The sequence below is a fragment of the Gordionus sp. m RMFG-2023 genome, chromosome 1, assembly GCF_954871325.1.
Source record: "Gordionus sp. m RMFG-2023 chromosome 1, tfGorSpeb1-WG-v2, whole genome shotgun sequence".
Taxonomy (NCBI): domain Eukaryota; kingdom Metazoa; phylum Nematomorpha; class Gordioida; order Chordodea; family Parachordodidae; genus Gordionus; species Gordionus sp. m RMFG-2023.
The window spans coordinates 26,653,850-26,725,938 of record NC_088775.1 but is presented as its reverse complement, the minus strand read 5'-3'; the positions used below and the strand labels follow the sequence as shown (position 1 = coordinate 26,725,938).

The 72,089-nt window shown below is 27.4% G+C and overlaps 1 protein-coding gene across 1 annotated transcript; it reads right to left on the bottom strand.

Moving 5' to 3' along the window:
- Nucleotides 1-17,373: 17,373 nt before the first annotated feature.
- On the bottom strand, nt 17,374-58,778 carry LOC135922764 (uncharacterized). The gene is made up of 14 exons (XM_065457222.1): nt 57,044-58,778; nt 56,364-56,776; nt 46,885-47,159; nt 43,596-43,775; nt 38,872-38,992; nt 35,165-35,326; nt 34,630-34,809; nt 33,500-33,611; nt 27,400-27,449; nt 25,648-25,935; nt 25,159-25,362; nt 23,627-23,869; nt 18,644-18,772; nt 17,374-18,066 (listed from the first exon to the last, which is right to left on the bottom strand). Exons 1-14 carry the CDS (start codon nt 58,656-58,658, stop codon nt 17,689-17,691), a joined length of 4,350 nt encoding a protein of 1,449 aa, XP_065313294.1. The 5' UTR covers nt 58,659-58,778; the 3' UTR covers nt 17,374-17,688.
- Between the last annotated feature and the right edge of the window lie 13,311 nt (nt 58,779-72,089).

Sequence of the window (72,089 nt, the reverse complement as noted above, 5' to 3'; positions counted from 1 at the left end):
TCCTAATCATAGTTTTTAAAAAAAATTTATTCACATCGTATGCAAATATTAATTTTTTTTAAAATTTTTATTCATATCGTCACAAATACCAAATTTTTTTAAAATTTTTTTATTGACATCGCATACAAATATTAATTATTTTTAATTTTTATTCATATCATCACAAATACCAAATTTTTTAAATATTAATTTTTGTAACTTTTATTCATTCATATCGTCACAAATACCAAATTTTTAAAAAATTTTTTATTGACATCGCATACAAATATTAATATTTTTTAATTTTTATTCATATCATCACAAATACCAAATTTTTTAAATATTAATTTTTTGTAACTTTTATTCATTCATAGCGTCACAAATACCAAATTTTTTTAAAATTTTTTTATTGACATCGCATACAAATATTAATATTTTTTAATTTTTATTCATATCATCACAAATACCAAATTTTTTAAATATTAATTTTTTGTAACTTTTATTCATTCATATCATTACAAATACCAAATTTTTTTAAAATATTTTTTTTTACATCGCATATAAATATAATATTATATTTAATTGATTATTCATAATTTCTATTTTGTTAAATATTTTTTAAAATATATGAGGAAATGATAATATATATAGATGAAAATACTAGGGATATCTGATCCTCGTTTAATTTTATTTATTTTTCGCTTTTGTTTTTGGTATAATTAATGTATCAAATGTCTTTTATTGACATAAATTAAATAAAATATATTTTATATTTTGGATTAATATGATATTATATAATAGATAAAAAATAAAACATTTATTAAGAGATAAAGAATTTTCTATGGATAACGCCAACAAAGCAGTATTTCAATTTCAAATCGGTTATCGGTCAAATCACAATATTTTCTAAATATTTTTTGGGATAATGATTTGCACGTATATATAGATATTTAAACAAAAATGAACATTTTCCAAATAATATAACTACCAAATTTGGTAGATCGAATATTTAGTAAGTGATCGGTTTTGAGCTCGCCATTCGGTCAAATCTTAATATTTTCAAAATTTTATTTAGGATAACGCTTAACACGTTATTGTTCACGTATAAACCAAAAATGAAGAATTTTCCATGTATAACGCCAGCAAGGCAGTATTTCGGTTTCAAATCGGTTATCGGTCAAATCACGTTATTTTTAAAATATTTTTTGGGATAATGATTTACACGTATATATAGATATTTAAACCAAAAATGAACATTTTCCAAATAATATTACTATACAATTTGGTAGATCGAATATTTAGTAAGTGGTCGGTTTTGAGCTCGCCAATCGGTCAAATCATAATATTTTGAAAAAATTAATTAGGATAATGCTTAACACGTTATTGTTCACGTATAAACCAAAAATGAAGAATTTTCCATGTATAACGCCAGCAAGGCAATATTTCTGTTTCATCAAAACGGTTATCGGTCAAATCACGATATTTTTAAAATATTTTTTGGGATAATGATTTACACGTATATATAGATATTTAAAACAAAATGGAACATTTTCCAAATAATATTATTATAAAATTTGGTAGGTCGAATATTTAGTAAGTGGTCGGTTTTGAGCTCGCCATTCGGTCAAATCATAATATTTTCAAAAAATTAATTAGAATAATGCTTAACACGTTATTGTTCACGTATAAACCAAAAATGAAGAATTTTCCATGTATAACGCCAGCAAGGCAATATTTCGGTTTCAAAACGGTTATCGGTCAAATCACGATATTTTTAAAATATTTTTTGGGATAATGATTTACACGTATATATAGATATTTAAAACAAAAATTAACATTTTCCAAATAATATTACTATACAATTTGGTAGGTTGAATATAGATATTTAAAACAAAAATTAACATTTTCCAAATAATATTACTATACAATTTGGTAGGTTGAATATTTAGTAAGTGGATGGTTTTGAGCTCGCCATTCGGTCAAATCATAATATTTTCAAAAAATTAATTAGGATAATGCTCAACACGTTATTGTTCACGTATAAACCAAAAATGAAGAATTTTCCATGTATAACGCCAGCAAGGCAGTATTTCGGTTTCAAATCGGTTATCGGTCAAATCACGATATTTTTAAAATATTTTTTGGGATAATGATTTACACTATATATAGATATTTAAAACAAAAATGAACATTTTCCAAATAATATTACTATACAATTTGATAGATCGAATATTTAGTAAGTGGTCGGTTTTGAGCTCGCCATTCGGTCAAATCATAATATTTTCTAAAAATTAATTAGGATAATGCTTAACACGTTATTGTTCACGTATAAATAAATGAAGAATTTTCCATGTATAATACCAGCAAGGCAGTATTTAGTCATTAGGCCGGTTTCAACTCGGTTATCTGTCAAATCACGATATTTTTAAAATATTTTTTGCGATAATGATTTACATGTATATATAGATAAATAAACCAAGTTTGATTATTTTCCAAATAATATTTACACCAAATTTGGTCGATCGAATATTTAGTAATTGGTCGGTTTTAAGCTCGGCATTCAGTCAAATCATAATATTTTTAAAATATTTTTTAGGATAATGTTTAACACCTAAATATACACGTATAAACCAAAAATGAAGAGATTTTGACCAATAACGCCAGCAATATGTTCCTTACAAACTTTCTACTATTTTTCGATTCTAAACCTAATGTCAAAGAAACCTCTATTTTTTAATTTTTTTTTAGGTTTTTCACATGTATTTACACCCAAATACAAAAAAAGCACTATCCAATATTTATTCTGGTTTCCTAAGAATATATTTTCATATTTATGTATTTAACGCCCTCTTATGGATATAAATTTGTTAAATTAAGTAATTGAAAATAGAATATAAGTTGTAATAAGCTAGTAAATATAATTTTTTCCCAATAATTTTAAGTAAAAATAGAATTTTAAATTATTTGATATTTAATATCGATTTTTTAATTAATTAAAAATTGATTTAGGTAAAATAAAAAATGTTTTTGAAAAAATTTTTTTAAAAGATATTATATCATCAAATTATGATTGATTATGATTAATTGCTTTTTAGCAAGACAGTTTAGCAAGGCAGTTTACCAAGACCGTATTTAGTCATACCGTTTTTTTTAAGAGGAATAAAACAGGCCTGCAGAAGTACCATTTGCAGGGCACGACTCGGATTTTTTTTATAGATTTTTTTAAAAAAATTTCAAGCCCGGCCCGGCTTTTTTAAAAAAATTTCAGGCCCGACCCAGCTTTTTTTTAAATAAAATTTTCAGGCCGGGCCCGGATTTTTTCAAAATAAATTATATTTATTTTTGATTTTTATAGCTAATAATAACGATATCTAATATAGGCTGTTTTAAAAAATACAACCCGGCTTGGCTGTTTTAAAAAATACAGCCCGGCTTGGCTGTTTTTTAAAAAAAATTTAGGCCCGGCCCCGGTGTTTTTTAAAAAAAAATTTAGGCCCGGCCCCGGTGTTTTTTTAAAAAAAATTTGGGCCCGGCCCGGGTATATTTAAAAAAAAATTAAAATACTGTTCGGCTCAGGGGCCGGGCCTGCAGCTCTCTGAAAACATCCCAATACAACATCTGAAAGTAGATTGAAAGGTTTGGATCTTTTAAATATTCATAGGCATTTCGACAAGCAAGGATTAGATAATTGAAAAATTAGCTCAATCCCAACGAAGATTGGATTTTACATTGTAAATATATAACATACAAAATACAATTATTCCTAATAAACTTTTTGTGTAAAGGCTCAAAAAATTCAAATTTCTATTTTGGGTTATTTAAGTGATTCTTTACATAAATTTTTTTTATAATTCACATTAATTTAAAATTGTGTATTAGGAATAGTTATTAGTCCTAATAAATTTATGCTTGATATTTTTAAAAAACAATAATATTTCTTTAAAAAAATTTATTACCCCCCCCCCCCCAGATCAAATTCGTACGCGCCTGATTAGTGATGAAAATAAACTTATTAATGATTTTTTTATAGCCGATCAGTTTAATTAAGTCATAACATTTCTTTCAATTACTATTAGAAAAGGTAAACTTACTGAAATATCCTTTAAAAAAATATTATTTATAAAAACGAACACGAATTATTACTTTTTACCTACCCTACAATCATAGTCATTGAGTAATTTTACAAATACAGTTAAACCGGATAATTGTCAATCTTTGATACTGAAAATATTTATTTTTTCGCACTTATTACAATTATAAGATTAAGTATAATTATTTGTTAATATAAGCCAATTTTGTGTTATTATTAGTAATATATTATTTACATATATTCTAAGCATTAAATCTATCAAATTTGGCATCTTTAATATACACATATTGCATTTATTAAAAAAATCTAAATTTCTGTCTAATTTGGATATTACCATATGTTTTTTTTAATATAAATTTGATATTTGAGTCCATTTAGAATATTATAAAGGCGAATAAGCTAAAATGGAGCCCAATATGGCCAGGTTTGAAGCGAGAGAATTTAAAATATTAATGTTAAATTATACGTGATACGTAATAAAGCGCATTAGCCCTCTCAAAGTTATAGATACAAGAGCTACGCTAGGTATTTCTCATTTCCATCTAATTGGATTTATATAGAAATTAGGGGAAAAACACGACCGCTAATATATTTAAATCGATTTACACATCAGACAGATTAAGATAATTTATATATTTAATATCATATTAATTAATATAAAAAAAATTATAAGAAATAATTAAATATATAATTGTTTGCAGTATTAAATATTATTTAAATATTTAGTATAAATTTATTTTTAATATTAAATTAATTGATATAACGAAATATATAAAATAATTAAATATATGATTGATTGCAGTATTTAATATAATGTAATTTGAAATATTTAAATTTAATATAATAATTAATATTATTTACTTATTTAACATAAATTATTATATTTAGTATTAAATTAATTGATATAAAGAAAAATATATATATAAATAATTAAATATATGATTGTGTGTATTATCTAATATAATGTAATTAATAAATTTAATATTATATAATATTAATATTATTTACATAGTTTAGTGTAATTTATTTTATGTATTTAATATAGTTTATTATTAATATAATATATTTATAAAATTTTAATTATTATTTATAATATATATATATTTATATAATTAAATTGATTTATATAGTTTATATTGATTTACATAATATATATTGAATTATATAATATATATTCCTCATATATTTTTATTTTTTTGAGATATTGATTAATGGGTATATGTTAGTTACTTATCCTACGAGGAAATCTATGGATAAATTTTTTATCGTTTGATTTATACTTATTATTCCAATTAAGATTTCCTCGTGTATTTTAAATTTTTGAAGTTTCTAATGATTAATTATATGTTAGTTACTTATCTTACCAAGAAATCCATGAATAAAATTTTTATCGTTAGATTTATACTTATTATTCTTATATATATCAGATTTCCTCATATATTTTTATATTTTTTTTGAGATTCTAATAATTAATGGGCATAAGTTACTTATCCCAAGAAATCCATGAATAAATTTTTTATCGTTGTATTTATACTTATTATTTCTACAAATATCAGATCTCCTCATATATTTTTATTTTTTTGAGATTCAAATATTATACTGGGTATATGCTAGTCACATAAGTTATTGGAAAATCCTTGAATAAATTTTTTATCGTAAGATTTATACTTATTATCCCTTTAAATATATCAGTTTCCTCATATATTTCAAGTTTTTTTGAGATACCAAATGGTTAATGGGTATATATTGGTCACTTAACTTACCAGGAAACCTGAATAAAAATTTTATCGTAGGTATTATACTTATTGAATTGAGACACATTTATAAGCATTAAAGGATATATTTTTATTTTATTAAATCACTACAATATTTATTTCACAAAAAATAATTTATGGCTTTTGTAATAAATTATAAGGGTGTTATTTAGCATAAAATACAAAAATAATAAACTTAATAACGTCAAATATAGATGAAGAAAAAATGCATAAAAAATGCACATAAATAACATAAATTTTAGATAAATACAATATAAAATTAGGCCATAAATATAAGAACGACCATAAATATAATTAGCGCATACCAGTTCGGTCTGACCCGACTAGAATATAAACACTTAAATAGCTTTTCTTTTATTGATTTTTTTTACATAGTTATTTTGAATACTTGGCATGTTCAAACCACATTGATGAATGCGTCTAACCACACATTGACAAAAATGAAAATAGCAGCCCTTAACAATAAATTTCGGAAAAATATTCTTTAAGGCTTAATATACGATAATTTTAATATCAATGGTCGCATATTGTGCAAAAAAAATTTATACCTAAAGTCAAACAATAATATTAAACTTAACTACTGATGCAATTGATATATTAAAAAATATTACGCATCATCTTGTATCTTACATGGAATTGGTGAATAATTGTTTTGACTGGTGGTATTTCCTTGAGTAAATGTATTTTCTTGAATGGTAAGCATATTACAGATAATACGAACAATATGTAATATTTTGTAGATAAAAGATAAATTAAAATTCTAAATGTATTACTTTGACATCCAATACAAAATAGAAGTTTTAATACAAAGGTAAATAATATTAAAGGATTATGATTACAATATGCATATAAATACTGTTTTAGTTTTAGAATCTATATTTGCACAAGCAATTGTTATGATTTCTAAAATTTTGTAAAGATAAATTTAAATGATTTGTAAAATTTTGTAAAGATAAATTAAAAGATTGAAGTTTTACTTTGGCATTCTACATTTGCATAGGTAATAGATGAAGTTATAGGCTAATCTGTTTGTATAGATATAGAAAATAAATTTTATACTATTACACTCTTTATATTTTTTTTACATGATTAAGTATAGCCATTTGAAACAGTTTCAGTTAGAGGCTTATATTTTTGTTATAAAAAAATCACGTTTTTAAGCTGCAAATGATAATCACCTTTTTTCACCTTTTCGTAAGGCGACAAAACGATATCGTCAATTCTGCGCATATCTAATACAGTTGCAATTTAGTATAAAACAAAGGAAACATCATGGTGAGGGATGGATATCAAAAAAAAATTAATTTAATAAACAAAATACTCTACCATGTTATAAGATATGTTGATCCAAAAAGGTTCAAATTATTTTTTAAGTAAGAAATTAACAAAAGGGAAGTCTCGTGCTAGAGGTTGAGTTTTACTATCATATCTTGCGATTGTATTAATTTAGAAAATAATTATTGACTAAAAAATAGTTTAAATTAAAAATCCTTAAAATTTCTATTAATAAAAAATAAATATCCTTTTTAAATCAGGGTTTCAACCGAAATTTTAATTTTCCTTGGGGGCAATTTAAATTTGTGATTTCTTATCAAATTAAAATTTTGCATACATAGCTATTATCTTCTTATCAATAAAAACCAAGTTTAATGTTTTTACTTTATATACTCAATTTAATAGATTAGGCATACTGGTTAATTAGATAAGAAATAATCTTTTGATTTTTTTTATAGATCATCTTATAACATGGCAAATTGGTTCACCAAAGAAATCGGTATAAATATTGGTTTGCTAATTTTTTTTTGATATTATTAAATTTTTTAGTATATAAAATTGAGATTAAAAAAAAATATGAAGAAATAATTAATAAAACCAACATTCAAAATAATTTCTATTTAATCATCCTTTTGTTTTATACTAATAAATTTCAGCTGTATTAGATCGGCACCGAATTAACTCTGCGCTGAATTGACGTCTCGCTGAATTGACGCTGTGCCGAATTGATGCCGCGACAAATCGTCATGCGCCGAATTGACGTGGAACCCGACAAAACTTATAAAAATACACATAATTTGAAATTTTAGGATGATACCAAGTTTAAGATAATTCAAAATAACAAATCAATTCATATAAGATTTCATTCCAAATATAACACAATCAATAATTTTAGAGAAACATTTATGAAATATATAAGAACGAAAAATATTATTTGTATTACATCTACAGAATATTGTGTATATTTATATCTTTACAACACTTAAAAAAATGTTTTAAATAGAAGAGAAGAGAAGAGAAGAAGAAGAGAAGAGAAGAGAAGAGAAGAGAAGAGAAGAGAAGAGAAGAGAAGAGAAGAGAAGAGAAGAGAAGAGAAGAGAAGAAATTTGATATAGAAAGCTAAGCGCTTAAAAGTTGTAATATAATATTTGTTGCGTATTGCTGATTATTTTTTTTAAACTATGAGACTTTCTAAGCATTAGTATAGAGAATTTTTGCACAAATGTTTTATTCTTTAATTTTTTATAAAAAGACGCGAATGATAATAATGAAACAAAATATTACAACATTTTTTAAAGTTATGCGAAAATATTAATGATTTTCATTTTCTTCTTTATCATATATAAAATAAAATATATCCTTGAAAACATTGTATATAAAAATCAACAATAAAATTAAGTAATGTTATGATATTGCAACAATTTACAACTTAATTTAAAACATGCTAAGATAATCCTTTAATTATATAAGTAGACCATGCTAAGTTAATCAGAATCAATCAATGATGAATAAATCAAATGAGTGAATAATCTAATTTTATTCACAAGAAATGTTTTTAATTTATTATTTGAAAAAACTTTTTAAATTTAATTTATGAATTGCAAAACTAAAGTTAGATAAATGATATTTTATTTCCCTTTTAAGAGATGCATATCTTATTGGAATAAATCTTGCTTTTGCAACAATCCAATATTTACTTTAAACGTGGCTTAAATAATTATGGCATTATCATGGCTGAGAGTAAGATTGAGCTTTCCAATCGGTTTTTAAAAAATCTATATATAAATTCTGATAATAGCTATCTGGGCAGGGATCCAAACCGAACCGAACCTTTAAACAGCTAAAAACCGGTATTTTTTATCGAACCTAAACCGTTAAAAAAAATTCTAGCCTAACCTGGACCGAACCGCTAAAATGCTTCTGAACCGGTTCGAGCCTCGTGATTTAATGCTTATAAAATAATGTGTATGTTATTACTAATAATTGCAAAAATTTTAATTATATTCCCATGTTTCATAGATTAATATCACACATTTGATTGATAAGTGCTAGTCATAATTTTTATAAACTTTTTATATTGCCATTTTACAACATATTTTAAATATTTTAAGCTTATAAATTATAATGCATAGAAAAAAATTAAATCCAATATGTAAATTATTTACATATAGTATTATAAATGACACATCAAAATGTAATATTACTGATTGTTAAATAAATATGAAAGGCCATCATGGAGCAAATCTTGAGCGACACATAAAAAGAAACCACCCTCTATAATTCGATAAAATTAACAAAATATCACAAAAGCCTAATAAAATAAAAAAGTTTAAGATTTCATCAAGCAAACAGACGATAGAAAAAGCAAATGCAAAGAACAAACAATATCAGTAAAACTAAATAAAAATAATAATAATCGATGCTTGTACTGAGTTGGTCACTTTTAATGGCAGACGATTCAAATTAATCGATGATAGCGGTTTTAAAAAAATTCTTGATCCTATATTAGAAGGCATGGGTAATATTAAAATTAATTATCAAAATATTTAATCTAATGTTGTAGAATTAGCCTTAAGTACGCGGCAAAATATAATCAAAGAAATAAATGGTAAGTTATTATCTCTAAAAAATTGACTGTGTTACTCGTATAGACAGGTCCATTAATGGGATTAATCTTCAGCATATAAAAAATTGCTCTGAGAACATGTCTGAACGGCCCACTGCAGAGAATTTAAACTCCTTTTAATAAAAGTATTAAATGATTATGAAATAAAACACAAAAATACACTATAACAACACGATGGGGCAAGTCTTTTTAAAATCGTAAAATTATTTATGAAGGATAGTGATGATGACAATAGTCTGAAAATGATGAAGAAGAACAAATACAAATTGTCTGCTATCATACTGGCAGTTCCGGCTACCCAAGTTAGTGTGGAAAGATGTTTTTCCTTATAGATGTAATTTGAGTGAGACGAATCTTGAAATTGTGCGGCTTAATAAAAATTTTTTAAGTAAATAAAGTTAAATATTGTTCATATAAATCATTGATATTTATTTGTTACATTTATAAATTAAATATTATTTTATAATGTACAATAAATAAAATGAAGGTTTTATGTATGTGTTTTTTATTTTAATGATAAAAAAAATTATTCCCTATACATAATTCGAATGTAGATTTGAATACAAAAGTGTTCAACCCGGTTTTTAGAGGTTCAAACCGAACCAATATTTTTATTTTTTACGAACCGAACCTGAACCGTTATTTTTATCCGAACCTGAACCGATATTTGTTTAGGTTTGAATCCCTGCCTGTTGGATGGGTTATTGTGATTAATTTTTACTACGTGTTGGGTCGGAAAAGTGCATTTCTTCCGATGGGTGGGTAGATAAAATTTGTCTTTTGCATCAAGTAGTCAAGATAATACCAAGAACTCAATAGTGGACCATACCTTAGCTAGTGATAATAACCGTTGAATCAATTGCTAAACGACGACCAAATTTTATTAAAATGTAATTGTTGCAGTATTATGTGTATTTAAATTATTATTACAATAATGTCAAGGATATATTGTATTTTTATATGAAAAAGAAATGATGTCTAAGATATATGGTATTTTTATATGAAAAAGAAATGATGTTAAAGATATATATTTTTATATGAAAAAGAAATGATGTTAAAGATATATTGTATTTTTATATGAAAAAGAAATGAGGTCAAAGATATATTTATATTTTATTTAATATAAATAAAATTGTCAGTAGTATATAGTGGAATTAACCCAATCTACAAGAAGTTATAAGAAGTCTACAAAAAGTGGTGCCGTTTAATTTTTATTCAACCAACGGACAAGATATCTGGGTAAGAGTGGACGCAGTGTACTAATAAAATATACAATCACGGTGGAAAATAAAAAATTCTTAAAAATAAAAAGGTAAAAAATTTTTGGAATATATAAAATGATGTGCATTTGATATTATTAATTATATTAGGTTTAATATATTATCTAACCTTTAGCAATGTTAAAATATTTATAATAAAAGTTTTAATAAATTTTTTATAAATTTGTGGATAAAGAATAAATGTTTAATTATAAAAGAAGTATAAAAACTCAAAAGTATGTGGAAATGGTTCCACAGAGAAATAATTGTATTATAGCTGTACTAGTGATATGTTTATGAATAATTGGTATTATGTTACATCGGAAAAAAATAAAGAGTTATAGAAAGAGATAAAATAAAAATTACAGAAGAAATTGAAATGAAAAATAATGAAATTGAAAAGGGAAAAAATGAAAGGGAAGTAAAAAACGTTAATGAAAATGAAAGAATTACGGAAGAGATGTTAAATTTAAAGGATGAATTATGGAAAATGTTAAATGAAAATATGATAGAAGGAATGAGGAAAAGTATCAATATTATTAGATCGGGAGAGGAACGAAAAGATATTGATAATAAAAGAGAAATAGAGATTAAAGATGAAAATGGAATGAGAGATAATAAACGAAATAATTATAGTCATGGAGAAAATTGTGAGAGAAGGTATGATGAAAGGGATTTCAAAAGAGATGATCGAAGAAATGATAAGGATTACGATCATTTTAAAGAGTATATTACGTCAATGAACTTGCAGAGAAATGAAAAGGAAAATTGGGAAAAAGAAAATTTTTTCCGAAATAGATTTAATCGTCCAAAGATTAATATGCAAAATGTAAGATGTTATTCATGTGGAGAATTTGGGCATATAAGTAAAAATTGTGTTCAGAAAGGTGCAATGTTTATCAAGCAACCGATTAAATGTAATAGATGTGGATGAGTTGGACAAAGTAGTGAAAAATGTTATGTCCGACGTATCGTATTATGGGAAATAATCAAAGAACATTTCAATGTGAAAGATGTGGAAAAATGGAACATGCTAAAGAGAATTGTTATGTAAGAGACCGATAAATGGGGAAGCATTTCCGGCAGTGAAATACTTAGCACCGGCATCTAATATAAGAATGATACAAAATAGTGATATTTTGAAAGAAGATAAAGATGAAGTTAGGTGTTTTAAGTGCAGGAAGGTAGGGCATCGTGCTATAGAATGTCGAGAGAGGTGACTAAATGATAGCGAAAGTACTAAAATGGAGGTTATTACATTAAAGAATGAAAGGAAATTTCGTGTGAGTGAAGATGTAGAAGTTAAAAGAAATTTAGTAGATAAAAGAAATGTAAATTTGGTAAATGGTGAAATTATAAAAAATTATAGAATTCCTATTTTAAAATTAGAGGACAAAAGTGAGAAGGATAAATGTCCTCGTGTAGAAGTAGTTGTAGGAAGTAGAAAAATATCTATGCTATTGGATACAGGTGCTGCTATATCGATTGTAAGTTATGAAAATTATTGTGAATATTGGCCAGAAGAGAATATAATTAAAAGAGATGAGAGTTAAACAGTTTGACGGATCGGAAATAAAGGTTTTAGAAAAAATTGAAGTACCGTTTGTGATAAATGGTATAGTTAATTATTTAAATTTGTGGATTGTTGATAAAAAAGTGGATACGATTATGTGGTGGGAATGGATTGATAAGATTGGTCCATTAAATAATTTTTGGGGTATCTTTTCAAATGAAATTAAACGAGATGAAATGGTTGAAGTTCAGAACGTTGAAATAGAAAATCGAGAGTTATGTCATGTAAAAAATGAAATCATTGGAAATGGTGTGATGGGTAATCGGAAAAGTGAGTTTGAAAAAGGAAATATGTCTCAAACGCGGATAATTCCAGTTAAAAAAAGAAAGGTAAGATATACTGAGTTGTCGCAAAGTGTTAATATTATGAAAAATGAGAAGCCTAGAGAGGTAAAAAAAAGAAATACCTGGTAGAAAATGTATTAATGAGCGAAATAATGATGAAATAAAAATAGTCACGAAAACAGAAGAAATAGAGGAGAAATTATTAATCAAGAAATGTATAAGAAACTGGATAATGAAAAGAAAGATATACCCGTGTTACAGAATTTCCGGGCGAAATTTGTAAGAAAAAAAGAGGAAAAAGAGATTAATGGAGGGGAAGGAAAGCAACAATGGTCGAGTTTGGAAAATTGGAGGCTTGCAGTGGCAGTTTTAATGAATAGTTATAGTGATATTTTTGAGAAGAAATTAGGATGTTTAGTGGATTATGAAGTTGATATCCATTTAAAGGAAGGTTTTGTACCGCAGTATTGTCCGGTGCGAAGAGTTCCATTTGAATGGGGGGTCCTATAAGTTACAGTGAATGGGCAACTCCGTTGGTTCCTGTTAAAAAGGCCAATGGAAAACTGAGGTTATGTGCAGATTTTAGGGTGACCTTGCATCCTTGGGTGGCAGAGGTGAAATATCCGTTACCGCGAATAGAAGAAATTTTGGCCAGTTTGAAAGGGGGAAAATATTTTTCCACGATTGATTTTTCGTGTGCATATTTGCAATTACCGATGGCAAAAACGACTAGGAAATTGTTGACGATTACGACATGTCGATTACCATTTGGGTTAAGTGTATCAGCCCCTATTTTTTAACGGACAATGGCTGCTGTTTTCCCAAGGTTTAGAGGGTGTTTTTTATTATATAAATGATGTTTTGGCTGTAGGAATAACGATGAAACAACATGATGATAGGCTAGAAGAAGTATTTATTAGAATTCGAAATAAAGGATTAAAGGCGAGTCGTGAAAAGAGTGCGCTGGGAGAAACTGAAGTGACGTATTTGGGTCATAGGATTAAAGGAATGGAGGTGAAACCGTTAGATAAGAATTTATTGAGTATTGCGAATTTGAATAGGCCGACCAGTAAAGTAGAGGTCCAGTCGTTTATGGGAATGGTAAATTATTACCATCGGTTTATATCGAGTTTTGCGGAAATAGCTGAGCCTTTATATGAATTATGAAGGAAAGGGGTACATTTTGAATGGAAAGATGAACAAGAGATTGCGTTCAGAACGTTAAAGGAGAGAATTGGGAAAGAGCCCATTCTAGTATGTTTTAGTAGTGATCTGGAAGTAGTTTTGGGTGTAGATGCGTGTAATAGAGGAGTAGGTGGGGCGATGTTGCATTTAATAGATGGAATGGAAAGACTAGTCTTATTTTTCTCGAGAGTGTTTCGAGAGGTAGAAAAATATTCAGTGATAAGAACAGGAGGCTTTAGCTGTGATTTTTGGATTAACGAAATGTCGCGAATACCTTATAGGTAGGAAGTTTGTTGTTTTTTTCAGATCATAAGCCGTTGATCCATTCAAGAAAGATAACAAAGAGTTGATGTTATCGCCTCGACTTCAGCTATGGTTATTGTTAGTAGGAAGTTTTGATTTGGATTTAAAATATCGAAGGGGAAAAGAGAACCAGTTACCTGATATTTTGTCAAGGTTAGGTGCGGGCGAAAGTTTGGATGAATCGGTGATTTTGAAAATTGATAATCGGGAAGAATGTCTTGTACGTACGGTAATGAGAAGTATAAAGGGTAGCCCAACGACATGAGAAGATATACAAAGGTTTACAAGGAAAGATAGAGAATTAGCGGTAGTTAAATTATGTCTAATGGGAAAGAGATCATGGAAAGATGATGATAAAGTTTTCAAAAATATTGAAACAGAATTAACTATAGTGGACGATTGTATTATAAGGGGACCCCGAGCTGTTATACCCCGGAAATTGAGGGAAAAAGTTTTGAATGTTATACATGCGGGTCAGCAAGGAGTTACTCGTATGAAACAATGGGGAAGAGAGTACGTATGGTGGCCGAAAATGAACGAGGATATTGATAAATTGGGAAAAGAATGTGAGATTTGTAATGCATGGTCTGACATGCCCCGTATGGATAAAAATAGTACATGGCCAAAGGTTGTAGAACCAGGAGAGAGGGTTCATGTTGATTTTTTCGCATATGAAGGAAAGAAGTATATATTAAGTGTAGATGCGTTCTCCAAATGGGTAGAATTTGAAGAAATTCATGGGTTGACGGCGAATATTGTGATTAAACATTTTAAAAAAGTATGGTCGAAGTTTGGTATTCCGAAAACTGTGGTATCGGATGGTGGACCAGCTTTTATCGGTGAAGAATTCAAGAGATTCTGTTAAAAAACGGGTGTATATCATGTGTTAACGCCACCATATCATCCCAGTTCCAATGGACAGGCGGAGCGGATGGTAGCGACGGTTAAAGGATGGTGGAAGAAAACCAAAAGTGGAAAAGGAGAAATGTGGGTGAAGCATTTGTATTATAATAATGCGATGGGTAATGATGGTTTGTCTCCGGCAGAAAAAATGATAGGCCGGAAGGTAAGAATGTTTTTGGATATGATAATACCCAGTAAAGCTGAGGTAGTTGTAGAGGATATTGATAGAAGGGAATTGGAATATACTGTAGGACAGTTAGTATGGATTAGATTATATGGAAGTACTAAAAAATGGGAGTAATAGAAAATTTGGGAAACTAGGGTAAAATTTGATGATAATAGTGAAGGTGTCAGGCACAGGGATCAGTTATGGAAGAGAGTGCAAAGAAATGGTTGAAAGAGGCAATTGTAAAAAAAGAAAATATTTAAGGATAGTTTTTGGTTAATAAAGATGTAGATTTCAGTGGTTTCAATGGTGTAAATAATCCTGTAATCAAGAAGCAACCACTACCCACGTACATCGTATGTCCAACGTAAAAGAGGAACGACACTATGTTTGGAGGACAACAAGTTATGACGGATACTACGAAAATCGCCTAAAAGAAAGGAGGATGGCAACGTTAGAATAGACCTTCTAAAAACAATACTGGGATGATTATCAAGATCTGATTGAGTGTATGAAGTGATAAAGAAATACAGACATAAAAGTATTGTTTAAACAAAAAAATATGGGAATCATTTATTGAATGCTTATACGCTGATTAATTTTTTTTGCATAGTGATATAAAAAATATATATAATTTTGCCCAGGATTTTTGTTAAGGGGGCGTTTTGTAGTATTATGTGTATTTAAATTATTATTACAATAATGTCAAGGATATATTATATTTTTATATGAAAAAGAAATGATGTCAAAGATATATGGTATTTTTATATAAAAAAGAAATGATGTTAAAGATATATTGAATTTTTATATGAAAAAGAAATGATGTTAAAGATATATTGTATTTTTATATGAAAAAGAAATAAGGTCAAAGATATATTTGTATTTTATTTTAAAAAAAATAATGTTTTTACATGTGTAATTTTTAATTAATGTTTTTTTTCCCTTCGAAAATTGTTTTTAAAAAGAAAAGATTTTTGTTATGGAATATAGATTATATAAATAAAATTGTAAGTAGTATATAGTGTAATTAACCGAATCTATAATAATTAACTAGTCTAATAAGTTATAAGAAGTCTACAAAAGTAATAAGACCCATTTTTAAAATATTTAAAGGCGGAATCACGTGGTCGCCTACGATATGTTATATATCAACCCCCACCCCAACAGAACTACCTAGTAAGCTCCAGAAAAGTGGTCCTCGTTGTATTCGAACCCAGATCTATGCGATTGATGTTGTAGCCATTGCCCTTCATATATGATAAATAAATGACCTGTTTATATATTTTACTAAAAATACATGAATAACAAAACCAGCCTGACGGGAAAAATCATAAACCCCCTTAAAGCCTTCTAAAAATAATTTCTCAATAGGACGAATTAATTTAAATATATCGATATCATCCTGCAGATATTTTTTTTTAAAAAGAGAAAAGATCAATTATATTTGAGTATTATTTTAATAATTAAACGGGCGCCGTGTGATTAAAAAAAGCAAGAAAATACACCCCCCCCTGTGCCATAACAATCAAGATAGCCATGCTAGAAACTTTTAGCAGCCAGCAAATTAACATAAATGGTGCTCGTAATGGAAGTTGTCGTCGATCTTTGAATAATAAATAAGAGTATTCTTTTTTCTGAAAGAAAAAATATAATAAAAATTGCCCTTGTTTTCAATAATTTTACTTACCCTGACTATTATTCTCACCAGGGTTTACCAAAAGTGGGCGGTTGCTATGCTATGCTATTATTTATTTATCATATATATCAAGTATTTATTCTGGATAATGTTTATAAATGATATGTGTGCAATAATAATATAGAATAGTAATAATAAACATAATTTTTTTGAATTTATCTTTTGATAGGTTGTAATCAATTAAAAATACTATGTTTAGCATATCAACAAATTTAAAAAAAAATTATTTAACAAATTATGTAAAAGTATAAAGAAAAAACAAATGAATTGCAATGGTTAATTTAACAAATATATATAGTAATATATGTGAATATTTTCTTAAATAACTTAATTTTAAGGTTTAATATAAAATGTGTTTTGATTGTTCTACAATAATAATAAAAGAGAATGGAAGGGAGGTTGTAGTAAAATTGTAAAAAACAGTCACAAAATAATAAATGAAATGCCTTATTAAAATTATCGAGGTCATTTTGTATGGTGGCGACTGACGGACGATATCACATATTAATATAAAAGCGAATATCATGAGATTCGTGAATAAAAACACGGTGTGGAACGCGTTTTCAATCGGTCACTAATGTTTGACCCTACGAGGTGGTTTAAAGGCGGTGTTAAAGGAAGAGGAGTTAATGTTAAAGCATGATTTGTTTTGCGCGACATTTTCTGCTGGTAGTTTTTTTAGGGGATTCAGATGTGATTGCAATTCACCGGATGTGTCGACATCCGCCAATTTAGGTTTCTTGTTAAAATTGGGGAGAATACGATTAGATTTGTAAAAATCTTCCCCTATATCGTCTTGAAAACTAAAAAAGCTAGATTTTTCGTTATTGCTATCGGTACGGGGCAATCTCGATATATTAGAGGTTGATACTGGACCCCCGAATTTTCTTTTACTATTGTGGTTCAAATTGTTGAAAGGAGTCGAAACGTCGGTAGGTAAAAAATGCTTAAGCTTTTAAAAATATATATTCGTATGAGATTACAATTTTAAAAAAAAACTATAATATTTTATAGGTATTCGATATTCAATCGAATAGTAAATTATTTTTTGTTTGAATAAGGATTATTCAACTCAAATATCCCAAATATTTGAAAAATAATTCGAATCAAATTATAATGGAATAAATATTAATGTTTTTAAATATAATTATATAGATTTGACATTTGTATAGCTTTTAATCTGACAGGTGATGTGATTAACAAGGTATATCAACTACATGTCTTTTTTCAGTTGGAACCAATCTGCTGTCAAAAAATCGCATGTCTTATGAAGAAGAACTTAATTTTAATTTGGCTTGGCATTATAAACTAAAATTAATACGAATTTATCGTTATAATAATAATTTTTTTTGGTTAAAATTAGATGTGAAAAAAAAATTCTCATATTTTAGGCATATATATTTTTTAAAAAAAAATTATTCGAATCGAATACATATAGTAAATTTTTCATTCGCACGAATATGTAAACAAATGCGGATAATTAATTATTCGTTTTCGAATCGTTTTAGAATAGTTGAAAAAAAACTTACCTCATAAAATTTCAAATCGGCCATATTGCTCTTCATATTTGGAGAGCTGTATATTTTTCTGGTTGTTAAATATTCGGATAAAATTTCCGTCGCACATTTCAGGAATTTTCTTTCACACCAAAAATTCTCCTAAATTAAAATTATGAGAGTATTAATTTAAAAAAAAAATTAATTAATGTTGGATTTTAATTAAATTAATAAGGGAACCCGAGGTTAGAAGTTTGAATCCGAATAAAATTTATTAACCAGAACCAGAGTTACCATTTTAAAATAGGAACACATTTTTAATCCAGGTTCTAAACAGTGATATATTTAAGGTACAAAAAATATTTAAAATTATTCGTTTGAGGTAACTCAATATTTTTCAGGGGGTTCTCAAGTTTTAACCTCTATGCGTCCTCTTCCGACGTGAATGCCTGAACTAACCCTCCTCCCTTCCACAGGGATTTCAATGAAGCAATTGATTCGTATCCTACAGAATGTGTATTTAGTTATGTTAAAAAGGTGGATAACGCCTATTCTTAGAACGGCGAAATCTAGATTTTGACCAAAAAATATAACCAATCAGACTAGATATTTTGCCAAAAGAGAACCAAACCTTTCTGCCACCTTATATACGCGTGAGATTTAGGTAATAATATTTTTTAAACTGTTTTTAAAAAAGAAAAAAAATAGTTTCAGCCATAATGAGTTATTTAGTTATATAAGAAGGTACCTTACCTATTTAAAAAAATTATTATTTTACTTTCTAAATAAAAATCTAAATAACTAAAAAGAGGGCTGAGTTAATTAAATCCAATTTGATTAATCGCGATTTTCAAATAATATCAGAGATTTAAATACAATTTTATTTACTAAATTTGATCAAAATACTTATATAGTGACAGATTAAAAAAATTTGAAAGAAAACTAATTCTAAACACCTTAAATGTACTCCAAATATTGAAAATACTCATTCTATTGAAGCGGATGATTATGTAAATAATTTTTATACTATAATTTTATCCTGTTCACCATGATTCATTTTTTTTTAAATCGAATAATTATTTCATCTGAAAACATCATTTTTATTAAACGGGTCAGATTAGTGTTGTGACGGCTCATTTTGAGCCGATTTTTTAAAACGGCTAACTCAATAGCAAGAAAATTATGCCTAAGCCTCGAGATTTCGATAATATATGTCTAACTCTTTGTTCCTTCTATGAGCAAAATCTTCAGGCTTGCGTAATATTTTTCTGGATGGAATATTGAGTTAGCCGTTTTTAAAAATCGGCAAAACGAGCAGTTTAACAACACTAGGTCAGATGTAGTTTAATATTTTACCAAGATAAATAAGAGATTGGTGTGAAGGTATAGCCACGTTTTGTTGTCACTTTGGTGTCATTGGCTGTTAAATTTGAAATATATCTTGGGTTTAGAAGAGTATAAAAAATGTGCCAGGGAAAGTATTATAATTAGTGCTGTAAACATTTCTAAAAATATCGAACGCGTTCACGTTCAAGTTCATTTTCAAAAAAAAGTAACGCGTTCATGTTCATAAAATCTTTCAAAATTTTATGATAAATTTTTTTTAAATTTAATTTAATATAAATAAACTTATATTTTTAAATACAATATATTTTAGCCATGTTAAAAAATAATATAGTTTTATTTTGATAATATAATTATAAATAAAATATAATAATATAATATAGCGAATAAAAAGATATTTTTATTTATAAAAAATTTTTATTATTAAATTTTAATAACAATTGTTTTCAAAATATTTATCTGATAGACAGGAACACTTGGCAGTTAATATGACATTAGCCTAAAAACACGCTCTACAGGGGCAGATGAGGGGATTGCGGTATTATACTTAATAAACAGCTCTTTTAACGTGGAGAATTAATTAGAAACATTTATTGTTTTGTTATTTGCAAATCCATTCTCCTCTCGACAAAAAAAAGGATATCTCGAAATTAACAGTTCTCTAGGGTTTTCAAAGCATTTTTTTTCAATAACGCTATAAGTTTATTTTTAATATGTTCGTTCTGTGGAAGTTTTATTCATGGCCATTGAAGTTTGAATGCTGGATGTATAATTGCAGAAAGAACATATTGATCCTTATATATATGTTCAAATCTTTAAAAAAATAAAATATATGTAATAATTGAGAGTGATAGGTTTAATACCTTTTATTAATCCCATTTAATACGGCGTCTATCAATGGTTGACCATATTTAAGGCCACTAATTTTTTTAATTTTAAAATAATTATCGCTATTGTTGGGGTCAAATATCCCAAATTCTTTATTTCTTCAAATTTAATGATTTAACTTAGTTATATCATATAAAATCAAAAAATTAATATTAAAATCAAATGTCGTTTTAAATTGGAACCTGAAGATTTTGACAATAATACTTTTTGGCCACATTTTACACTTGGTAAGCATTTATTAGTTCCTTCAATATAGGATGTTAATGTAAAACATTTATCATATTTGGCCATAGTAATGATGATTCATCTGATTTTGGATTTTTAGAATCAGATGATGAGGATTAAATAATAATATCCATGCTTATGCTAATCTATTAAATTAAAATATAAACAATATGCTTATTTTTTGCATAATATTTTGGAATAAAAAAATGATTTAAAGTCAGAAAAAAATGGTTAAATAAAACTTTTTATAATAAATTTTAAAACTAACCTCAAATAGAGAGAAGGAGGGCTCTAAAAATATTTGATTCTGGAAACAATTGTCATAAAACTCATAATCAAGATTTTAATAAATTAAATAATTATTGAATGAACATATTACTTTAGCATTTTAAATTGGATTAATGTATCAGGGCATCCAATTGTAACAGTATCTTAAATTTTTTAATAAAACAGCATTATTTTATTAGCCAAAAAAATTTCAAATTTGGTTTAACGGTTTTATTTGAATTTAGGGATTTTCACAATACTATTAGTTTTAGAAAATATTGAATGATCCTCTTCCCGACTAAGGCCTCATTAATAGTTAACATGGTTTGTTCAAGCGGTGCGGTATTTAACCCTATCAAAGTCACAGCTGATTCTTCACAGTGATAATAATTTTTGAAATATACGTCGCAAGATATGTTTCAAATTTTATCATAGTTGTTTTCATCGCTTCGCTCTTATATTTATAAGTTATTGCTTGGCTTGATTTTATAAATAAGACATCGTTAACTAACGCATCACTAGACAAAACTGGCGTAATTGATATCGAAGTTAGATTTGTTAAAAAAACAATATGCTCGTACCAACGAATTTTTGATCTATAGTCGGCTTTTTGTTTGACAAAATATCAAATTAGCTTATGGTAACAATATATTTTTTTTCAACATTCCTGCCAGATCTAAAGATATTAATTGCAAGATATGTTTCAAATTTTATCATAGTTGTTTTCATCGCTTCGCTCTTATATTTATAAATTATTGCTTGGCTTGATTTTATAAATAACACATTGTTAACTAACGCATCACTAGACAAAACTGGCGTAATTGATATCGAAGTTAGATTTGTTAAAAAATTTTTGATCTATAGTTGGCTTTTTGTTAGACAAAATATCAAATTAGCTTATGGTATCAATATATTTTTTTTCAACATTCCTGACCAGATCTAAAGATATTAATTGCAAGATATGTTTCAAATTTTATCATAGTTGTTTTCATCGCTTCGCTCTTATATTTATAAATTATTGCTTGGCTTGATTTTATAAATAACACATTGTTAACTAACGCATCACTAGACAAAACTGGCGTAATTGATATCGAAGTTAGATTTGTTAAAAAAACAATATGCACGTACCATAGAGAAGTTAGATTTGTTAAAAAAACAATATGCACGTACCATAGAATTTTTGATCTATAGTCGGCTTTTTGTTTGACAAAATATCAAATTAGCTTATGGTATCAATATATTTTTTTTCAACATTCCTGACCAGATCTAAAGATATTAATTGCAAGATATGTTTCAAATTTTATCATAGTTGTTTTCATCGCTTCGCTCTTATATTTATAAATTATTGCTTGGCTTGATTTTATAAATAACACATTGTTAACTAACGCATCACTAGACAAAACTGGCGTAATTGATATCGAAGTTAGATTTGTTAAAAAAAACAATATGCACGTACCATCGAATTTTTGATCTATAGTCGGCTTTTTGTTTGACAAAATATCAAATTAGCTTATGGTATATATATTTTTTTTCAACATTTCTGACCAGATCTGAAGATATTAATTGCAAGTTAATATTATGCTGAGGTAAAAAAAATTGTAATATTTTTCAATCTAAATCATTACTCATAAAATATTAGTATTTGATTAAAATTGTGATTTAAATTTTAAAAAATTAATTTATTTCAATCTAAATCATTACTCATAAAATATTAGTATTTGATTAAAATTGTGATTTAAATTTTAAAAAATTAATTTATTTTGTTTTTTTTTAAATAAATCATGGAGTTTTGTTTTTTTGAATTTTACCAATCCTAACTAAAAAACATATGGCTGCCGCAATTTCAAATTTTTTTTTTATATATAAGTAAATTATAATATATTAAATTTAAATAAATTCGGATAATAAAACACATGGAGCTTTCTGGTTCAGAAGCTAAAAAATTACCTAATTTTTATTTTTAGCCTAATTATTTTTTTAACTTATCTGAACTAGGTCATTTTTCGTTTTTCACGTTGATATCTCAGGAGATTAGTATTACGAGGAATTTTGGATTCGCTGCCTTTTAATGATGTTCTATCAGTAAAATATATTCTTTTTATCAAAATTAAAAGGTCGAGCTGTAAAGTTTATCGATTTGATATGAATTATTACTCAGTACTGGATGCAACCCTAAAAATAATTCAAACTCAAAAATTTTATTTTTTCAGCTCCACTTCTCAATAGTACTCATAAATTACATTTCAGAGTGCAAATCAATAGTCATCGATGAAAACAATGAAAACAAAATACCTGAATCCATTTTTCGAATTTGCCCATCTCACATTTCATGTGATTTGCGTTGGGGCATTTGTTGAACTGGCAGAAATTGTTGACGCTTGTGAAGGTAATCATGGAATCAGTGAATTGCGCGCTACTGCACAATTTTTGCCGCTTCTGAGTGGACGAACAGACTAGACTAGACGAGTACATGAGGTAAAGATTGGAGCAAGCCACGGTGTTGCCTATGCGCAACATATCGGATAAACCCATGTCCTATATCATTATTATTTGTAATTTTGAAAATAGTGTTATTAAACAAGGAATCAAAGATAAATACATTTTCTTGGTAGAGATGTCCGGATTGTAAGTTCTCCTGGAAAAAAATTTACAATTTTTTTTCGAATTTTATGTGATTTGAAAGTCCTTCCGAAAAATTAAATTAAAAGATCATGTATATTTTTTTAAAATTCTTCTATACTATTTTTACGATTTTTAGATAATCGAAAATTTCACCTTTCCATATACCAGCCATCTCCTTAAGTATGTATTTTATCTATCTTTTTTAAAAAATATATTATTTATTTCATTTTCAAATTACAATCAAAAAAAATTGAAAACTTTCTAAAAGGTGATAAAGATGATCAAAAAATTAATCTAAAGTTAAGTATTATGTTAATATTCGCTTTGAGTTTAAATGACAATCTTCAAACAAGGCAAGAGGGATATGAACTTTTATACATAATAACCAGGCAAATTTTATGTGTTCAGTTTAACTAAGTATTCTATTCTTCTGGGTCAGTTACCAATTCAACAAAACGAAATCGATTTTATGGATAAGGTAACCTGAAAATTATTTTAAAAAAATAATCGCGAATCATCTGATAGGGCTTTAAATGAATTGTTTATTCAAGGAACATGCCAATTAGAGAGCGGAAAAATGCAAATATTGTAAGTGGGGTAAATCATCCAGCTTTCTCTGATGAGAAATATTCGATATTTTTTTTTGTATATATTTACAAAGCTAGATTATATCATTCGAATTGCGTTTTTGTAAAAATATAATAAACCATGGATATTAATTAATTAAATTAAGCATTATATATTTAAGATGTCACAGGGTAAGTTTTATAAAATGATAATAAAATTATCTGATTGTCATAATATACACAATTTCCAGGAATAAATAAACATTTGGTAAAAAAAATAAATTTTCTACAATAAAATTAATATTATAAAAATGCTATATTTTTGATAATAGCAATTTTAAAAAAAAACCTAAGTAATCGTGTGATTCCTTTGAATTTTACCACGTTTAATACAAAATATTTTTGACCCTTCCCTGAAATCCCTGCGTGCTTAACCATTATTAACCCGTTCGATAATTAGATATGGTAATACATTCTTGCCAACTATCTTATCACGTGATATTCAGGGTGTTTTTGATAGATTAGGTTTTTTTTTAAATTGCCAGTTCAGCTCCCTTGACAAATCTTAGATGATATTACATAAAAAAGTAAATTTGGATTAGGATTTTTATTTTAAAACTTATAAAAATAGTGAACTTTGAATGAAGCCCATTTGTCGAGGAATTTGAGCGACACAAAATGCATGTCCCTACAAACCAAGTACACAAAAGTCAGATGGGAACCGTTGATTAAAAAATCCGATTGGTTGATGTGAACCACCATGCCTATCACGTCAATCTCTAGGTGATATCTGTCGAGTTTTTGATTAACGTTTATTTTGGTCGATGTGGGATCGTAAACCTTTTAAAATTCGAGAAAATACAAAAACACTTTCTAAATTGATAAAACAAATACTTTATAATATTGATAACACAAAAAATTTTCTATAATATTGTAGGCATTACGATATGATCAAATAATATCGTTATTAAATTACTACCAATTATAATAGGCCGAACTATTTTATATAAACTATAGCTCTTCCTAATTTCCAATTTTTTTCAAAATTCTTTAAAAATTACGAAATTTAGACTTTAAAAAAAAATCTGGAAATAAAAATCAGATAAGTGAATCTCATAAAATAACCGAGTTGGACAGTATATCGACTATCATTTCATCCTCCTCGCAATGGCCCGTGCTTTTGCGATCCCATTCGAAAACTGAACTAGCGTTCGCCGCGAGCTGAAAATTACCTACCATCGCAGTTTCGTGGACTGGTAAGGATCGGACAGTCAGGTTAAAAGCAGTCAGAGTTCTGATGGTCACGGCCGTCAACGCTTCCAATATACTAGAGTCGTAAATGGCGAGTAAGAAGGAGCGGGTCACGTGAGGGTTAGTACCAATGTCAACGCAAGAGATGTCCGTGACTCTAAACTTTTATTCATTTATTGACGAGTAGTTATATAGAATTGTGGTTTGAGCAATATGGCGGAAAAAAAGAAAATTATTAATATGAATACAATTTAGGTTGACGAAGAAGAATACAACTCTAATATTTATATATATTATTAAATTTATTATACGAAGTTTATTTGTTAAACATTTAAATCGAACTGTATCTCGCTAATTTTTAAAAATATTGGTCAAGTCCATGAGTGCGATAAACCGAACCGTTGTTATTTCCATTAGTTATAGCTCCAATTTCATAAATTTTAATCGCCTTATTTTTAAAAAAACTTCGTGCCCAATTAACGGGTTAGCACTAGAGTAATAAACTCTGCATCGTATTTTTTTAGGTCCAACCTGATCAGAGAAAAATTTTTAAATAATTTGTCTAACTGATCCGACCAATCAGATTTCAGTCAGATTAGACTCGGGTCGATCCTGTACAGGGCTCTAAAAGTAACTAAGCTCTGTAAGTAGGGCTCGGGCCAATGACTTAATATTACCTATGATGATTCATTGATTTAAATATTTATCAATATAAATCAGCTGGTGGCACGCTATTTTAGTTCGCCCATATAAACAATTTACTTAAGAATTTTACGAAAACTCTTCTTTTTTTAAAAAAAATCCGCTCAATAATAAAAAATTATAAGGGAAACCAAAAATGGCATGTCGTCAGCTGATTTGTACTCAATGACGCTTCAAAAAGACATTTTAATGAACAAATCTTCTTTTGGGTATGTTGTTATTTTTTATATTCGAAACAGCTTATTTATTTATTTTCATTAAATTCTCGCAAGTTTATGAAATTAAAAAAAATTGTTTTCATTTATTATTTTTTCAATTAAAATTTTGCCGAACCCGGACCCAAAATGAATAAAATTGGGAAGGGACTTGATTCAAAGAAAATTGAATTTGTAAAAATCTTAATGTTTTGATTCTGGTTTAAGCAATTAAATTTTAATTTCACTTTCGGCCATGCCCAAAATCTTTTTTAAAAAATTCTAAAAGTTTTAAAACTTTCTTAAATTTTGATTTTAACAAATTTTCTAATTATATTTTGCATTATATTATTTTTTTTGTAAAGAGGTGGACGAGCCCTGATTAATCAAGTTTTGCCTAAAATATATTACTTATTTTTAAAGTTCAATTTTTTTGTTCAAGAGAGCAAAACAAAATGTTGAAGATCACAAAATTGAGGATTTTTTGTGAATGAAAGATTTTTAATGCATAAAAATCACATTACAAAATTTTTTTATATAGAAATTTAAAATTTTAGGTAAAATTTGATCTAAAATTTTAGGTAAAATTTGATCTAAAATTTTGTTTGAGCATTCTCAAAAAAGTCTTCATAAATCAAATATCTTTGAAGATTTTATATTTTGAAAAGCTTATCAAACTATTGCTTGATTTTAATCTTTCATTATATAATATCAAATATTTTTTTTATACTTTCAACACACGAGTAATCTTGACTAGCTCAGGGTGAATAGAGGAAGAATCTAAAAAATTACGAAAAAATAATTTGAGGCGAATTATTTAACTAGGAGATAGGTTAATATTTGTCTTATTGAATTGTTTATTTCCTTTATTAGTAAAACCCATATCTTTTATTTCGGTATTAAATATATTTATATATATTCCTAGCCCTCCTTTCATCTATGATAGAATTTATTTATCACAAATGCCGATTAACCAATTAACCAGATAACGTATAATCCGTTAAATCCAGGAACCGGAAATTACAAAAGCGGAAGTATTTTAGGGGGGTTTTATTTAATCGCTTTAATAGCGAGCACTAGAATCAGAACCACAATTTTTTTTAATATTCAGAACCTTTGGTCAAGGTTTCAGACTTTGAATAGCAGAGCTTTAAACCTGAATTCAGGCTCAAGAATGTTAAAATCTATTTAGCGAAAATTTTGATGAAATAAAACTGGATCTAAAGTTTAAACAAATAAAAATGGGTCCGAGCCCGCCCGGATCTGAGAATACCCCGGTTCTGGGTTTTCCGTGAATAAGTCCCTATAGGCGGTCAGGAATTTCTATTTGGGAAGGGGGGGAGGGAATATAATTTTTTTGGAACATTTAAAATTAATTAGAACCAAACATATATTAAAAAATGACAAATTCGAACACAAATAATAAAATATTGCAAAATATAAATATAAAAAATTTCATAGCTCTCTAAAATATGATGATTTAAAAACTTAATCAAAATACCTTTCATAAATGAAAATTAATCATCTTAATTGAGCCAATTTTTCAATTATTTTGTAAATGAGAATTTAAATCTATATGTATATTGTCCATCGAATTGGATGTAATATCGTTCAACCACATATATGCATTTGGTTGATTCCGAAGGAAGATATGGCCTTAATTGAATATATCAGAGACCTGCAGAGGTATCATTTGCATGGCCCGGCCCGGATTTTTTTTTAAAAAAAATTTTAGGGCCTGGCCCGGGTTTAATAATTTTAGACCCGGTCCGTATTCGACCTTGTGTATACAAAAAGTCACCTAATTTTACCGTTTTTTCAGAGAGTATTATCATTTAATAAGCATATTACACATTTTATCTTTTTTATTTTAAACAGATATTTAGTATACAATTCTATAATATATTTGTGTAAATAATATTTTAAGAATATAATATATTGTATTTATGATAATTTTAATTTGTATTTAAAAAATGCATGGTAAAGCTAATATTTTGAGAATATATACTATATATTGTATTAAAAAAAATAAAACTAACTGATATTTATAAAAATGGAAGTAAATAATATTTTAAAAATATACTATATTATATATTGCATTTATAAAAATAAAACTAATATTTATAAAAGTGGAAATAAATAATATTTTGAGAATATAATATATTGTATTTACTATTTATAAAGTGAAAATAAATTTCTATTTAAAAAAATGCATGTATGTAAATAGTATTTTGAGAATATAATCTATTTGCACAATATAATATAATATAATTTATTTAATAATATAATATAAATTTAACAGAAAATAAATCATATTGTAAAAAAAAATGAATTGGATTTAAAAAAATTTCAGGACTCAGGGTAAAAATAACAAATGCAATAAATATTTGACAGTTTGTAAAGCAAAAAACCAGCATGAATGACGAACCTATATTTAAGAAAGATATAAAAAATCAAATTATCATGAAGAAAGAGAAGCATATTTACCTTTTTAGGAAGATTACTTCGTCTTTCTTCAAGAATTCTCCCAGTAGTGGAAAAATTCCGCTCACAGATTGCGCTTGATGGAGGAATTGCCAATATCCGTTTTGCCAAAATTGGCTTTGATGAGCCGCCCACCGCAAATTCTTTAACTTAAATGTTTCATCTATTTTTACATTTAAGTAATTATTAAATTCATCATCGGGTATTGACATATTATCAGAATTACCATCCCTCATTTGTAGTAAAACGATTGAGTTTGTTTAACAACAGTCATAATTCCACTGTTCGATGGTAATTCTTTAACTCTAAGCCTCTTATAATTTAATATAGTCTTTTACATGTTTTCCGTCATCTTGCAATCTGTCCCTGACAACATACGTAATTGCCTGAATTTGGGACAGATAAAAAGTGAGATAAAATTATACATGTAAAACAAATTTTTCAATTAAAAAATGCTTTATATTAAGTAGAATCAATTTTATCTTTCTTTTATCGCTTTGAGAGGTATTACAAACTTTACCAATTTAAAAAGAGTGCAAAAGTCCGACTGTTACTCAACAATAGCTTTTAAAAATTTCCAGGAATATTGACAAGATCCTCAAGAATCGAAAAGTCTATAATATAATACTTTTCCGATTCCTCATGTTCCTAAATAACTTTTATAATTTTTACATTTTGTGAATAAACACTATTGAGCATATTGTATTTAGAGTTCCAGCAACTTCTATACCTTGATAAAGGGCTTTTAAATGCCCCACTAATATTTTAAATTATCTATTGTTGATTTTACTAATGGGGCATTACTATCCAATTTATTGTTAAATGAATATGAATTTCATAAAACTGTGTATAATAAATGACAACAATTTAATCTTTCATTTAATTCCAATGCTTTTATCATATTTTACCTTGGTTTGTAACAAATATTATATTTCTAAAATCGTTTGTGTCAAAATTAAAATTGTGGAAATTCTTTAATAGTTCATCCATAACCTTTAATAGTCTTTGACACCTCTTTAAATTTAGTAGTAAATAGATTTCACTTCACTATCTTTCAATCATCTAATATATAGTGCATGTTAACTGTTATAAAAGAGTTCTTTTTACGGTCATCGCACCATATATCAGTGTAAGCAGCCATAAATCGATTTTTGAATATGGGCAATGTCAACCAAAATTTTTCGAATTTTATTACATTTTTCTTTAAGGTGGTGTGATACAGTGGTGGGATGTGAAATCAATGATTTGGCATCTATTTTACCATACTTTGCCCCAACATCGACTAGAGCCTGGCTGAACTCAATGAATTCATTACCGCTATCATTTCAAAGGGCCTAATATCTTTTGCGCAAAGAGTTAAGGAATGATCTATAAATTTTTATTTTAAATATTTTAGATTACATTTTAATGTGTTTTCTAGGTGTAAAAATATTTTATCAATTTTCATGGATTTACCATCACATTTATGTCTTCTTAAATGAGATGCCATGATTATAATTATAGGATAATAAATTTGAACAATTTATGCATTGCACATAGCCAATATTTTTTCTTATTTTCGTCATTAATGATATTAAATTTGGACCTAATATCTGATTTTAAACTATTTGGTTTAAATGTATATATTATCTTTAATTTAATTTATTTTATCATTGGTATTCATTCTTGGTGTGATATTTTAAGAATTGCACCTATGTAAATATTATAAAGAATAAATAATTTAAATATTATATTATGGTATATTTGATTTGCACCTAATATAAATTTTTACAATTATTACTTGTATATATATAATAATTTGAATATTTGCAAACATATAAATTTATTTATTCCACCATGACAGTAAAACTATAATTATATTATGTAATCGATGCGAGTGTTAGGATTATATTCATCATAAATATATATATAATTTATTATAACCATATCTAATTGACGAATATAATTATTCATAATGTATAAATAGTATATTACAATATATTCCTACATTACTATATTTCCCCTTCATTAATGGGAAAGTTTCCAAAATATTTCTTCATTTAATATATTTGGTAATTTCATTCGGACAAATATTCAACTTCTTTAACAGCTGATTTCAGAGCTTTGTTACAGATTTATATTTGCTCCTTACATTTTATTGACGCTGCCCAACTTGTTTGAATAATTGTACATAATGTAATATAAATTGGCAATTAGTAATTTTCTAAAATCATGCCTTAGCAAAATTATTATATATATTTATATATTAAGATCCAATCAAATTAATAATGAGAAAAATTCTTTTATTTTTACTTTTCAATATGAAATTCTAATATTTTAATATGAAAATCTATATTTTGATATAAAATTATAATTAAATCAATGCCTTGATGACAAATATATTTTTTAATAAATTGTAACCTAATTAGATTGATAAACATGCTTTAAATACATATTAGTTAACTAAATCAATATATTTATTCATCAATAACATTTTAAAGTATTTGATCGTATTTGACCAGATCAAATACTCCGGTCAATTGACCTACTTGCCAACCCTGCCTAGAGGCATCCACGACTTAAAATATCTTGCCCTGGTTCAGGCCCGACCTAAAATATCTTGCCCAAGTTCAAACCCGACCCCGGGTATATTTTAAAAAAATTTTCAGACCCGGCCCGGGTATTTAAAAAAAATTTTAGGTCAGGCCTGGATATATATTTTTTTAAATTTTTAGGCCCAGCCCTGGTATATTTTAAAAAACCAAAATAGGGCCTGGCCCGTGTACCCAGGCCGGGCTTATGGCTGGGTATGTAGGTCTCTGGTATAGTCAAGGTAGACATGCAAGGCATGCATCGACCCTGCTAATTTATCATCAGATTATGGCGTAGTTTAACTTATGCACCTTGGCTTTTAGATGTTAATTGAGACTTCACATGCTTCTCTTCATTTCCAAAAATGTAAATTCTGAACTGGTTATCATAGCAGAGAAAATAAATATATTCTAAATTAACAAATTATGTTTTTTTACCAATCGTTATCTCTTCCCTTGGACATATGTCAAGAAAAACTTTAATTTTATCAAAAATATAAGTGGCAAAATAAAAGCCTTTACATCAGAACACAGGAAATTTTATTTTTTAAAACAACAAATTCAAATTACAATTTTAAAATATAATCATCCGTATTTTGGGGGGAATTTGTAGCCCAATTCAGTTTTTATAGAATGAGTGTTTTTATATTTATTATATTATAGTTTATGATTGGAATATATTTATATATCATATATATATAAATCTAATCCTTAAAAAAAATTTACACTTAGCATCTTACAATATTTGTTTGTTCTACTAAATTTAGTTATTATTTCTAAATATTAATATGGATGAGAATTAATTAAATTTAAAATTAACATCTCATATTTTTTTTATTGTATTTAATGTTGATAACATATAAAAATACCTAACCATAATAATTATATTGATCATTTGTTAAAATCTATGATCAGGGTTAAAATTGATAAAAACACACTAATAAATTCTTGTCCAAAACTGATTAAAGAACCATTTACCTTATTGGATGATTTAGCTTTAAAAAAATTATTAACTCCTGATATAATAAACAGGTCTTGGTGATAATTTTTTTATAAGTTCTGAAAATATGAAGAATTATTTTAATAGAATTGCAAGCAAATGCCTTGTTAATGTAAAAAAAATAATTTCTAAAAAATTAGATATTGCAACAAGGTATGACAGAGCAATTTTAGGTGTCAATATTCAATTTATATCTGATGGAAAAATACAATTTAGATCCATATGCATGAGAAAACTTACAGAAAAGCATATTTCGGAAAATATCAAAACGGTAATTTTGGTGATATTTAAAACATACAATATTGATATTAGTGATCTGCATCGGGGCTAATTTTTCAAGCCCGGCCCAAAATTTTTTTTAAAAAGTTTTGCCAGCCCGGCCCGAACCCGAAATTTTTTTTTAAAAAAATTAGCGACCCAGCCCAGCCCGAATTTATTTAAATATAGAAATTAATCTTTATGATTACTCAAAATAAAAGACATATGTTATATGTCGTTTAGTTTCAATAAATAAAATCAAATATTTTTATTTTACATAAAAAATTCAATATAAACTTGATAAATTTAGATATATTTAAAAAAATTTCCAAGGTCCGACCCGACCCGGCCCGAATTTTCACACATGTTTGTGGTCAAGGTAATTACGCGAAATAAAAGATACGGATTAATAAATCCCCCCAGACAATTTAAAATTATTTCAACAAATTAAACCAAAAATTATTTTATATACGATACAAAAAAAAAGAAAGATAGCTTTAAATTGATGCTGCTCTGACTTTTTCCCATATCCTCGTGAGAAGGATTTGAGCCATACTCAACGTTTGATCGCCTGTCAAAAGTTCTTTCATTATAACACGCGCTGATACCCTCCTTCGTTTTTTCTATGTACTATAGATATTTTAAAAAAAATTATTATATTAATTAAAAAATTGGGAACTCAATATAAATGAAAATGTTTCATTTATTGCTCGTATTTTCGATTTCCTTTAGAAGCATCTTAAAAAATACTGCCAGAATTATTCAAAATAATGAAATATGGTAAAATTATCAAAAATAAAAATCAGGGCTAGGCTAAAAAAATAGTGGTTTACTAATTCGGGCTGGGATATGGGATAGATACCCCAGCAAGTCCCTAATATATAATATTAATCTTTATTTATTAGCTTTGTATCTATTTCTTTAAACATATAAATTATTCAGAATCCCCTTAAACAAGACGTTTCAAATATTATAGTCCTTATAAAATCAATTTTCATATTTTATCTATTTTAAAAATAATAATTAACAAACAAAAACCATGAGGAAAAAAAATAGAAACAAAGAAAACAATAAAAGTTAAAAATAAATATTATGCTTCCATGTAAAGAGAAATATGATTCAAAGTAAAGTAGACAAGTAAGCAAGAAAAGTTGTAAATAAGGAAATGAATGCAAAATATTGTTATATTTTTTTATCGATTTTAAATTATAGTAGTTTAGTAATAAATAAATAGTTAATGTTATTTTTATATTTTTTTTTATCGATTTTTAATTGTAGCTAGTTTAGTAACAAATGAATAGTATTGTTTTTGTTAAAAATTATTATTATTGTTATTTTTAGATCATTTGTTATCATTATAAAAAGAGAAAAAAAGAAATAAAGATCATTATTTTAGTTTCAAAAGAAAAAAATTTTTGCGTGTAAGAAGAAAGAAAAAAGTAAGGTCAAGAAAAAAAAAATATAAGTAAGAAAAATATATAATTATATATTTAGAGTTTATCAGTAAAAAAAGAAAAACAGAAACCTAACAAAACTTGTTAGTGTCTGGTCAAACTTGTTACTTTCTTTCTTGAGTGTATGTTAATTAGAATTTCAACCATATTGTATAATATAAGTAAAATATATTCTATTAATATTTATGCCAAACTATGATGGGATATTTCTTGAGTACTATGAGTTTAAGGCGAGGCGCATTTCCACCGAAAGGGTTTAGTGAGGTTAAGGATACTTGTATGGGTCTTTGGGAGGGAAAGTATCCCAGTTTAGTGAACCAACGACACCTTCTAACGCTGTTGTAAGAGAGGAAAAGCTTGGTGTTTTCATAAGCCTTATTTTAAAAAAAATAATAAAATAAGAACAGGCGATAATTGTGATAAAATCAAAATTCCTTTTTTATTAAAAATTCCCTACATATACTTTATAAAACATAGCATACTAAAAGGAATAAATTAAGTATCATAAAAAGTGTGTTAAGCAGAATTTATACTAGAAAGCGTTATAAATTTTGGTATTATCTCTTTATCATTAGGGTGCTATCGCGCTAACTATTAATATTGCCCTAAAATTAGGATTATTATTAAACATTGAATAAATACATATTTAAGGGAAACCTTAGCTTGTTGTTAAAAATAAATGGAATATATAAAATATTATTAATCTTTTAGAAATATGTTCTAACCAACCTCCAATGGGATGTCCGGCTCGCAACCGCTAATAAATCTTGCCTGAGATACGCACAACTTATCTCCTAGTTTAATCTTGCTATCCTTGACGAGATCCATCAAGGGCTTATCTATCAGGCATTTTATGGGGTACCACCCATCGCATAATTCTAAGCATTTCGCCTAATTAATATAGTTTTAAAAAAAATTACCTTTTTTTAGTTTGGCTAAAGTAATTTTTGGATAAAAAACATCTGTGCATGAACTATCAATCAGTATTTTTAAGTTCTATCGCCATTTTTATTAATATCTTAATAGAGAACTGTAATGTATTTTTAGTAGTAATAAAATATCGAAATCTTTTGTAATGTATTTTTAGTAGTCAAGAATTCTTTTATTTTTTTATTTAGTATCCTTGAAATATTGTGTCCTAAGTATTTGGCATTTTGTTTGAAAAATTTACATTTTTCTATTTTTAGCTTGATTTCATTTTCATCTAGACATTTTAGTACCTTTTTTAAATTTGTTTCGTGTTTTTCTCTATTTTTCCCGGTTATTATAAACAAGCTACTCCTTAAAAACCTTTTAATAAATTCTCGATGGCTCGTTGAAATATTGCTGGAGAAGACGATATACCAAAAGATAATTTTGTATATTTAAATAATCCTCTATGCGTATTGATTACAAGCTTCAATTTGAAAATAGGCATCTGAGAGATTCAATATTGAAAATTCCTCTCCTTTTCCCAAATTGGCTAATAAATCTTGGATTCTTGGTATTGAATATGAATCAATATTAATATTTTGATTTATAGTTCTTTTAAAATCCCAGCAAATTCTTAATGCTTTATCTTTCTTTTGAACAATTACTATGGGTGATGCATAAAGTAAATGATTAATTTTCTCTATTACTCCTATTTTTAGCAATCTGTCTAAATCTTCTTCAACTTTATCTTTTAATGCGTATGGTACGGGACGTGATTTACAGAAAATTGGTTTCTCATTTTTCATATATATTTGTGCCTTAAAATCTTTCAAGCAGCCTAATTCTTTGGTAAATAATTGAGGAAATTCATTTTGTATATTAATATTATTTATTTGTATGGTCCTTTCAGGTAATTCAGTCATTTTGGGAAATTTAGTTATCCAATTTCTTCCAATTAGATTTTTGGTATATCTTTTTGTAATTATGAGAGGTAGTTCTAATGTTCACCCTTTATATTGTACTTTTATTACAGTCTGACCTAATAGTGGTATATTGGTTCCTGTATAGCTTTTAAGTTTTAGCATGCAATTTGTTAATTCAGGACGATTAAGTTTATTTTTCCAATCTTCGTTAATTATGCTTACCCCAGCTCCAGTATCTAATTTCATTCTGATATAGCTGTTGTTTATTAGGGGAATTATTGTCCAATAAAAATAATATTATTTGGGTACCCAAAATTCTGGATTATATTCGTTTGTTTAATTATTAATAAAATTCACTATTTCTTTTCTACAGACTCGAGCAATGTGCCCAATTTTGTTGCATTTATAACAAGTGGCATTCTTGAAAAGACAATTTACCCTTCTGTGGTTTCCGCCGCAGGAGTGGCATAAATTTGGTTTTTTGTAGCTCGCATTATAATTATTATATGATTTTGATTGTTTATCATTATTAACTTTTTTAATTTTATTTATATTATCATTATGTTCCTCTTCTAAATAATCGATTTTAGTTTCATCATTTTGTATTAATTTTGTATTTTTATTGCTGTTTCTACTGCAGTAGCTATCTGAATAGCTTTATTTATGTCTTTATCGTTTTCGGATAGTGATCTTTGTAAAATTTTTGGATTTTTTATTCCGAATATAAGTTTATCTCTTAATGCAGTATTTAAATATTCCCCAAAATCACAAGTAGTTGCTAATTTTAGTAGATTTTGTATATAGTCTATTAGTTTTTTATTTTGATGATTATATTAATAAAAATTATATCTCTCTACTATTATAATAGGTTTTGGATGAAGATGTTTGATTAAAATATTATGTATTTCTAATACCTCTTTGTTTCCCGAACTATCAGGTGCACATAAATTTATCAGTATTTTGTAAGTATCACACCCTATTGTTGCTAATAACAGAGATTTATCTTGTGATGATGTTAAACTTGGTTGTGTTTTTAAATTCTTGAAATAAGTTATACCAATTTTTGTAACACAGGTTTGAATCCGTTAGACTTTTTATAGACTGCGCCATTTTTGTAATGTATTTTTAGTAGTAATAAAATATCGAAATCTTTTGTTATGTATTTTTAGTATTCATAGAATTCTTTCATTTTTTTATTTAGTATCCAAAACAATGATCATCATATTATTCAAAGTAATATCAAATTATATAATAATAAAAAATAAACATTTTACAAAAAATAACAAAAACAACATACATATCAAGAACCATCTCATAACGGTTCAAAAAATTTTGGCAAAAAAAATTATCCCTGACACAAAATTCTGGGATATCGATTTCCATATATATTCTAATACATTCTTTGAATAATTCGTTGTTCTATGTCAACTTTCCAAGCTCTCGTTTTAGTGCACCACCTGTTGAGATTATTATAAGTCGTCAATCAAACAAATTAATATTATTATATGATCATTAAAGAGTTTTTGAAAATTTCGTGGAATGACAAGAACCTCCATCATGCTAGAAGGTTAAAATTGCTTATGTCTAATAAATGAATTAATAAGTCAACATCAGTACTTCTTTGAGGATATCCAAATGTTAACAGCGTCTATTACATTATTTATAAAAAAAATACGTCCTAGCTCCATTATAATCTCTGGAAATCTAACGGTTCTTTGCAAGCAATTGGATGGAAGCTCTCTGCTTTAATATCCTATTTAGTGTTAATCCAAAATTTATATCAAATTTTGATTCAATATTAACTATTGTGTACTACCAATACCATTACTCTTTCCTGTCTTGCAATATTGTCATAAATAATTTCTTCACAGTCTCTATAAAATAGTATGATGCAAAATAATATTTAAATGATTTTTTATCTACCTTTATAGAAAAAAAATTAATTTTAATCGGAATTGATACGTTGCTATGAATTGATAAGCATTCAGTCCTCGGGCCGACTCCACTTGACTTTAGTTTGTTCTGAATTTATTCAGAATCAGCCTGGACTGATATCCTTAAAATAGGCTAAAAGGATTACTTATTCCTATTTTTTAAATCTAATGATTACTATTAAGAACAACTGTTAAAAATATAAAGGAAAAAGAAGTGTTAGGACAAAGACTAAACAATTATTTATTTTATTATTTATGAATTTTGAAAATTAACGTAAACTAAAAATTGAGGGTGGGCGAATATCGATGAAGTGGAGTAGTATATAAGGTAAGATATATAATCATTTTCTTTGCCCGGCCTGTTGAATCTTTTTTTATTCAGACCCGGACCAGGGGATTAAGGGTAGGTCGGGTTTTATAGATCTCAAGTTTGGATGCAATAATTTGAATTATAATCAATAAATAAAAAAATAAAATGCCATTTTGGTATAAACTTAAAATAGAAATAAAATTAGGTAATTTTCCAAAACGAAAGAGGAATGAAACTCCGTTTATTTTCGTGTCAGAAACGGAAGCGGAATAAATAAAAATAGGTAGACAAAAAAATGTCCTTTTTTCGAGTCCATGATTTTTAATAAATCGAGTTATGAAGAAGAAAAAATCAGACTTCGTTGGCATCCTCGAAGATGGCCGAAACAAAAAGGATCATTGTTTTGCCGGGAACGTCGTCGTGTTCGGTAATTTTTTTAATGCACGACCTGTGGCAACGATCGATTTCTCTGTCGTATCTAATTAAGTGAAAAAAATTTTTTTTTTTTAAATTTAAATCATTATGCTATATCATTAAAAAAACATCACATACTAGAGGTGCGCAGAGTGTGGGTTTTATTTCAGCCGAGGAATGCAAGGGGGCCTAAAAACATTTTAACAATGGGAGCGCGAGTTAGTGTTGTTAGATGGCTCCATTTGAGCCCATTTTTAAAAACGGCTAACTCATATTTAAGCCAGAAAAATATTATCTAAGCCTGGATAGTTTGCTAATAGATGTCCAAACGCCGTCTATCAGCAAAATCTTTAGGCTTGCGGCGCGAGCGAAAAATATTTTCAAAGTAGCGAGGAGGTTAGTTTTTAAATATTTTATCTGTACAGAATAAGTAGGGTGGGCCTATATTTATTATGAACTAATTCTTTATTTCATAATATTGCATATTTTATATGTTTAAGTAAAAAAAAAATGTATTAATAATATATGGAGACAAACTGTAGAATCATTTTATAAAGTTTAAAACAAATTACAACCCGAATATTTCATGGTGCAGTCTTATTTTAACGGGGAGAAATATAATGATAAAAAATATTTTTAATATATATCTTTCCCAACAGGAGTATATTTTTTACCGTTAATAAAATTGAAGATATAAAGGCTGTCCCGCTATCAAACATTGTAAAGTTTACTCCCAACTATTTACCTTATGTTAGAAGAGACATAGTATGATGAGTTGATCAAACTATTAAAATTATTACTTTGCCAAGAAAACAAACTACAATTTAAAACGTATAAATCATCACAGGAGAAAGGCGAATCCATAACTGAATTATATAAATGCAGGCTATGCAGAGGGGGGAAGAAATAAACAATATATGTGTAATATATTTTTCTTATTCCTTTATTTTCAAATTCATCATTTATTATTTAAATTAATCTCGAATTATATTATAATAATAATAAAATAAACATTTTACAAAAAATAACGAAAAACAACAATTTAATACACATCATTTATCCCCAGTCGATCTGGTTCCGATCGTATCCTTTTGGAATATCGATCTTGATTTGTTTCTTCCTCCCTCTCCTTTGAATTCATGTCATCGTTATTTTTTTTATTACATCCTCTTTGTTTACTATCTCTTCGGTTTTCTCCTCTACTTCAGTACTCTTTTCTAATTCGTATTCTTCAATTAATACATTTTAGGTTCTTTTCCTTAATTGGTCCGTATGACATATAATCGTATTACCCGTTATACTTACTTCATAACGTTGCGATCCGAGTATGCCTTTAATAATGGCTTCTTCCCATTTTTTTCTTTATTATTGTAAAGGTGCGACCAAACTTTTACATTTATCTGGAATTTTTGATTGTGGTCTCCTTTTTGTTTCCCCGTTCGAAAATATGATCTAACAATCCTCTACGTTTAAATTTTAGTAGTTCAGCGAGACTTTGTTCAGTTTCTGTCCCTGGTGTATTTCTGTAATTGTAGAGAAAAATAGCTAGGCTGGTTTCTAAATCCCTCTCGTTTCTTTTATTCATACTCTGTTTAAAAGTTCGAACTAAACATTCGGTCATGCCGTTTGTCTGAGGATGGTAAGGTCATCCGTACACTAATTGAATCCCGTTTTTTTTCACATAAATCATTGAAATCTTTGCTGCTGAATTGGGGTCCATTATCAGAAACGATTATCTTGGGAAATCCTAATCTTGCAAACATATTTCTTAATATTTTTGTCGTGCTTTCGGTTGTAGTGCTAGTCATGGGAACTATTTCTGGCCAGCGACTGCTAACATCTATCACTACCAACCAATAATGATTTTGAAATGGTCCAGCATAATCAATATGTACTCAGAGCCATGCTCTTGGTGGTTTTGGCCAATTTTGAATTGCTGTCTTTTGAGGCATATCGTGTTGTTCCTGGCATTCTCTACATTTTTCGACCCATATCTTGGTTTATATTAGACTACCACGCGTATTGTCGTGCTCTCACATTCATTTTTACCATTCCGATATGTCCTTGAGTATCATGTCCAACACGCTGTTTCGGTATTGTTGTGATATTATCATTTTAGTTCTCCATAATAAACAACCTCTCTCTGTTGTAATTTCCTCTCTCCTTTGGCTATACTCCTTTAAACATGCATCATAGTTTATTGGCCTCCATCTATTGTATATCTGTATACTTTAGAAAGTATATCATCTCGCATTGTTTCTCTTTCAATTTAATAAAATTCACTATTTCTTTCATTCGAGCAATGTGCCCAATTTTGTTGCATTTATAACAAGTGGCATACTTGAAAAGAAAATTTTCCCTTCTGTGGTTTCCGCCGCAGAAGTGGCATGGATTTGGTTTTTTGTAGCTCGAATTATAATTATTGTATGATTTTGATTGTTTATCATTATCATTATCATTATTAACTTTTTTAATTTTATTTATATTATCATTATGTTCCTCTTCTAAATAATCGATTTTAGTTTCATCATTTTGTATTAATTTTGTATTTTTTATAGCTGTTTCTACTGCAGTAGCTATCTGAATAGCTTTATTTATGTCTTTATCGTCTTCGGATAGTAATCTTTGTAAAATTTTTGGATTTTTTATTCCGAATATAAATTTATCTCTTAATGCAGTATTTAAATATTCCCCAAAATTGTCTATTAGTTTTGTTGATTATATTGATAAAAATTATATCTCTCTACTATTATATTAGGTTTGGGATGAAAATGTTTGATTAAAATATTATGTATTTCTAATACCTCTTTGTAATTTACCAGTATTTTGTAAGTATCACACCCTATTGTTGTTAATAACAGAGATTTTTCTTGTGATGATGTTAAACTTGGTTGTGTTTTTAAATTCTTGAAATAAGTTGTACCAATCTTTGTAACACAGGTTTGAATCCGTTAGACTTTTTATAGACTGCGCCATTTGTAATGTATTTTTTTTAATTCTTTTATTTTCAAATTCATCATATATTATTTAAATTAATCTCGAATTATATAATAATTATAAAATAAACATTTTACAAAAAATAACAAAAAACAACAATTTAATACACATCAATATGCACCGTATTTATAATTATTATCAGGTCCGTGCAAACGGGAGAATGGGCGGGGGAGCCCCAAAATTTTGATTCTCGAGTATTGGTTTTCTATTAACTAGGGCCTACGTAAATTGGGTGTTTTTAATTAGGGTAGCTGAATTTATTTCCCTTTCAGATCGTCAAATCTAACACCTTCTTTGGGACTAGGAGAAAACTTTAAAAAATTCGGGCCGGTATCGAGCTTGGCCTAGTGTTGTTAAACGGCTGGAACAAAGGTCTATACATATATTATCGAAATCTATAGGCTTAGGCAATATTTTTCTAGATAAAATATTGAATTAACCATTTTTAAAAATCGGCTCAAAACGAGCCGTTTAACAACACTACGTTTATCCCGCAATTATAACAGATTACATTTAAATTTGGGTATTTCGGTTTTATATGATTTTCTAGCACACAAGAGAATATCTTTTTGTATTGATTTATGGTTATATTTTACCATGACACTATTTTAGTGATTTTAATAACTTCTAATCCCTGTTGATAATTTTGATCGTGGCTATCATTTCAGTTATCTCTATAGCTGTAGCGATTTGGGCGGCTTAGCTTCATTGGAATTTTTTCAATACTTATCCTTGATAAGAAAATATAAGCAGTAGATTTTTTAAAAAGAAAGCTGCGTAGCAGGTTTAATCGTTAAAAATTGGGATCGATAACATTTATAGTTAAAGTAAGATTAGACGCCAATTCGACTAACCAGAGTATAAACAACCGGGAGAGAAAGTAAAAAGAAACAATGAATACCATAATGGACTCCAATTAAATTATTTTTGTCCAAACCACGATAATAGAAGTCACATCAGAAATCACTTCTCCAAAATTTGCCGGTATTAGAAACCGATATTTTTCCTAGTTTCTCAATACCCCTTTTAGATCGAGAGAATAAAAATCAGGAATCCAAACAGAACCTAACTGTCAAACAGGTATTAACCGTTTAATTTCCCAATCCTAAACCGAATTTGAATCGTTAACAGTTTACCTGATCAAAATTTTGAAAATTAATTGTTGTTAAAGATAAATAAATAAATTATTACAAAAAGAATTCATCTTAAAATAGAAACTTTATTTTTATTATCTATAGGAAACTATAATAAATAAAAATAAGATTTATTTATACATGTTATTTAGTGTTTTTACTCGTTACTTTTTTGAGGTAATGTTTACAGGACTATTTATTATTCATTTTAAAAAATGCATATATACCAGAATTATATTGTGAATATTCATTATTAAATCCTTTAATAAAGATTAAAATAAAGAAAACACTAATAGTTTACAAACCAACCAATCAAATAACTTTTGACCATCAAGCAAGCCGATGGTACTACATCTTAAAACAAATGGGCGGGCGAGAGAATACCAAAACTATGAGCAAGGTGGCTGCTTTAAAATTTTAATACAATTGCGGGCGAGCTAAAAACTTGCTTATTGCAGACCTCTATCGAACATAGACTTAGACTTTAAATTAATATAGAAAAAGAAAACAAGGATGTAATCCATCATCGTATTTAACCTGTATTTCAATTGGGACAACGTATTGTGGGGACTTAGGAGCCGTCCGCCAAGCGTAAGAGGGAATCTCAACTCCATAGAAGCCAGTTTCGTTACGATCCATTTGTAGTGATTGAAGACCCATTTACGGGGAAATGGCTGCAAAAGCTTGACATCAACTCCGGGAATTTCCACAAAAATTCTAATTATTTAGCAATATATAAAGATACAACAAGATCAACGCGACTTTGCTTATTACAATTCGCTTAAAACTGGTATAAACAAAATGCGATATGTATAGAGCTATATAGGGGCGGGGTAGAAAATCTTTAAACCTTAAATCATTAATAGAGCGCGTTTTTTAATTTTGAAAAATCTGCCTTAGCCAGGTATTCCTGCACATGTATAACCTACCACCCGTAAATATCAAGCAATTTCGTCATCCACTCTTAAAATTTCCCTTGAATACAATTCAGGCAAATTCAAGGTTCTTTTTAAAAAACGCAATCTAAAAATGTTATAAGTTTTTAAAAATTTTTAAGAACGAGGCTCTATCAACGATAAATTAATTAAAAGATGAATAATTGATTAGAATGTCGAAATGATTGAAAGTATGAACACCCTTTACTTTTTAGATTGAACCATTTTAAATATGTTTATTTATTTCCCCAAAATTAACAACACTAAATACCCAGTAGACCGATTTTAAAAAATTTAAACAAATCGAATAATTTATTAGAATAGTAAATTATTCAATTAGATTAAAAAATCTAATACAAATAATTTATTATCCGATTCATATTTAAATGGATTCAATGCCCAGTGGCAACCCCCCTACCGTAGAAGGGAGAAAGACTTTTTAAAATATTGGGTACTCAAATGATTGGAAGGGGGGGGGCATAATTTTTGTTTGCGTTTCGGCTAGTACCCACAACCATCAAATTTTAGCGAAGATTATTTTTATGCGTTAAGTTTGTTTTCGAATATTATATATTTTAAACTGTATCATTTTGTAATTGGACCAGAGAATTCTAGCGTTAATGAAATTGAGCATCGATAGTCATCAATCATTATTTTTTTAAAAAATAAAAAATTGTAAAGGGCAGTTTTAAGTATATTATATATAATACACGCACATTCCTTTAAAATATGGAAACTATTCGAAATAGTAAGCGGAAGGATAAAAATTTTAACGCGCAAACGGTCAAAATATCTAAATAATTTCGAGAACTATCTATAATATATATAAAAGCCGTGTCACAGTCACAGAGTCACAATTTATAATATATATTTAAAAATTCACGATTTTCTAAAATCTGTGGCCCGTCGGCAAAAACGTCGCTTACAAATGTGAGGGTCATGGGTTCGAATCCCAGTAAGGATGTTTTTTCTTAATCTGGCAAAATTAATTAAATAGAAGATAAAATAATTAAGTGTGACATATTCACATACGATTCAAACTTTATTGCTACTTTAAAATTCAAACTATTAAATAGGTATTCTTATATTTTTAAATTTTTCACAACGTCTAATAGCCAATAGTATTCTTATAGCATCATACCATATCAAACACTCATTCATCAAAGCATCCATTAAAATAATATCTAACATTACCATCTTATACATCATAAACATATATCTAATCTATCTATAATAATATATATAAAAGCCGTGTTACAGTCACAGTGTCACAATTTATAAAAAATATTTTAAAAATCGTCAATTTTGAAAAGCGTCTGTGGCCTAATCGGCAAGAGCGTCGGTTAAGAATCTGATGGCTTTGGATTCGAATCACCGCAATGCATTTATTTTTCTTAATCCAACTTTGTATACTTTTTTTTAATTATATAAATTTCCTTATTTTTTTTAATTTTTATTATTTATGTACCCAATAAAAAATTTAATTTTGCTAGATGAGGGTTTTGTATATTGTTATCATGGAAACAGATTTCGGATTTGGACTTATTAAGAATGAGTCTTTTAAAATTGGCTTCAAGAAATTGAAAACAATTATTTTAGAAAGAACATCACAGATTGTTCCATCATCGAGATACCAAATATTTATATCCAAATCACATTTAGATTTTAGATAATGGATGGGACGTTTCTCTGTTGGATCCGTCAGAATCTATGACATGGGGCTGAAGTTTTAATGTTACAGTATGTTTCTAGGAATTTTGAATATACAGGAAATTTGGGATAAAAAAATTTGTTATTGAAAGCAATTTTAAAGTCTACTTTATAATAGTCATGTCAGGAGGAGGTTTTGGATATAAAACAAATGGCATTAAAAGCTATTTTGCTTTATCCCTTAACACCAAATCCTAATTGATAAGTATACTTAATTAAGACCTGACCATAGGTATTGACCCGTGGCTATTATTTTTGCTAATAATTCTAAATAGCCCATTGCAATGGGGTGGTTACCACCACAGTGTTTGTGAGATAATCAGGTTTGACCCCATAATTGATTTAAATCTATGATGGCAGGTCTTTTTTAAAAAAGTATTTAGAAAGATTTTAAAAGCATTTAAATGACTCTTTCAGGTGAGTGTAGATTTTATACGATGTGAGAGGGCAAAAACCATTGCGTCTCGATGTGAAAAATTTGATAAAAGATTTAATAAATATCATAACTCACAATTCATATTTTTTTATTCCATATTTTCCATAATATATTTGGCCTTTTCTCTAAAAATTTAGAGAAATCTTGGAAGAATGAATACGGATAATCTATTCCTCTCATTTGAATTCTGATTCATCCATCGTCAAATGAAAGTAAAATTTATTATTTATCCATAAGGAGAAAATTCTGATTCCCCGTCATTCTAGACGGGCTATCAGCTAATATTTTGTATGTTTATTTTTTTGGCTAGCAATCAACATTATGCGTTAGAAAGCTCTGGTATACCTAAGTCTGAGAAAACGTGAGCAGTGCAAAAAAAACAATCTATTTGTAATAGCTCACCCCCCACAACAGTATACGAATTAATTATGTAGAATCAAACAAAATTTAAAATTTGTTTTGGCATAATCATAATAGTCTCGTATATTATCAGAGATGCATCGATACAAATATTAACGACATTTGTCAATTAAAGTTTCGACAGATAGTGTCAAATTAAATTGGTACCAAAAAAATAATTTTAGTAATCATAAAATTTAAATTTAGGTTTATAAATTTTTATTCCGATTAAAAGGAAAGACGTCGTTAACCTACCCCACCCCCACTAAACTACACGTTTATAAACGAGTTTTAATAATTAAAAAAAAGAATGAAGTAAACGTCGTCGAAATGTACTATAACTCACCTATAAATATCTTCCCGGTCCAAGAAAAAGTTCCGATCGGTATGGGTGTCTTTGTTTGAATCCTTGAACGAACCAGGTATCGGTATTTTAGCGTCATCTTTGGTGACCCAAAATAATTGAGCGTCCGTAAAATTCTGAGCCTTCGGCATAAACTTAAGATCGTAGCGATGTTCCCTCAGATCGAATCGGTACTCGTCGACGGAATCAAACGTTATAGAATGAATGGAGGGTTTAAGCTGGGAGGAGCAGGAATTAGGCGCGTCATTGGATTGCGACTTTAGGTTTTAACATTGTTTTATTTTTTTAAATGGGTTTACAATATAAAATATTTAAAAAATTGGAAACTCGGAACTAGAACTATTCCGATCCTATATTTTTCAATATTCGTCTAACTAAAGCCGGTTATCGGGTCAAATTTAGGTGAACATTGGAATATATGGGATTGGTAAAAATTTCTAATTGACAAATTGTAGATCGGCTAAACCCAATTCAAAAAAGGAAGATTTCATATAAAATAAAGATACTTTCTTTTGCCTGGTAAATTTATTTATTTAAAAACTTGTAAAAATATAGGATAAATTTTAATTTTCCTTGATCTGTTACTCATTGACATACAATAAATTTTGAAGTCTCTTTTGGCCTGCGATTAGGGTACAAAATAAAGCTGCTGTGGTAAGCTGATAGTTCCGGTAGCCATTTAAGATAGCGTGAAAACAGTTATGCCACAGTATATCTCATGAGCAAGTGAATCCAATATATATACTTCTGCCCGGATCCCCAATAACTTAGCGACCCCCCCCCTTAACTATATCTCATCGAGTGAAAGGCCCGATGACGACCCTTACCGGTTGGAAAAGGGGCAAAATTCTAACATATGATTCCACTGCAAATATTCATCTATTTAATTATTCATGATATTTAGATCTCACTAATTATCGAATACGTTTTATATTATTATTGTCATTTTGTAAAATAAAAAATTTTAAATTGACATTAATATCAATAAAAAGGGTGTCGTGATTTTATTTACTTGCTAGCTATTCGTAGATAAATTTTTTACAAGACATTTTTGATGGGTCTTATTTGAAAATATTGCAAAAAACAAAAAGTGTCATTTTATAATTATGGTTAAAAAATTTTTTTTTGAATCAAAAATCAAAAAAAATAAATATGTATATTCCGTTAATTGATATTGGAGATTCATTTCTCCAGACCATGGTAATGCCGAAAGTTACGTTATATCGACAAATTGCAACAGTTACAATTGTAATTGTGGAATTTTCTTAAAACAAGTTTCAATATCTAAAAAATTTACCCATCTCTGATAACATGAATAAATATAAATTAGTGCTGTAAAGTAACGTCAAAAAAGTAACTTCGTTGCTAACGTCGTTACCTTTTTTGAAGAAAAAGTACGCCACTCGTTACATTCTTCTAGAGGTAACTAGTAACGGTAACGCGTTTCTTTTTTTTGAATAAACGTTACTCGTTACTTTAAATTTTTTCTTAAAAAAAATAAATACATTTTTTTGTACAATAAAATTACTTTTATTTAGTTTTTAATATAAATAATATAAGCCCAGGTTTTTAATTCATATCAACCACCATTAATTCATTTTTATTTTAAATACTCGTTGTTAATTTTTCAGCCGAATGTTAATCTAATTAATATTCAATCAAAATTCAAAGTAAATGTTAATAATTATTATTATTCTATTTTATAATTTATTTTAAGAATATTATGTCCATAGTTCTTCAGATGAAGTTGATTTAACCTTTCCCTAAACCCAATTTGAAATATATTTTACATCAATAATGAAAATTAAGGATACAAAGTCTACACTTTGTAAATATAAATTATGCCCCAACACAAATATTTCAATCTCAATTTCCAGCAGTTCTAACTTAAAAAGGCATATGAAGGTAAAAAGATCAATTAATATGTTATTATTTTATACATTACTTTAATAATAGAATATTAAATCATGGGTATTATAAAATAACCATTAAAAGAAGTATTCTTTCCTAATATTTTGAAATGCTTAAACATGAAATTAAAATATAAGCAATTAAATTATATTATAGCATAGGACTGGGAACCAACATTAAGAACCCAAGATTAACAAAATATTGTATTGGTTCAAATGGATTTAAACAATATCTTCTATTTCTTCTTTTAGTATTGCTATTGGATTACTTCAAATTGTAAATAAATTTAAAAAGAATAAAATAGTGATTTTGAAAAACATTGTTTAAATGAATATATATGGAATAAAACTATGTAGCAATATTGTTTTAGAGAACTGAACCTAGATATTTTTCCTGATTCCTTTTTAAATGACAATTCTGAAAAGATAAGAAATTGAAAAATTATCTTTGGCAATCATAATTTCAATTTTTAATGTTTTCCATGACTATAAGCTTAATGATAGATTAAAAATGCAATTAAATTTTTAAAAGATTTATTTTCAATTAATGAAAAGGCTAAGTTATTTTTAATAAAAAATTCAGGAATTAATTAAAAAATTATAGACTGTACATTCCTCAAAAATGAAAGAGATTAATGAACATTTGAATAGTAATAAAAAAATCGAAGACAATCAACTCACACTCATTGAGATTCAGAATCCATCTACATCAAGGATAGAAATAGCACAATCAGCTGTTGATGAATTAGTTTTTAATTTTATAATTGAAGAATTACAAGTATTTCCAATTGTAGGCTGCATTTATTAATATTATCAAAAAATTGCAGCTAACTAAAAATGTGATGTCTAGGCCTACCCTCGTATTAAAAATTAACAAAGTATGTGACACCATGGAAAAGAAATTAGTGGATTTATTGTGTATCTCAAAAATGCCTATACAACTGTGGATTCTTGATCAGTTTATCATTGTTATATTATATATATATTATAGATTGATCATATTGTCTTTTAAAAAAGTTCTTGGGATGACCGTATACTGGCTACACCAAGAAACTCAGAGTTTCAGCCTGCTTAGCTTGTTAAAGGCTAAACCAAAAACACAGATTTGATTATCTAGCAAAAATAATCTTTGAAATTTTTATCACATATAAGATACAAAATAAAGTGACCAAATGCATTACCGACAATGCTAAAAATTATATAAAAGCTTTCAAGTAAAAAAATTATAATATATTAATAAAAATTTATTAGAGTATGTGAAAAAGGAGAGGAATCGGATTATGAAATAGTTCTTCTGCCATTATTTGATCTATTTGGAAATCAAAATACTTGATAGTATCATAATAAACTTACCTAAGCATCATTCCTGTTCAGCACACATTTTAAATCTCATTGCAAGTGTTGACATTAAAAAGGCAGGTAACGATGTCCATTTTAAAATTATTTCTTAAATTACATTTTCTAAGTGTAAGCTATTGTAGAATAAAGGGCAATCTTCAAACTGTGCAGCCATTTTTAAGGAAAACATGAGAAGATATCTGATTAAACATTGAAATTAATAGCCTTATTAAGGAGAATTGCCAAAAATTTGACAAATCTTGTGATAAATCTTAATTACAGAAATTTTCAGGTAACGACAAGTCGTTAATTGATGAATATTGTATTGCTGTTAATTAAGAAATATGATATGTATATGATTTTGTAGGTTATGTAACCGATTGCTGCGGGTTTTTCAATTTTAGAGAGCGAAGAAAAATGCATTTAGGATATCTCACTCCCACGATAACTATTATAATATTAAAACTTTGAAAAATGGATTTAAATAATTTCAAGTTTTAGCCGCTTATTAATTCAATCTTGGAAGGCGTAGATAAAAGGTATACAGTTCAAATATTGCTTACAATTTATATTTTGATATAGATTCAAACACATCTATATAGTTGAATATATACTATACGCAATAATTCACCCTCTTTTAAATTGAATTGGCCCTGGATCAAATAAGAGGTCAACAAGGAAGAATTCTAACTTATTTCCAGTTTGAGAAAAGATTTTGATAAAGAAAGAGAAGACTTAATTCCTTTATCCAACACACATAATATTTTCTGCTAAAGATAAATTTTTTTGATGAGGAAATAAATGAAGATCCTTGTGAAGATGATATATTATGAAATTTTCAAAATAAAAATAATTATTTAAATATTTTTAATAAACTCCCCGAATAAAAATTTATGTTTATTAAATATAATACAACTCTCCCATCCTCTTCGCCAATTTTATTTATATTATAATTATATATATGAAAATTTTTAAGATTTTATCGGATATATTCTTTTTGTATAGTTTTATTTATATTATAATTGTAGGAAAAAAATAAATATTTTTTTTGTATATAATATTTAATTTTTTAAGTAACGAGTAACCCGTTACTTTTTTGAATAGTCAGTAACGCGCGTTCCTTTTTTAAAAAGGTAATGAGTAACGGTAACCAGTGGCCCCTACGCTTTCTGAGCGACGGAAGCAGAATACACCCCTGAAAAGTGCCCCCCCCTTCGAAAAAATGGTTAATTATTTTTTGACACCCATAAATTTCAAAAATAAGTTTTATTGCATCAATCTTTAATATATAATATAAATAAAATGTAAAAAAATATATACTTTAAAAATATTATTTTTAAATTAATAATTTAGAAAAATTAGGGGAAGAAAAAACGAAAGAATTTATAATTTCATAAATATTTAATTGTTTAAATTTTTTCCCATTGATAATATGGTTTTATTGAGAAATAAATCTTTCATGGTACTACTAAGTCTTGCTTTAATTAATTTAATTTTACTCATGACCCTTTCGGCAGTATCTGAAGTAGCAGGAATTTATCATCTCTTATATTATAGGGTATTAAAAGAATCGGTGAAGACGATCTTAATCAAGATTTTATAATTATTAATTAAGCGTTTCTATTTTTTTGGTTAATATTTTTGGGCATATTTTGAAATTGGAAAAATAATTTTATGACAAGAAATCTCGGATAAGAACCTAATTTGGTAAACATCGACCAAATTTTATTAAAATCTAATAAAACCCCTTACATTATTTAATTTAATATCTATTAACGGAATCATGTCGAGTCCAATATCATAACCCAGAAATAACTTGGTTATGTATGGGTGTAGTAAAACAATAAAAGAATTAAATTTTTAAAAAATATATCCCCACTCAAATTTTTAGAAGCAGTTGCTTCGGACCCCCCCCCTCCCGTTGTAGAGGCCACTGTTGGTAACGCGTTTCTTTTTTGTAGTAACGTTTACAGCACTAATATAAATGTGACAAGATAATAAAATATTTTTTGACCTTAGGGAAATGAAATATAGAAAAAATATTTTCAATAAAAGATAATTTTTGTAACTTAATAAATTAATATCTATTAGATGGCGCAATATTTTTTTTAAAAAATTTTTATGGTCAGTGACCTAAATAGGAGCCGTTAAGAAAAAATCAGCTAATAGTTATAGCTTAGCTAGCTAACTACAATTATAAGTACATTTTTTTTCTATAATTTTAGAGCTGTAATTAGAAGGAATGGATTTTTTTTTATATAAAAAGGAGCTTTATAACTATTTTTATCATCGTTTTGGGTCTTCATATATTTTTTATTTGAAAAAGGCAAGAGTTATATGCCAATTCAATCGATATAACAAATACACTTCAAAAAATGGTATTTAAATATGAATAAAAAATACGTTTTTTAACAAACATGTATTTTAAATATGAATACTAAATACCTTCAAAAAATTCCCGAAAAAAGTATTTAAATACAAATACTTTTTGGAATATATTTTTATTATACCAATAATTTTTTTTTTAATTTATATATTAACCAAATAAATTTGTAATTATCGTACCGGAAATATTTCAGTTATTTAATTTTAAAAATTATATAAAATATTATTATAGCTTATTATATTTTTCCAAATTTTATTGTGCGGCGTATTTATATTATTGATTTTGGGAAGATATTTTGAAGAACTTTCCATATTATATGATCGGAAATCTATATCTTCCAGTTTTATATCATTTTCTTCAAAAATATTTTCATTCATTTAGTTTCATTTTCAATATGAAAGTCGCTCGTTTTGACAATAGGATGAATAGTGTTGTTAAACGGTTTGTTTTGAGCCGATTCTTAAAAACGGCGAACTCAATACTTTAACCAGAAAAATATCGCCTAAACCTCAAAATTTCATTAATATATCGCTAGACCTTTGTGCCTTCTAAGCAAAATCTTCAGGCTTACTTAATATTTTTCTGGATAAAATATTGAGTTAGTCGTTTTTAAAAATCGGCTCAAAACGAGCCGTTTAACAACACTAAGGATGAAGCAAATAGTATATTGATTTTTTTCTTTAGCTCGGATCACAAGATCAAGATTTAAATAAATAAATTGTAGTCAATTTAAAATATATATTGAAGAAAATAAATTGAAAGTATTTGTATTTATTTTAAATTGCAATAAATTCAAAATACTTTTTATTTTTTAAATTATTAAATAAATACTATAAATATTCGCTATACTTCTAAACCATGGTAAGTATGGGGTTGGATCAAGAAAATAGGATTAATTTTATGACTAAATTGAGATTTTTATAAATTTATGATATATGGATAGGCAAAAATCCTTTTATTCAACTGGTCGGATCAAAAAAATGGTCCCTTATAGGTTTCTAGCTTAGCTAAATACAGTTATAGCTGTAACTATAAGAAAAATTTACAAAATAGCTTATTAGCTATCAGCTAAAATGTTTTAACCATATTATTTATAGTTATGTTTAATTTTAAAAAATATACTAGAGCTAGGCATGGCCTGAAAATTTTTTTTTTAAATCATGGTCGGGTAGGGCTATATATTTTAAAAATAAATATTTGAAATCACCATTATTAGCTATAAAAATCAAAAATAAATATAAAATATTTAGAAAAAATCCAGGCCGGGTCGTGCAAATTGTACCTCTGCAGGTCTCTGGTTATAGCTAAAAGAAAATTTTTTAAATAGCCTACAGTTAACTACAGTTATAGCTACACTTTATTGCGATTATAATTAGCAAAAAAATCAAGTAAGGTGTAGCTAATTACAATTATAGCTAGGACCGTACCGATATTATTTATCAGATCGGATAAGGGTCGATATTTAGCCTTTTTTTAAATTGGATCAGGCTTACATTTTTGATTATATTAAACATAATTTATTAATAATAATAAATTAATAAAAGAAACCAAAATTATTTGTTATGTTTAAAAAATATTTAATCAATTTTTAAATAAGCCAACACAATATTTTAGCCAAAAATACCTTATCCAAGCTTGGAGATTTTGTCCACAAATTACAGAAAGGTTTAGACATCTATTGGCGAAATTTTGAAACGTAGGTAACAATAGTTATCGCTAAGTTTTATCGTGGTTATGGTAACGATAACTACAATAAAAATTAACAACTATTTGTTTTGTTAGTTAAAAATTTTCTAGGAATAGAATATGGGTTCGTATCCATAGGGGGTATCCAGTAATAATGGCATGGCGCGATACTGATTGAAGTAAAGGCTAATGAGAAATATAACCAATATGAACCAAATTAATAAATTGTTTAAAAATAATAAGGACAAGAAATTTGGGATGAGGACTGGCGTGGACGTAACCTCTTCAAAGATATGAGATTTTTAGGAGGCGTCCATTTGTTGAAATTAAAGGCAAAAGCATTTTTTCAAAAAAATAGGAATCAAGATCACAGCAGGAAATATAGTAATCGTAGAAAAGTCACAGAATCAAGAAATGTAAAACTGTTACAGGAATTTCCAGCATCATAATATGAAACTTCGCTAACATGCCTAAGCCATTGTAATCAACTATTAAATGGCATCAAAGTGGGCATGAACAGAGAAATGTCAGAAGCATTCGAAAGAATTAAACAATTGATAAGCAGGGTTCGATTATTTCACCATTCTGATCGAAGAATACCCATTCTATTCACCATCAAATTGATAAGAGAATCGGAGTCCTTATATTAATATTATATATAAAGTAAGGAGAAAAGAAAGACCAATGCTTTAGCGTCAAGGACTCCAATAATTAATAGTACCTAAATGTTGGCAAGACATGAGCATGAAATTGAAAATCAAAACCAATACTACAAGACAAATATCCAACTGAAATATATAGACTACCACTACAAAAGCTTAATAATAATAAAAATAGGAAGTCGGTACTCAATACAAGCTGGCAATGAGTAAAAAAAATAAATACCGTTAAAAGCCAATGGGATTTAAAAAAACATGTCAAAATTCTATACTAAACAAATATAAAACCTAGGAATGAATAGTGATATAGAAAATTGGGTAGAATGTGAGGAACAACATGATATGTAACCAAAAACAAGATCAGATTAGTACACAGTAGTTCACAACGTCTGCAAAAGGACGGAATGACCAAAATATTAGTCAAGAAAAAAAGATCCTTCAAGTATTCTAAAGTTTTTTAAAAGAGTGAAAAAGTTTGAAAGTATTTAATATAGATTACTTTTGGATTGATTGAGGGCCAGCACCCTTAGAGATATTAGACCAACTTTTTAAAAAGAAGTGTATAATAGGAGAAACGATAGCTGTGTATAATAGGAGAAACGATAGCTGTGTATAATAGGAGAAACGATAGCTGTGTAAACATTAAACAAGAACCCAAGATAGGTGAAAAAGATTGTCGTGAGCATAAAATAATCAAGCTGAATAGATAAAAATATGAAAAGATAAGAAGAGTATAAAATTTCCACCTCCGCCTCTAGGTTCCAATCTTCTCAGTATGACCATTTTTGGCATGTGTCCTTAAATTGAGCAGAATAGTACTATTACGCAAATGCTAGTAAGGAACAACGGCAAAGACAATAATACGGCACACGCCAAATCAACAAAAAAGAGATAGGAAAATAAGACATAAATAACTGAAGATGCATGGATAAAAAATATAGGAAAAAACCAACACCAATATAACGGCCAATAGTAGCCCAGTGTGACACTAAATATAAAAAAACTGACGGATGTTGGGCCATGAGAAAAGTGTGAGGAGCAAAAAACTCAGGTGCAGGAGATGAATTGGTCGGAGATAACTGGTATTAAGCCATCCTCGAATACGAGCATAAAACTTAAAAATATAATATATTATTGTTGTGGTAGAAAGCGAACAAATTTTGGCCAAAAATTATTTAAAATTTTCCAAGAACCAGCTCCGTAACCGAACATAATGAAGGTGTAAGTAATTTAAATATTGTTTAAAAATGTTGCGCGATCAATTTTAGAGTTTATTTACTGGGTTTAAATTTTGTCTTGATTGCTTAAGAGCTTGGAACCGGAAAATAGAACTCTCGGAACGGGTAAAATTCAAGAACGGGAAATCAACAAATTAAAATTTTAGGAACCAGAACCGGAAGAAAAAAAATCAAAAAAGAAATCAATAAAAATATATTATTTATTATTATTCAAAAAATTAAAACAAATTGATTCCAAAAAAACCTTTTTTCTGTCGATTCGCATATGCCTTTTGGCTTGATGCTTTTCTAGCTTTTCCAACCTCCGAAGACATATTCGTTTGCGATCGGGGCCGTTTTTGATAGCAAACAAATAACCGCAGGCGTGTTGATTGAGGGTGGATTCGGATTTAGCCGGTCTATTATTAAGCGCCAGTTTGACGGGTTGTTCGGTGAGATTCTTCTCTTTGTTCTGGGGGAAGGGAACTATCGCCTTAAATTCGATAGGGGTATCCTTATGATATATAGCATCGTGACTTCCTTCATCAACGAGGTCGTCATCGAATGGCATAAATTCGTCTTTAATGAAAAAGGGTAGAATCGGAGGTACAAATGGCGTGGCTATTGCACATATATTCTGGAGTTCCCTTTTAAAGTTTTGGTCCGAAGTGGTCATATCTTAAATAATAAATCAAAATAAAATGCTTTGTTGAACAATATCGCTTAATATTAAAAAAGAAAATGTTGTGAAATGAAAATTTAAGTAAAAAATATAACTAACTTATTTTGATGATAAAATTGCATAATATATTGAGCACTCAATTTTATAAAAATCTAATTTTACCTATCGTAACATTTTTTATATCCTGATTCGATAATATAAATAAAATCACTAATGGATTATTCCAAGAGAGAAAGAAATTATGTCATTCACTCATAGCAAACCCTGGGTATTTTCGGATGTGGCAAGTATCGCAATACGAGCTCGCGCCAGTGACTCTGCATCTATTCTGACTTCGGAACCTGACGCTGTTTGAAAACCTGTGGGAATCGTTCCGTTCAATTTGATGATGGAGGCGTTGTGAGTGACAGGTAAAGGAGAAGTTCGTACTTCGAAATCGGCTACATCTAAGTCGGCAAATTCATTTTCATTCGTTTTAGGTTTAGGGGAATCTGATTGGGGGAGCAGGGGCATTGAGTTAATTTCCGATTTAATACTGTTCATTTTTGGGGAGGGTTGATCGAGATGATAAAAAGCTGAAGATCGGTTTGTCTTATCGCAGTCGTCGTTAAGGCTCGAGGTGGCGTGGAGCAAAGAAGCTTCTCGGACTAGCACTTCAGAACCACGGGCTGTTTTAAATCCGGTGAATATTTTAGGGGGATGTGCTGTTTCGATATTCATCAATTTTGGGCTAGCCATATTGGTAAATGTAAGTTTGCGTTTAACAGCACCACCTTTATTATTTGCAACGCCATCTTTATTATCTGTAACGCTATCGTATGATAAGTTATGTGTTGGTAAGTGGATATAATCTTTTGTCAGAAAAGCCTCATCTCGTAAATTGATTGGGCCATCAAAGGGTTTGCTGGTTATCATTACAGGTTGAAAGCTCCCCATATTACAGGATTTTTCAATACCATAGTTTAAATTATTGTGGATTACATTTGAAGGAGTAAAGTTGGTCTCTCGTAAATGTGATTTTGAGATAAAGTCTTTGGCATTATTGGTTGTAATGAGAGGGATCTTTTCGGCATGAATCATAGCTAGTGATGCTGTGCTCTGAGAGAAAACAGGAGATAACCCCAAAAGGGTGCCCATGGATTCAGGGTCAAAGGGTTGAAGGGATTTAATCACTGGTGCATTCACATTTTTATCCAGGACAAATGTAACAGCGTCGCTCCAAAATAAGTCATCACCACAGCTGAGGTCAAAGACTAGGCAATTGGCATTCCCAATTGACGTGTTGTGTGATAAAATGGATAACGAAAAGGATGGGGAATAAGTTTCCTGAAAGGATGAGAAATTTTTGGGAGGTGGAGGTTTAAATATTTCTGGTGCTTCTTTGGGCCCTGGAGCCAGGTTTATGGATTGAAAAGTAAGGGCAGTGAGTGAAAATACACCTGACGATGACTGTTCCTCTAGATTTTCATCATTGATATATCTCTCAAGATTTGAGTCAATAGTTTGAGGAAATGGTGTACTTGTTCTTTGCCTATCAATGTGTATAGGTTTTAAAAAACTTGACTTTGGTTTATGCTGTATTTTTGACAAAATATCACTATTTGTGTGAGTAGAAGTTACAAGGGTATTAGTCAAATGAATTTTTGGAAATGAAAAAATATTTTTGTTGAATGTTTTAAATATAATATACAAAAGATTACTAAATAATTTAGTAAGTTTACAAATAATTCCACTAAATGTTGTAGGGATTGGTATCCTGTTTTGCAATATGTCATGCAAATATGCAAAAAATGAACATAGATATTTAATATCTTTGATAATAAATTTTTTATAAATTTTTAGAGTTTTATACGTGTTCCTATTAAAAGAGTTATACATAAGTGGAATATAAGAATCGATGTTAAAACATTTAAATTGATTAAAGCGATAAGATAAATTTTCTACACTCCAATAATTTGTTATCTGATAAAACACAGCAATTTCAAAATCTATAAGATTTTTAAAAATAATTTTAAAGATATAAACTTATTTACCTTGATATTTTATTACTAATAAATCATGTTGCAATTGATAGATTATATTTTGAATAATGGAATTCATTTTGTTTTTAACAATGTACAAACAATAATATTTAAATATGATAAATAATTGATTAAATATATTATTTATTGGTTTATCACTATTATATATCATTTTGAGGAAAGTATTTTGATTGCCAAAAAATAATTCCAAATCATCTTCTATAAGAATATTAACAATATTACTTTTGTTATCATAATCCTGCTTTTTTAAACAATTTAAATAAGGTTTTATATTATAATGTATTTTTTTTTTCGTTTTATTCATAACAGAACAATTTTTGGCATTGAAAATATCCTTATGTATATTTGAAGCATATTTTTTTGGATTAGGAGTCATGGTATCAACTATTTGTGAGTAAAATTTATCCTTAAAAAATATAATATATAAAAATCCTAAATTAAATACAGTTGAAGATCTATGTCCATGAGATAGATCTACAAAAATTGATTAAAATTTGGTATATGATTTACTATAAATACCAATGTAGGGCAACGATTTTAATGAAGGAGTTTCTAAACATGAAGACCAATCTATAGTGTTATTGCTAAAACTCATAACACTAAAATAATAGAAGTTATTTATATTATAATTTTATATTACTGTTTGTCAAGTTTAGAAATAGGAGTTGATTGAAAATATCTGCTAAATTTATATACTCATAAATTTTTAAAATTACCTATAATTATTTAATGTATCATCATCTGAAAATATGCAAGATTCTTCTTCCATATCAAATTTTTAATTTTCGTCTGATTTACATTTCGATGTATAAATCATAAAAAACCTATTTAAATGACGAACGTTGGTTGACAGCTCGCAGAGTGAGTAAATTTAAAATCAGGTGATTTATTTCTTGTTAAATATAATATATCAGGCGCGTACGCAGCGGGGGGGGGGCAGGGGGACAAATCCCCCTCCCCAAGACAAAAAAGGCAGATGCCGGAGTCTATTTTTCAAAAATATTTTTGTTAATAATATTAATTTATATTTGTTAATATTTTTTTTCCTATCTCATATATATATTTAATTACATTTATTTATCACATTCATCTACTAAGTTATTTTATCAATTAATTTCAATTTCAAGTTTTCCTTGGTGTGCGTATTATTTATCTAAATTTCTAGTCAAATAATAATTATCTCTGAAACTCCTTGTCCCAGTGGCGTAGCTAGAGAGGGGCGCAGGGGCTCGAGCCCCCTGAAAAATTTGAATAGCCCCCTGAAACAAAAAAAATTTTTTAATGGCTCTTTAATATCCCCTTGAACTAAAAATAAATTTTTTTGATTGCCCACTGAATGATTTCTTTTATAATTCTATTGAGTACTATATAGATTTAATTTTATAATTTAAAAATTAATAAGTCTATCTAAATTATTCTTAAAATTCTATTTTAATTATTAGATTAGATTAATTCTTATAAATTATATTTTCCCTATGTCAGCTTGCAATCAAATTCTGTGTTAAAAATAGAATATTAATATCACTCACTAAATATTAATATACCATTAACAGTTGAAGCTTTATTGACTTTTATTATTTAAATTATTATATAACTCTAATTAAATAAATATTAATTGAAAGTTAACAAATTTAATATTGTAATAAGCACTAATCAACTATATTATTGATATTTAAATTTAATTATCATGACTATTCTTAAAATTATTTTCAAGGTCCAAAATAAGTATAAGAAATTTATTTATAAAAAGTAAGTAAACATATAGTTTATAATCCTCTATTAGATATAATTGGTTATAAAATATTAGGTTAAATACCACTTTTGCAGAAGTATTTGACAGTTATATAATATATTACAGATAATATTTTAATAAATTTTTCTAATAAATGCTTTTGATAATAAATATATGTAATAAATTGCTTTCAAATATTTAACGCCATCTATTTAATATGAAATATTTAAATATTATTATTTATCCCGGAATGGATGTAATAAATTAAATAACTTTTCTTCTCTTTTTTACGCGTTTTTAGGAAAGCTAATTTTTTCTTATTTGAAAAACAGTTTTGAATTAAATTTTTAATACTAGTATATTTTTGATATTATTACAAACTGCTACTATTTTAAGATATAATATATCAACTAGAGGTGGTACAATAATATATAAAATTTTAATCAATTTATTTTATCATATCATACAAAATGTTTTATTTCGAATATAGCATCCCTGCCTTGTAAATAACTTAAGGCTTCAATACATTTGCATAATTTCTTTTAAAGATTTTTAGTGTTTTTGTTTTATCAATTTATCTAGCATAATAAACTCTGATATAAGTCAATATAGTAAGTGTCATGGCTATGACTGCAAATTAAACAGCATCTATCATTTGTGTGGCTATGTAATTTAAGATTATTATTACAGCTTTGAGAGCATATGATTGCATATATAATCTAATGGTCAAATGTGTAGTTGTTTATATATCATTGAAAATGGAAGGGAAGATAATCTTTTAAAAATTTAATATCTCACAATTTTTTTCTCAATTACTTATCTAGCTTCCATCATGTCCAGGGTTGCCAGGTCAAAATTTTCAAATTGCGAAATTTGGTATTATGCGGGAGAAATATAAAAATTGCTTAAAAAAATTTTGCAGGCGCCTATTATTTTTTATTTAGTTTATATAAATACAAAGTCGGTAACTATTTTTCAAAATAGAATAACATAATTTATAAAAAAACATCAACGATCTTTTTTAAATATAAAAGAATGTAAACAAGATAAAATTTTATTAAAAAAACCATTTTAATTTTACAATTAAAAATATATTTTATGCGAATGTCCCGCAAAACGACCGCAATTGGAAATCTACAGTGTGTATGTATAACATTATAGGGATAGGCGCTTAATTATCATGTATCACGTTTAAATACATAATAAGTTACTCCAAAAATAAGAAATAATACAGATGAAACTACAGTTGCGGCAATAGCAATCACTTATCTTGTAGTACAACATTCACAGAGATACTTATCATCACAATGTTGGTAGAATCTTTTCCCCATAATATTTAACGACTCTAATATAAATGAAAACTATACTTGTAGAACAAAAATGAGCAAGACTATCATCAATGTTTTAGGACCTAAATCCAGGAGGTCTTTTGACGATTTGAAAAATGGGCATACATTTGCAATTCTAACAGATGCATCTAATAAGGGAAATATTAAAATATTTCTCTTGATCCTCCGCTATTTCATCAAAATTAAAGTCGTTTTAATAAAACTATTATTATTTTTTCCCTCAAATAGCGAAAAATCCAAAGACATAGCTAACCATATAATGGTAAATATAGCAGATTCGAGATTATCATAAATTGCATGTCAGCTTTCTGATCTGATAATGCCTCAGTGAATTTGATAAAAACAGAGTGTATTTACAGAATTGAGTCAGCACAATGTTGGTTTCGATATGTTATAATACCCGCCATCGGAATTTTAAAATTTTATTAACCTTTAAAAAAATATTTCTTAAATAAAGATTATATAAGCTGTCCTAATATTTTGAAAATTTTTTTCAATAATGAATGGCAGAGGTATATTTAGGAATGATTTCACATGTAGGAATCTACTATATGCTGTTAATGTGTAGTTGCAATCAGAAGAATCTTAACAAAGATTCATAAAATTATGCTGCAGATGTATTCATCTTTACAGTTAAAAATTGACAATAAATTTTATGGCGCCATTGCTAAAACTTAATTATATTTTATTTGAGATTTAAATAATAGAACTAAATGTTTACCGTCGTTATTTATATATTTATAAAATTCCTGGCATGACATATTATATATTCATTAGCTCGGCCTCTAATGTTGTTAAAGCAATCCTATTTCTCTTCTTTTTCCAGGCAGTCCTCATCAGGCTAAATATGCGCTCAAATGAGGCATTAGAATGAGGTAAGGAGAAGACATACTCGCATATTTTTTCCAAGCATGGGGATTTATCGTTATTACGAAAAAATTCTACCCATTTCTCCTCTGCTTTTAGACCATCTAACTTTAAGTATTTTGGCGAATCATAAAAAATAGAGAGAATTACAGTCTCATCAAACAAGATATCAATGTCTTTCGGTATTTTTAATATATTTATTAATTATAAAAACTATCAATTGATGGTTTCTGTTCCAAGGTCATAATATTTATACATTTGTAAATAGAGTTATTAAAATCAAATTTTGATTGTAAATATTCTAAAATTTTCTTAATAAAAATATCTGCTTCATTTAAAAATGTATTAATTAGAGTATTATTTGAACATTTTAATATAATATTTTTAGCAATAGCGCCATAAAACTTATTATCAATTTTTAACTGTAGAGATGAACAGAGCTGTAGCATGATCTTATAAAATTTTTTTTAATATTCTAATTGCAACTGAATATTAACTGCATGAACTAGATTTCCTACATTTGAAACATCCCAAATATTCCTCTGCCATTTCATACTCGAAAAAATTTTTCAAAATTTTAGGGCAGCTTTAAAATCTTTATTTAAAAAAAGTATTTTTTTAAGGGTTTGTAAATAAAATTCTATCGATGGCAGGTATTCATGACAGCCACCCAGAGTCTACATGAGCGGGAGGGATATGAACAGTTTGCATCCTATTTTTTTGAGGGGGTAGGGGGTAAGCTGCTTTAATGGGGGTAGGATAAATTTTTTTGTGGGGTTATCTATTAAATTTTGAGATGAAATAAGACAAAGTTTATTGCTGTAAAAATTAATACTTTTATTATAGTATTATTATAATACAATTCATCGACCAAATCTATATATTGCAAACAATCATACACATTGTTTTCCAAATAAACTATCCTTTTAAATATAATTTAAAAGGTTTAGATATTTCAGCAAGCTCATAATGCCATAATAATTAATTCATTGTAAATAATGGAGGTTTTAATTAAATTTATTACCTAAAAAAATAAATTCTTTATATTCACAAAATATCGATAGTTGGTAGTAGAGATAGATTAATTTAAGTTATCCTTTATAAATTATTTGAAAAGAATATCAATAAATAAATAGGTGAAAATAATGATAAAGAGACATCTCCGCCGAAGGCGGCGGGGATTTTTTAGGGGGTAGGCAAAGGTTTTTGAAGGGGGTTTGCATCCAGTGAATTTCCTGTCATGTAGATGCTGCAGCCACCTGATAGGTATATATCGCAACAACACACACCATTCCAAGTCAGACCACTTCACCAACTCTTTTAATTCATTAACTCTTTTAGTTGATGACGAAATTCGTTAAAACATTTCATCACAATTATAACGACATCCATAGATAGTACATTTATCGCCTTCTTGCAAGAATTATGTAGTATATGGTATATACAGGCAATTGGTATTAATTCATTATTGTGCTGCCTCAATTCGGTAACTTTGGTTTTTGCCAAAATTTACAGAGGCATTATCAGCGCAGAAAGCTGACATGCAAATCATAATCCTGAATCAGTTATATTTACCATTATGTGGCTAGCTACATCGTTGAATTTCACTATCCGAGGAAAAATTTTAACAGTTTTATGGAAATGTTCTTATTCTTGTTGAAATAGCGAAGGATCAAGGGAAATGTTTTAATATTTGCCTTATTAGATGCATCTGTTAGAATTGAATATGGATGCCCATCTTTCAAATCGTCTAGAATTGACCTCTAGGATTCAGGTACTAAAACACGTGTGATAGCCTTGCCCATTTTTGTTCTGCCACAAGTAAGGTTTGCACTTATATTGGAGTCGTTAAATATCATGAGAAAAAGATTCGACCCACATTGTGATGATATAGCTCTGTGAATGTTGAACTACATAATAGATGTATACGATTTCCGCAAATGTAGTTGCATCTGTATTATTTATTATTTGAGAATATTTTTGATTGCAATCGATGTTGATATACACCCCTGTACTGATTTATATGAATGAAATGATGTTGATTTATTATTGGATAAAAATAAAACAGATAGAAAGAAATTTACAAACTAGACATGTTTTTTGAATAAATATTTAAAATTATTTTAAAAATATAAAAATCATCAATTAATGTCTCTCAAAATTATTATTTATATATTAAAAATGTTAAAATACTTTAAAAAAAATTGCGGGAGAAATTAAAAAATAGCGGGAGATTTTTGCGGGAGATTTCCAATTGCGGTAGTTTTGGGGGAGAGAGATGTCTGCGTGTAAACTAAAAAATTGCGGGAGTCTCCCGTTGATGGGGGGAGACATGGCAACCCTGATCATGTCATTTAAGAGGAAGCTTTAACCACCATATAGTTTTATGATTTGGATTGGTCGTTTATATTCTTTTCCAAGAATTGTTGATTTGGTTAGGCCTATAAATTTTTCCATATTAGTCCATTCTATAAAATATTGTCTAAAAATGGTAACCGAGTGTTATGTTAGTTTCTTGACCTTTTGTCAATGTAAGTTGCTAATTTTTTAATATGTAGTTTTTAAAAACCATTATCAATTGAGGCATATGTATGAATTAATTAACCTTTTTTATCACTTGTAATTTTTTAGACGCAAAATTTTTTTATATCAGCAATCGAAAATATTTTATACTGTAATAAATCGATTTTATTTTAAAAAATAATATTTTTAGAAATGTCTTATATTGTTTTAATTATTTATATGCTAGTTTATTTTGTATGCATAATATAATAAATGACAAAATATGATTCAGAATAATTATTCAGAGTTAGCAAATTTTTAAAAATTATAATATATTAATATAAACCCGACCAAAGGCCCGCAAATGGGGGGGGGGGATGGTATCGAAGCCCCCCATCGATTTTTTTTAGTTGAGCCCCCTGAGATTGTAAAGGCTAGCGGCGCCCCTGCCATGTCCAACAGGGAGAAATAAATTGCAAGCTTGCCCAAAGAGATCGAGTCTCCACCAAGAAGTATTAACAGCTTTTATGGAGTTAGAAGAGCCGATTATTAATGCTATTACTGAAATATCACAATGGCTTGAAAGAAATATTTCCTCAGAAGCAAGAAAATTATTGGATTCGATACTTATTTCAATATTTTTTATGTAATACTTTTCAAAAATGACATTGACTTGATTAAGAGGATGAGAATAGCGGAGGGCATTATTAGAACTCAAGGAAATTAGATCTAATGTTGATGGAGAATTTCATATTTTATATATTATTATTGAGTCAAAAGCAGAGCTATACGTGTTTAATATTTGTCCCCTTCGACTTGCAGCAAGCAAGCTCATCGTCAAAACATTAATATAGGATCAGTAGAAGAGTATTATAAAATAATTGTCCCCTCTCTTAAATATAACCCAAATAAATGAATGGTTTTTAATTCATCATGCATCACTTGCAAATCCGCAGATAATACTTCAACCTTTTTCAGATGGTGATAGAAAAAAATATTGTTAGATTTTTATCATGAAAATGTTAAAATATCTTATGATGCCTTATTAGCTGAATAACTATGATTAAAATTAAACTATGGTTGATATAGTCCCAAAAAATGCTATGGATGCTTTGCATTATTTCAAACACATTTTAGATTATATTACCAATGTATTAAAATGGGTATATATATTAGCAACTCTTCCCATTAGTAAACTGAGATAATATTCTCTTTTTTAAGAATAACATAGCCCTGCAGAGGTACCATTTGCAGGGCACGGCCTAGATACTTTTTAAAAAAAATTACAGGCCCAGCCCGGCTTTTTTGAAAATAAAATTTTCATGCCCGACTCGAATTTTTTAAAAATAAATTATATTTATTTTTGATTTTTATAGCTATTATGACGATTTCAAATATTTGGTTTTAAAATATACAGCTCGGTCCAGATATTTTTTTTAAAAAAAATTTCAGGTCCAGCTCGGGTGTTTTTTAAAAAAATTAAAATACGGTCCGGCTCGGGGGTCGGGCTTGCAAGTCTCTGAAAAACATACCTATGAAATAAAACTTCTTAAAGTAGATTGAATGATTTAGATCTTTTGAATATTCATAGGCTAACGCCAAGCAAGGATAGATAATTTAAAAATTAGCTCAAAACATACAAAATTCATTATTCCTAAGAAACTTTTTGTGTATTAATTTATATTTCCAATATTTAAATTTTTTATACTTTATATATTTTAAAAACAAATTTCAATTTCAATTTTGTGTCATTTAAGTGATTCATATCGTGGTTATATTCATTTTATATTTTATAATTCACATTTATTTTATAGTTTTTCAATGCCGGTTTATATATATAATTTTTTTGTAATTCACATTAATTTAAAATTGTGTATTAGAAAAGTTATTATTCCTAATAAATTTATTCTTAGTATTTTTAATTAATAATAATATTTCTTAAAAAATTTTATTATCCCCCCCCAATACCAAATTCCTGCGTACGCGCCTGTAATATATTGTTAATTTGTGTTTAATACTAGTTACTCTTTTTATCGTAAAGTCAAATCTATTTACAAAATGAAAATTATATATAAAAAAAGTTAATTATTTTTGTATTTTTTTATTCTTATTTTTATATTTGTGTTTTGAGATAACCATTGTGTTATTTTATATTTAACTTAGCCGACACAAATAAAAATATTGAATTGAAACTAATTATTATTAAAGTGTCCTTACAAAAACAACAAAATCATAATTCTATTATTTTTATATATCTTGTTTTTTATAGGCGTTATCTTTTATATCATCTATGACTAGCGATATTTCTACGTTTTATTACGTATTTTATTATTAAGAAGTAAAACAACCTTATCAGCCTCGTATAATGTTTTATTATTTTAAAAATTTGTGTGATTTCTTTCAATATATAAGTCACTTACTATATTTTCCTTGGGAAATTTTATAAAGAAATTATCATTTAGAGACGACAAAGTTAATTTATTAACTTTTATATCCTCCATTTATTCATAAAAAGTAATACATATGGAGCAAAATTTTTTTTAATATATTAAGCTTTAACAAAAGCGTATAAGATTTTTAAACATTCGTCATATTCATTCAAATGAAAAGTGTTGTCTAATAGTTTATAATATTTAAACATTTCCTCTAACATTTCAAAACAAGGAAATAGGTCCCCGAAATTTGAGAGAATGGTTAAGTTAAATGTAAGATAACACGAAGGTTATCAAACAAAATAAATATACATAAATAAGCTAAACCAAAAATAAGAATAAAAAAATGCAAAAATTATAAATTTAATATATTTGAATCGCTTAACATTTTCCCTCTTCTAAAACGCTTACCCTATAATTTGAAGCTATCGCTGAGAGAAGTTGTTTATAGTTTTGCTATCCTTGTTGTTACATAAGTTATATTCGTTATCATTGGCTTGTCTATATCGTATACGTTGGTTTGCCCATATCGTTTTCGAGCTTGTATGTTGGTTTGTCTAAATGGTTAGCTTGTTATTCTTATCGTAGGTTTTTTACATCAATCGTTAATTCGTCTAGTTAGCTTGCTTTATTACGTTGTTATTATTAACAGAGGCCTGCAGGCCAAGCCTTAAACCGTACCCGACCCATTAAATTTTTTTTTAAAAAAATACCCGGGGCCGTATTTTTTAAAACTAAATATTTGAAATCGCCATTATTTGCTATAAATATCAAAAAAATAAATATAATGTATTTTAAAAAAAATCCGGGGCGGGCCGTGCAAATGATACCTCTGCAGGTCTTTGATTATTACCAATTTTCAGAATTGTTATTATCATCATTAATAATTGATCGAATAATGGATTTTGGAATAATATATGGAATTGATGAATCGAGTGATCTAATATACCATAATAAAAACAAGATTATTATATAAACTTTTAGCGTTCTATTTTAATTTATATATTTATTTAGCGTTTTATTAATTAATTTTTTTTATTAATTCTGCGTTTTATGTAGTATTTTATTATTTTTTTTATATTAAGTTAAGTTACATAATCTTTTAAGTAGGTTTTGTTTTATTCTTATTGGTCTAGAAATTGATGTTAATATGTTTTTGTTTACAATATTTTTATTTGTTTCAACTCTTCCACCCTAATAGCGTTTTATTAATTAATTTTTTTTATTAATTCTACGTTTTATGTAGTATTTTATTATTTTTTTTATATTAAGTTAAGTTACATAATCTTTTAAGTAGGTTTTGTTTTATTCTTATTGGTCAAGAAATTGATGTTAATATGTTTTTGTTCATAATATTTTTATTTATGTCAACTCTTCCATACTAAAATAAATCTCAGTATAGGTATCATGATTCGGAGTCAACGACATCTTATCTTTACATATTATTTTTCTTATTTGATCTGAGTGTTTTCTTAAAATACCCTTATCTGTTTTGTAGTTAAATGAGTGTAAAATAATATTTAATTTATATTTTAATATCTGAGGCGTTAATTTCATTTATATTATATTATGTTCAATTGATTTTAAAAGTTTTTATTTATTGTCTGAGGCAAATTTCATATATTATATTATGTTCAATTGATTTAAAAAGTATATAATTATATATTTCAATATATATATAAATCGTCATATTTTAAATTATATAAAAAAACAATAAAATGTATTTAATTTTGATTATACTGAGGTATATTTCATATATATTTATGATATTATTTTTAAATGATTGATAAATGTCAATCAGTTGAATAATTTTATATTTAGAAAAATTATAGATATTTATTAAAAAACAAAGTTATTATTTTTGTTGATCGCGGAGTGATATAATTTAAAAGAAAGAAAAAAAATGATTCGCCATTAATTGTTTTATTAAATTATTGTGAAATATATTTTTATTTGTACTAAGTTGATATTTGGATTGAATTATTGTGAATAAATTGATATACCAGAAATAATGAATAAATATAAATATTCATAGTGAAATTATATAATCTTAATAATGAAAATTAAGTTAATTGAGTAATAAAATGAGTAATATTTTGGTCCCGAGACCGACCGACCAGGATCGAAACACTTATTAGGGAAAAATAAGAAAATTTAAAAAAAAAGTGAATATTTTGTGAAGAGAATTTTAGATATTATAAAGGAAGAACAATTTCTAGGACCGGGTTCCTCAAAATAATAGTAATTATGGATATATTTATAAAGGTAAAAAATTTTGTTTTTATTGAATTATAAATTAAACACAACGCAAATTGGAAAGTTATTTTTTAATAAATTAATTTTTTTAGGATTTTAAAAATTTTATTTTTGATATAAATTTATGAAATCATGGTTTATCCTTTTATTACTGTGCAATTTCGATTTATAAGAATAATTTAATAAAATTTTTAATACAAAATTTAATGAATTGGATGTGACCAATTGTGGTTACAGCTTTCATTTTTTTTATATTGTATATATTATTAATTGGTTTCAGACAATTAATTAATAAAATTAAGAGAAGATCAGTGACAAATAAAATAATTAAATTAGGTGATCTAAATAGTAATATTAGATATTTCTGAAGATATCAAAAATAGTTTACATTTAATTTTATAGGAATTAAAAAATTTAAATGGTAAAAAGATTGTTATACCGGAAGAACAATCAGAGAAAATATTATATACGGATGAAGTATTTAATTTTCCTCAAAATATTGACATATCGGAGGATTAAATTCAATTGTGATAGAATTTAAAAAGCAAATATCTGAGGTTTTAATTGAGAAACCAGTAGAAATTTTGAAAAATAATAAAACAAATAATACTTTGAGACAAAGTACTGAGGAATCTCTAATTTTAAGTGAAATTAGAGAAATGAGAGAAAATATGAAAAATTTGTCCAGAGAAGTTTCCAACTTAAAAATCAAAAGTAATAATGTGATTGAAAGTTGTGAACTTTGTGGAAGAAAAGGACATATCGGTAAAAATTGTCAAGAGTCCGAAAAACTAATGAGAATGTGACTGTAAAACCAAGTGAAAAAAATGACATAGTGTGTCATAGATGTGGTTTTGTAGGACATATAGAAAGAAATTGCATGGTGAAAGAAGCCAATTTCAAAAGTGGATTTCCGCAACGAAAATCGGTAGTGATAAATCCAGTGGTTCGAAATATATAAAATCCTAGTATTACAAATATGGATAAAACAGAAATATACAATACAGACCATGATAGAATGTGTTTCAGATGTGAAAAAATGGGACACATTGCAATACATTGTATTCAAAGTGTGAGTGGGTCACAGTGACTATATGATTTGAAAGAGAGTCATATAAAAATAGATAAATTATATTTAGACAATATAAAATTTTGTGATATATATAGTTTTATTAAAAATTTTGTGGATATATATAATAAAATAGATAATCATTATGGGAATGATGATTATACATTGAAATTTAACTCGAATAAAAAGAGTTGTAATGTAGGAAATTTTATTGTCATTTTGATGAAATAAAAAAATTTAAATTAACCAATAATCTGAATAAAAAGGATTATTGTAATCAAACAAGTGAGAAATATCCAGAAGAGATTTTTAATAAAAACATAAATGAGATTCAGAGACCTTTAAATTCTGAGATTTAGGTGTATGAATATTAATTGTATTGAAAAAGGATTAAAATAAATACCATTCAACCGATTAAATTGCCTAAAAATTTAATAAGGAGGGAGTGACTCCTGTTAAATTATTTTTGGGTAGAAGAACCAGATTACCCTTAGATTTTCTTAAGTCAAAAGAAATTGACAATATATTATCTTATGAAAAAACCAATATAAAATTTCCTGTGGGAAAAATTATTTGGGGAAGACTTTTTGACCATAAAAAAAATGGGAGAAAGGTTGTGTTATAGATAATATTGGGAATAAATTATGTAACCTACTATTTGATGATGATACTGTGGGAGTACGTCATAACGATTTTATTAGGGTATATAATAAAGAGGGGAATTAAATTAGTCTTGTAATTCCTAGAATTTTTTAGGACAGAATTCTTAGGACAGAACTCTTTGTGTACTTAAATAATTTTAGTGGTAAAATTTATACAAATAAAAAAAAAACAATGAGAAATATACTCTAGATAATTAAAAGTATATATATATTTTAAAAAAAATATATGAATGAAGAACTGAGAAGAAATATTTAAAGAAAGAGGGTACATATCATCTTAGAGATGAGTGAATACTTCTACTGATGAAAGTAAAATACTTAATTAGGGTTATCTGATATCTGTAACATTTTTTTAATATTAATATAAGGCTATGGGAGCCTGAAAAGAATCATGATAA

Bases quoted from the DNA above. Each gene is read 5' to 3' on its own strand.
- LOC135922764 (XM_065457222.1), bottom strand. From the start codon at position 58,658: ATGTATAACTCTTTTAATAGGAACACGTATAAAACTCTAAAAATTTAT. The intron at 47,160-56,363 runs GTTTTTTTGGAA...TAAAACCTAAAG, and splicing joins TGCGAATCGACAGAAAAAAG to TCGCAATCCAATGACGCGCC. The intron at 18,067-18,643 runs GTAAGTTTTTTT...TATTTTTAAAAG, and splicing joins CCGATTTGAAATTTTATGAG to CTTAAGCATTTTTTACCTAC.